Source organism: Cyprinodon tularosa, unplaced genomic scaffold (assembly GCF_016077235.1).
Source record: "Cyprinodon tularosa strain WSP-4 unplaced genomic scaffold, ASM1607723v1 ctg107, whole genome shotgun sequence".
Lineage (NCBI taxonomy): Eukaryota > Metazoa > Chordata > Actinopteri > Cyprinodontiformes > Cyprinodontidae > Cyprinodon > Cyprinodon tularosa.
Genome location: NW_024037860.1, coordinates 4,678,400 through 4,732,457, shown reverse-complemented (window position 1 = coordinate 4,732,457; position 54,058 = coordinate 4,678,400). Strand labels below are relative to the sequence as shown.

Below are 54,058 nucleotides of genomic sequence, written 5' to 3'. Positions count from 1 at the left end.
AATTAGGTTGAGAAAAGAGAATCGGTTTACATCCAGCTTTTTCTTTCAACCTGTGACAATGAATAAACTCCTTTCCATGATTTACTCTTGTTTTCCTTGTGAACGATCACTTTCATCACTTTCAGAAGGTTTAAACTTTTTACTTGCCTCAGCAATGACCAGTAGTCGAGCAGGAGGAAAAATAGTAGAGCAAAAGCCTTAGTTCCATGACTAAATAAGAGCCTGCGGCCATAAAGCGATACATCAATGATGGTCCGTCATCTCCGTACCTACATGGTCGGTATTGCAAGACAGGAACCTCGTTCGTAGCATTGATAATGTCAAGCTATGTATATTGGCCTGAGGAAAAATTTTAAATAATTAATATGCATCAACCCTTTAGATCACAAAGTCTGCAATGTGCCTTTGAAATATTTTGCTATCAGAGCCACTTAGACAGCCGTATACCGGCGGTGCGCTGTCATTGGGGATCCCCAGCAGCGGCTGGCGAAGGGCAGGTTGCCTCTTGGAGTTTTTTTTGCTACTCTTTGTGGCGGGTGAAAGCAGATGTTAGCATTTTTCATGTACATGGTACAAACTCCAAGCACCAGAATAATAACCAACATATTTTGCTAGCAGGTTTCTATATTTTAATTTAACTTAGGCATCAATAAACAGTTTCTGAGGAGGGATTACAGCGGTCTGCATCAGCAGTGATGCGTCTGTCTCCCTGCCAGCTCCCAGATCAGCTTCTCTGATTTATTGTTCTGGCTCATCGAAAAGCAAAAAGTAAAATTTTTCCAACTCCAGCATCTGCTGCTTATGAAGCGCATCACATGCTTCTGCTGCTTAGATGCGTCAAAATGCGCTGTAGGACCTTTTGATGATGCCCTTATCAACTCGACCAATTTGAAATAAATATGACGGCATACGATTTCTCAAGACTAACCTGGATGGATTCAGAAATCCTTCTAGGTTAATCCGTGATGTCACACGGCAACTGACTTTCAAAGTTTCTCCCCAAACTCTGAGAAGCTTAGTGAACCACAATTCAACATCAGAAACATTGCCGTCTGTTTCTGCCTGGTCACTGAACTTTCAAATCTACTTCCAGAAGCTCCGGTTGCTGACTGTTGCCTCTGGTTGAACTCTGGCTCTTCCGTTTCTGGTCATTACAGGTATAGCTTCCAGTAAGAAGTAAATTATTTTTTTTTCCCGATACTGTTTATTATTGGGGTACGGTAGAATTACTATTCACATTAAGAGCACAAGAACAATTTTACAGAATTTCCTGATGTGTAATTGCTGCACATGGTAATATTCGCCTCTCTCTGTCCTGGCACATAAATTGTGGCCATTTTTTCAATCAATGCTGTGTGGCCAGACTGAATCTTGCCTCTTCTATGTTTATGGAATCATGTGGGATCCTGTTGACCTCCATTTCCATTACTCTCTGTAAAAAAGAATGTGTGAATTTCATCGCATATGATACTATACTGTAACCTGTTACAGTTCAGTACAGGGTTTGCCTTTGTGTCATGATGGGTACTCTGAAAGTGACCCAATGATGCAGAACACCACTGACGGACACAGGAATAAAAGTTCAACAAGTTTATTTGACACAAGCACACAGATTGTACTGGTTCTGGCTCGGGCCTGGACACTGGTTCACTGGAGTCTGCGTGAGAGACAGTTCAGTTAGCTTAGCACGTTAGAGCTTGATCTCTTGATGATAACTGATTGTACCTTGAGGGTTCTTGAGGTTAGCTTTGGGAGAGTCACTGTTGGATCTGGAGAGGAGTTGCTCAGCAGAGTCCGCTTGCTGCTTCAGCGTCTCACGTCTAGAAATGAACAGACCTTGGCTTTGGGTTTTCCTGAGCTGCATGGGAGTTCTCTATGGTTCTTCGGGTTTGGCTCTGAGGGTCGGCTCGGCAGGTTAGCTCTTCCTGAGCTTCACAGAGGAGACACAGCTTTCCTGGAAGATAAAGACAACGGTTAGAATCCTGGCTGGATTCAAAGTCACAAAGATACACTGAGAGTCTAGGCTTAGGCGCTGACCAACTGGATCAACACTGCGGCGTTGAGGCAAGGTCTGAAGACAGCTTAAATAGTGGATCCTCTGATGATCTTGATGGGCTGCAGCTGTGCAGGAGGCTCACTCAGAAGGATCCACGGCGGACTCTGCTGGAGAAAGGTGGAACTTCTCCAGCTCCCAACACTTTGAGTCAATGAGTCGATGTGTTGGTTACCTTCTTAATAGGGAAAATTTTATAGGACTAGACAATGAGTTGAATATACAGTACCAAACATTGATATATTGTTGCCATAGTTCCTTGATTCTCTCTCTCTCTTATTCTCAAAGGGAGTAGTATAGAGCTGCATCATTCGCACTCTGGACAATGTCGAGATAATGATTGTGAGGCTGATTCTATTGATATTATGAAATATCTCATGGTTCTCTGTAATTCTAGTTTGTGCAATTCATGCAATTTGTTTTTCTTAGACAAACTTTATTGTTATCGTGTATACACAGTGTATATGAAATTTTGATGCATACAGCTTTTCAACAGTGAATGGGCAGCTTACAACAGTGAAATGAACATTACCATTTATAGAGTTCAGCAGTGATGAGAATGTAAACAGTATGGGAGAAAAGGAAGACATCAATATATATGGTGCAAAATGCAGTAGAACATTGAGTTGTGTTCTATTTAAAGGGATTCTGAAAAAAATCTGCCATGTTGGTAGCGCAAATATCATGTTTTTAAGTGTGATGCAGAGTGCAACAGCCTGATGGCAGCGGGGAAAACGCTGTTGCAGTACCTGATGGACCTGCAGCGCATGCTGCGAAGCCTCTTCCCCAAGGGCAGCATGGAGAACAGTCCATGATGGGTGTGTGAGGGGCTGCTGATGATGTTACAGGATAATGCTTGTATGATTTGTGATAACCATTTTGTGCAATTGCAAGCTCTTTGTCTTTATTGAGAAGATTTGCTCTTTCCCCAGCAGAAGGAAGATGCTGCATTCTCTGTGACAGGTAAAAAATTCATTACTGTATGCACTTATCAATATGTAAAGTGATAATAGAGACAATCTATGTAAAATGCATAGTTACGGTTTTTTTTGAAAAAGGCATTTTATGGGGGCAACCATTAAACAATTTTTTTTGCCTATTTTCAGATCGTTTTTGCGGTATGAGAGATTGTGGTTCATTAGATGGTAAATGATAGTGACATGTATTTCATCACAGGCTACAGTTCTTGCAGCTCTTGGAATTGCACCATCATCATCACACGATCACCTTTGCCTTGCCCTCTCCCTGACCCTGCACCTCTAACTGTGCTTGTTCTTCACCCTGCGCCCCTTCTTCTTCCTCGTCCAGACCTTACAGTCTTTGTCTTTTTCTTTTTCCAAAAACATACCTTTAAGTCATCTTTTCACAGTAATTCCTGCCCCTGAGTCAAGGCTAGACTAGAGTCAGCTGTGGTTGCCCCATTTTACCAAACATAAATCAGCTTTTTTCCAGCTGTAATATATATAGTTTTTTAAACAGATAAAATTACAGAAGCTGTGGTTTTCTATAATTTCTCTCAGGTTTGATAAATAGTCTTTTGTGTGAATGGTGTGTTCACAAGATCTCAATGCTACGCTAATTGTGTTTAGAGTATTTGAAATGTGAAAACTGGTTGGACAAACATGTTAGCAACTGAAAAAACGGCAGTGTGGTTTTATTTTGATGTAAGCTTTTGTTCTGGTGTGTTTGATTACTCAATGTGACTAAAGTATAGGGTTTTAAAACAACTTCAGTGGCTGTTATTTCATCACTAACAGCATGCACTGAAGCAACCTGTAATGTCTTGCTTTAACAGGAACAGTAATCAGATGCCTCAAAAAAAATGTTTAACTGCTTCGATATACATAACATTTCTCTTTCCACAGTCAGATTCAAACATTATTGATTTAAATTCAAGTTTCTTGCTATAAAATAATTTGCTTGCCTCATGGTGCCGTTTGTGTCACTCCGGTCTTACAGCTAGAAGGTCCTAGGTTAGATTCCAGGCCTAGGGTCTATCTTCATGTTTTCCTTTTGTATCCTTGGGTTTTCTGCTGTTTTTTTTTTTTTGTTTTTTTTTTCCGCTTCCTCCCATAATTCAAACCCATGACTGTTAGGTTATTTGCTATCTTTTAATTGTCCTTAAATGTGAGTGTATGATTGATGTTGTTGTGTTTCCCTGTGATCAACTGTCTAGGGTGTACCTTGCCTTTTGCCTATAAACTACAGAAATATGTAACCAGTGTTGCAACCTCGAATTATGGACCGGAGTACAGGTGAATTTCGGTGGGTTTATTACTGAAGAATTTTCACCAGCGTGGTGCTTCAGCACACAAAACAATTTTTTTTCTTTGATGTTTACATTTACTTAAACCGGATATATGCAAATAAACTCTGTTTAGTTTAAATTGGTAGTTTAAATTGGTTGATGGCAACTCTGAATGTGGTGTATAGCATTTATGCTCTCTATGAATGGTGTAGAACTACAGCAGTGATCCCCAATGCCTGGGACCAAAGGACACATGGACATCATGGGAATAATTTCCACTGTTATGCTGATGATATTTAGCTATATCTGTCTGTGAATCCAGATGAAGTTAACACATTATATACACTACAGGCATGTCTTAAAGACATAAAAACATGGATGACCCTTAACTTTCTGATCCTGAATGCAGACAAAACAGAAGATATAGTCTTTGGACCAGAGTGTTTGAAAAAGAAGCTGATTAGTCAGTTGCTTAATTTGGATTGGATTTAATTGATAAATGATAATAAAGTAAAAAATATTATTTTTTACCAAGACCTGTGATTCAAATCCCATATCAAAGAGGTTTCTAGAATTTATTTATTTCATCTGCAGAATTATGCAAAATATTGAAATATCCTGTCTAGGGGTGGTGCTAAGAAACTAGTCCATGCATTATCAGTTTTTGCCTGGACTATTGTATTTTTTTTACTATCAGGAAGTCCACAAACTGTAGTTAAAAGCCTTCAGCCGATCCAAAATGCTGCAGCCAGAGTTCTGATGAAAATTAGAAAGAGAGATCACATCTCTCCTATCCTTGCTTCTCTTCATTGGCTTCCTGTTAAATCCAGAATAGAATTTAAAATCCTACTTCTTGCACATGAAGCCTTAAATGGCCAAGCTCCATCTTATATCAGAGATCTGATTGCTCCTTATGTTCTTAACAGAGCACTTCACTCTCAATCTGCAGGTTTACTAGTGGTTCTTTAAATTTCTAAAAATAGAATGGGAGGCAGAACTTCTACTTATCAGGCTCCTCTCCTGTGGAACCAACTACCAGTTTTAGTCTGTGAGGCAGACAGCCTGTCTACTTTAAAGGCTAGGCTTAAAACTTTCATTTTTGATCAAGTTTATGGTTAGAGTTCTCTGCATGTATGCTGCTATAGGCTTAGACTACTGGAGGACATAGGGACCCTTTTTCATCATCCTGCTTTACTCTATTCTACTATTCTGCAGAATTTCTTGTTTAATCTCTTATGTTGTGCTCTCTATGGTTTTTCTTATTGTAGCTTTTTCTCATTGTAGCTTCATCAGGTGTGTTCTTGTTTGGCTGCGACTCCATCTTGGAGAGAAATATCAGCTGTACTGCTAACATAAACTCTTTTGTTTATAGATGTTGGAGCTTGGCCTTTTTTCAGTGTAGTCCTGTTTCTCTGACTTTGACTAACTGTATGTACAAACCGTGCCATGGGAGCTGGCTCGGAGGTCATCTGCCTGGCTGTGCATTTCCATGGACGGGGCCGCCTATGGAGCTTGTTGACAGTTGTATCTCTGTTTCTTTTCTATATCTGTTTCTGTCTCCTTTAACCCCAGTCGGCCTCAGCAAATGACCGCCTACACTGTGCATGGTTCTGCTGGAGGTTTCTTCCTGCAACAAGGGATTTTTTTCTCTCCTGTCATTACAAGCATGCTTGATGTGAGGGATTGCCTTCAAATCAATGAGTCAATGCAATCAACGTGTTTTCCTTATATAGAAAACACTGACTCAAATTGATATGATCTGTTTGAATTTTCTCTGAAGTGCCTTGAGATGACCTTTGTTGTGAATTGGCACTATATAAAAAAAATGAATTGAACTGAAATTGAATTGACCAGTACCGAGCCACATAGAGAACAAATAAATAACTTCTGTTATTTGTGACATATTTATTCTTTTTGAGTCTAAATAACAGACTAAAGTAGAGTTATAAATTAATAAAATGCAATGATGGCATATTAAATGAAATTATGAATATTGTAAATAAAATAGGTTGGATCAGCACTTTTCAGCAGGTTAAACATTAATGTACTTATGATCATATGAGGACCATATATATAGTAAAGAAATTGGTCCTAGCACTGATCCCTGTGGTACTCCACAGTTAACCCTGGAGGATGAGAAAGATTTATCATTAACTGAAATCTGTTACATAAATACGATTTAAACCAGCCTAGTGCAACTACCCCAATTTCTACAAACTGCTCAAGCCTTTCCAAAATAACATTATGATGAACTGTATCAAATTTAGCACTGAGATCTAAGAGGACAAGTACATACTGTATACAAGACACTGCATGAAAAGTGGGATTTTCGTCAATATACGGCACTGTAGATTGTCGTGGAACTTCAGGTTAGCGGCAGTTTACGGCAATTTGCAACCTTCGCCGAAAACTCCCGGAAATTGTCAGAAATTGACGTGGAATTTCTTAGGCAGTGTTCCCCCCATGCCTCCCCCCCATGGAATTCTAGGGGAGGCTTTAACATGTAAATGAACATGCTGTGAGCTATACAAATGCAAACCAGGGTTGCAGGAGGGGGTTTTACCCCCCCTGCAACCCTGGGTAAGAAAATCTCTGATACAAAGAGATCAGGTATAGCCTCTTACATTTTAGCTTGAATTGATCTATTTAATTAAAGTGACAGACAGAGCAATACATTTAGAGCAGTAATTTTTTTTTTTTAAATTTGCATTTAAGATAAAAAATAAAATGTTGTCTGTCAATATGCTCAATTCACAATTACTTAAGTGGAAAAGTTTCAAGAAATGATTCTGAGATGATTCACTTTATAACATGGCGCATTATCCTGTTGGAAGTAGCCATCAGAAGATTGGTACACTGTGGTCATAAGGACATAGGTCAGCATGCTAAATTGGTTTTAAGTGGCCCAAAGTGTGGCAATAAATATCCCCCAAATAGATGGTAGAAATAGATCAGGCTCAGTATAGCCTAATTATAGACTCTTACATTTTAGCTTGAATTGATTTATTTAATTAAAGTACGCTAGATTACTGTGTATGCAAATGTTATGTAAAAGAAAATACACAAAATAATTTACTTCAAAAATTAGTTTTAATCAGAATCAGTTGGCTGTAATGGTTAATTTTTTTTTTTTGATTTCCACTTTTTTTTTTTTTTTGTTAATTGAATATATAAGAAAACAATAACAATCTCAAATAACAAGTCAATAACAAATATTGCAATACAAGAAGAAATATCACAACTCCTGCTTTTGAAAAATAAAATTAAATGCACAGGCTGGAACAAAGTATAAAATAAAATAAATAAAAATAAATAAAATAATAATAGTAGTTAAAGTAAATTAATCAGTGGGGACTACCAACTGAAATTCTTCAATTAACTCAAACAATTTAATTGCATTTAAATTCTGCATCTTTCTCAGACATCTTTTGAAAAGGGAAAGTTCATTTTTGAGAGCAGAGATTGAGAGGGAGCATTTTGCATAGCGACATTTATGGATATAATACTTTGTTACAATTATTAGAATATTGATTAAAAATTCCATTTTTTTTTTCTTTAATGGATAAACCGAATTGAATGTTTTGCCAGGAAATAAAATCTAAATTTATTGTTTTAGAAGACAGAAAGGTTCGAAGTTGATCCCATAAGTTTAATACTTCTTTACATTCATAAAAAAGATGTTTAGTTGTTTCCAATTGAGTTGTACAAAAGCCACAATTCTCAACATTAAACTTAAATCTCTCTCTTAAAAACTCATTTGAAGGATATATGTTATTTATTATTTTAAATTGTAATTCTTTATATTTAGGAGGAATTGGGAATTTCAAATAATTTGTCCTAATTTTGACTATCATAGATTTCTTAAAATTTTGTAAGAGAGCTGTGCTTTTTGTTCTTCCTGGGTACATATTATTTATAGAATATTCATTCAAAAACTTGTTGTTGCATTTATTATCTCTAATGTCCACCTGCTCAAATTCAATCTTATGGAGACAAACAATTGCAATTGCAAACAATTTATAGGAGCGACACGAGCTCTTCTCGCGAGTCCTTCCGTATAACAATGACGTCGTATGTGATTGGAGGAGCCTGATGAGCCTTCGGCCCCATCGTCCAATCACGTGTGAGCTTTTGTGCACTACGACTTCTCGCGAGACCAGCATATTAGCAGACATGTTTGTGTTACTATACTCAGAAGAGCTTCATCTCCAGTTACCGTGTTTGTATTTTGTTGTTACGTGAACAATGGCTGCACGACGTCTCGCGTTCAACTCGCCTCCAACTGCTCTTAGTCCACAACTTTCGGCCAGCCCGCAGACTGACGAGAAGAAACTGCTGATTGCTATCAGCGGACTGTCTCGTCAGCTTGCTCAACATACTGCCGACATGAATGAGCGCTGGAGAATTCGATGCACTCCAGGTTGTAGTCCTTAGAGGACAAGATGGCGGCTCTGCAGTCGACCAACTTTGCGGGATATACGAACTCGAGGAAGAGAAGACGGGTGCACAACGCCACGCTAGTGGTAAATATAAGTTCGATTACTGGTAGCTATGCTAAAAGCAGCCTAGCTTAGCTAGGCAAGCTAAAGACAACCTAGCCTAGCTAGGTAAGCTAAAAGCAGCCTAGCCTAAAGCTTTATTAAAGTGTATTTTTTGTGATTCACAGGAAGCATTATGCCGTCTTAACAACTCGGAGACTAATTGCAGGCGCTATGAACCGGAGCAGGGGTAAGGTTTAAAGAATATGCTTTCATTCTGCGGTAAAAGGACATGGATACGGATAAATACCGACCATAGCTGTACTTTTTTTTTTCACAGACTACAGTCGCCTCACAATGAGGCGGTGACCTCCTATTTGCTCGGATTTGCACGATGTTGATAAAGACGACATTGTGTGTAAGTGACTTGTTTTAATGTTTTCTCCTTCCTTGTTACTGTGACTTGCGTTTGATTTTTTTTTTTTTTAATTCATACCTCTCTCATTTAATTGTTTTCCAGCTGCCTGTAAGACGTATTATGAGACGGTATGCAGGAGCTTCAGATACACGCTGCTGGCCAGCACGCTGCGTGCGGAGGCTGCCAGGCTATCTGCTCGGAGTCGGGCCAGAAGAAAGAGGGTAAGACTTTATTTGGTGACTATTTTTCAGGTGCATTGATAGATGTGTTGTGTCCGTATGCAGTGCGCTGATTCATAGTTTTTTTTTTTTCAGCTGCTGAAGGCGAGGCAGAGTGTGCTGGCAGATGAGGAAGTGGAACTCTGTAAGTCCGCCACCGTCGACCTCATGTCCGACGAAGAAGATGGCGGCGTCGTCGGCGGTGTCTCTGGATGGATTGTACGGTCGCCGCCATTTCGTAGGCCGGATCTCACTGAACTCTGTGTTAAGCTGCAGTCCCGGTTAGAAGCGATGCCGAAGTACAGGGCCACGCACAGTATGCGTCTGCACATCGGACCTGCCTCGGAGGGAATGCTGCCAGTTACCTCCAACCCCGATGAAGCAAACGGACCGTTCACGGAGTTTTAATTTTTAGAAACGCATGTGTTTGGATACGCGTTGTATATAGTTGTGTGTGTTTCAATAAAGCTCTTTCTTTGCATAAACAGCTTCCTGGCAAATGTTCATTTCCTGTATAAATTCATTCATGTCCTTGATGGTAGCATAATAATTGTGTAGTAGTGTAGGATAACATAAATACACAGCATATGAATGAATGAATAAATATATGAATGAATAAATATATGAATATATATATATATGAATGAATAAATATATATATATATATATGAATAAATATATATATGTAAATATATATATATATATATATATATATGCCAACCATTCACGAGCGACTTTACTTGTTTAAAAAGAAGTGGTTTCGTCCAATACTCAGTAAGAAAATTAAAGCCTGGCGTGGCCACGTGTGGTTTTGCTGCCAATCACGAGCGATTTCATTTGTTTGAGAATAGTGGTTTCAGCCAATACTGAGAAGGTTATTCAAGCCAGACCTGGCCAGCCGCGCGGGTTTGCTGCATTCATATGCTAATTAGGGCCATTAGTACAGCTGATCGCTCTCCACATACGTCACGGTACGTTTTCGACAATTTGTGGCACGACAAACGCGGACAAGCACGGGTTGCAAATTGTCGGAAACTGACGAAAATCAGGCAGATCTGCGGGAGTTTACGGGGGTTTACGGGGACGAAAATCTCACTTTTCATGCAGTGAGACCATTATCTGAGGCCATTACAATATCATTAGTGAGTTTCATCAGAGCTGTTTTAGTGCGGAGATGAGCTTTAAAACCACATTGAAACAGTTAAAAAAGTTAATTATGGCGTAAATGGTCACACACATATTTAGCAACAATTTTGTAAAGAATTTTAGATAAGAAAGGAAGATTGAGATATAGGTCTATATTTGACCAAATCACCTGGGTCAAAAGACTGTTAAGTAAAGGTTTAGTTACAGCAACCTTGAAAAGATTTGATGGATGGATCCAATTTCCTACAATTTCATGTGAAACATTGCAGAAAGCTTGACAGCAAAGACAGACCACACTGGCAAAATTTGTGATTAAAAAATGTATATATTGTGCATTCCGTGATATAATTTCTGTGATTTTTTTTCGGTAAATCAAGTTTTGATGAACTAAAAGTTCTTCTGATTTTGTAAATATTTAACTTAATTTTAAAAAGAGCCGGTTATCCTGAGACCAAAGACCTGATAAGTTTATCCCTAAAAGACCTGACACCATCATGAGATCTGACAATGTTTCTGCCTGAGACCTGAGGATGTGCTAAAATGTACACTGTACATTTGCATTAAATAGAAAAAAAGCTATTTAACAGCTTCCAAATCTAATGACTATTACATGCCAAAGTGCTAGGTACTCTTTAATAACACTTTTTAAAAGAACATATAGTAAACTACATAAACAGTTCTCCTATGTATTATTTAAAAGATGTATGCATACTTGTTTGATCCACTGTACGTTATTTTAAACAGGGCAGTAATGAAAAAGTTGTATTTCTAAATGTGCTGCTTTTGCAAAAGTGAAATTATGCAGCTGAACTCTTCATGTTTGCAATGCTTTTGAAAGATCTTACTTCTGCTCTGTCAATCACAGAGTGGAAATACCTCATTGCAACACCAACCCAAGTAGGTATAAATAGCAGCCCTTTTCTCACATTCAGACATCAAAATCTAAGCAACCTCACTTGATTTTGAAGCTCCAGCTGGACCAACACTCCCAAAATGAAGGCTTTCACTCTTGCGGTTGCTGTGGCCATCATGGTGACTGTCATCGGGATCCATGAGGGATCCGCTGACCTGATCATTGAAGTAAGACCATTAAAACTTTAATTTTTAAGTTTATAATAGCTATAATATTTTCATGCTTGCTCTAAAATATAAAACATCTTTTACAGGGTGCTGAACTGATGGATGGACTGGCCAATGGCAGCCCAATCGCTGAAGGTGAAGACATGCCAGCGGACTCCTGGAAGGTCAGTCAAGTTAATAAATAAACAACATCTATATATCTATAAATCATATATTTCTGGATATTTTTCTGCTATATTGCAGGTGGGGTATATTTTGTCAAACAGAATGTGGAATGAAAAGTTTCTTAAATTCTAGCCGTGAAACATTCTGTATCTGAAATGACACAAAATATTTTTATTTCTTCAGATGCCATATGAGAGAGCTCAGGCACAACGCCGTCGCTGCCGATTGTGCTGTCGTTGCTGCCCTGGAATGAGAGGCTGTGGCATCTGCTGCAGATTCTAAAAAAAAAAGTCTGAAAACAGCAAGAAGATACATCAACTACAGGAACAAAATACAGAAATTCTTAACATTTGGTTATTTTTAAATGTAGTTGAATATATCATTGCTTTTTAAGGATCGAAGTTGTTTTGACGCTTTCAGTGTAATGCTTATGTATTTTGTTTTACTTTGGCATTCAAATTATTTGCAAATATCCAAAAAGTACACACCAAAAGGTGTTACCAGAGTAAACTGTATTGTTAATGCTTTAAAAGTATAACAATGATGTTTGGACTCAGTGTTTGGATAATAAATGTGTTAACTTGATCCAAGGAATAACTTTTGTTGTCATAATAAATCATACCCACCAATTAAGATTCATGTGAACTTTGAGTTTTGCTTTGATAATAGTTTGCTTTGAAATAATGTTTGCTTTGATAATAGTTTGCATAAAACAACAACAGTTTGTAAAGATTATATTGAGGCTTGCTATTCACAATATATTATACAGCAATGAGGCATAAGCAAGGAATACTGTTAAATAAATGGGAGAAGAAGGGGAAGTAATGGAGGAGGATAAATACCTTGGTGTTTACCTGGACAACAAACTTCAGTGGAGACGAAACTGTTAAACCGTTCACAAAAAAGGACAAAGCAGACAGGAAGCTTAGTTACTTTAGCCTTTGCAACAAGGTGCTGCATATCCTGTCTGTTGCAGAGTGAAATCTCCTTTACCATCATCTACTAGGGTAACAGCATCAGTGCAAAGGACAGAGAAATTCAACAAGCTAATAAAGAAAGCTCTTTTCTAAGAAATCCTCTAGGACCTCATAAGATGATTTTACAAAGAACAATTCCTCATGAAATGAAGAGCAATTATAGACAACAGCGAGCGACTTCTTCAGAAGATTGTTAAACACATTGTTTTCAATATTAGGCTTCTCTAGATCTAGTGCAAGACAGACTGCTACCAGAGATACTTCCTATTCACATCTACAACAACTCGCGAAAAGAAAGTCAGATGAGATTCTTCAACATTAATATTTGATTCATACATACATTATTTTTTGATTTAATTGAATTTCGAGTGGCAAAAACCATGCCAGCCTTGGTCGTTACAGAATTTCCTCTAAATTTTAGTTGTAATATTGAAGTTTCACTACTTTGCACCCAAGGAGATGTGAAGCCGTACATTTAGGTTCATAGACTGTTCACACTGGGGTGTGATAATGGACATTAAAACCAAGGAAGAAAAAACTTTTTAAAATAATCTAATCATGCATAAAGACCCACATTGACAGCTGTATGCCGAATGGTGAGGTCAGAGTTAACTGTGAACTGTTTCAACATTTATGAGAACATTTCTCTTTCCACACCTAAAATCACACATTATTGATTGAAAATTAAGGTTTTTGCTTTAGAAAATTGGCCTGCATGGTGGAGCAATTTGTGACGCTTGCAGCACTCTTGCCAAAAAAGATTCTGCACTGCTGAAAACTGAAATCTAAACTTTCTGAAATCTAAAATAAGAAAAAGTAATTGCATTGTCTTATTTAAAATGCATTCTAGCTAATTATTTCAAGAATAAAAATACTGATTCCTTTGGCAAATCATATTATATTTCTTCTCGAATTAAGGGTAAATACACTTAATTTAAGACAGCTTTAGACCTGAGTCCCCCGCCCAAGAAGTAATCAAGTTTTTTATAGCTTCTGTTTTGATGTTTGATGTTGACATAAAAAGGCTAAGCGTAAAGAAAACTGAGATTATTCGCATATTAAGGTTATTTTCGACTTTGATCGGTATTATTAATAATTTTTTGTGTCTGTATTTTATTTGCACATTGAGTTGGTGTCTAATAACGAGTTTATAAGTGTTTGACAGTAAAGTCCACACATTTCTGTTAAAGTCATGTCTATTTAATGCAAAAAAGAATTTGGCTGCCATAGGTGACAAGTTCAAAGCTTTGTCAACCATCCATTGAGGTGCAATTTACATACATTAAAAGGAAATGTATGTTTTGTGAACAAAATATGAAGATGATAAAAATTATGGAATTCATTTGTTTCATAAATGCAAACAGTAATGCAGTATTTTTTTTTACCGTTAAGTTTTGCTAAATATAAGCTTCATGACTTTAAATTTAGGGGAACGTTGACTACATTGCATCTAGTGAAAAAGTGAAAACCCTTTGGGAAACTCCTCCAACTCCCATTGTCATTGTGACACAGCACACACAAGTGAATGCCTCACCCGTGCAAGGGGGCAGCCCTCAATGGCGCCCCAAGGGAGCAGTGTGGCAGGACGGTACCATGCTCAGGGTACCTCAGTCATGGGGGAGTGCGCTGGTTAATTACTCCCCCCACCAACCTGGCGGGTCGGGAGTCGAACCAGTAACCTTTGGGATCCAAGTCTGACACCCTAACCGCTCACCCACGACGTAAAATTCAACTGTCCTAGTACTGGTTCTCGTTTCCATCCTTGAGCAAAATCAATAGCAGGCACGGCTGTAACAAAACTCTGGAATGGATTTCATTACAAAAATATAAAATGTGTAAAAAAATGAAGAAAACCCCCAAACCATGACGTATATATTAAAAGTATAGGTAGAACAAGAATCAACAGATTTAGAAAACATAATAGAAAAAGGATTTTTGTTTTTCAAAAAATTTGTGTTTAAAATCCCTGAAGGGTTGTCTCCACTGGAGCATGTTTCAAATACTGGTTGTTTACATATCACAATCCTATGTAAACTTAAAGTTAAGGTTACAATATAAATGCCCCTTATCTTATCTGCACATACAAAACTTCGCTGACATTTTACAAAGCCTTGCAAGGACAATGTTTTATAATATGAGGAACCCAGATACAGAAGTTATATTAGGTTAAAAAGAATGCTGGCAATTATCATAAGTGTAGAAAAATCCTTATTTTTAGCAAGCATTCAATTCATAATAAAAAACAGATTAACTAAACATAACAGTTGTAATGGCCAGGCCAGTGTCTCAATCTAAACGTCAATAAAACTCTGTGGTTTCACCTTAAGAGGCAATAGGGCAAGAGATGTCCCCACAGTCTAACAGCTTTAGAAAGGTTTTGCAAAGTAGAGTTGGCTAATAAGCCTGCTGAATTCCTTCAAAGGAGACTGAATGTTGTAACTCTATATAAAAGTGCTTGAGTGAGGTTTTCGTTGTTTTGTGTTTTCATGGTTGTGCTTATGAAACCAACTGATTGACCTGAATGACACAATGATACCTGACATTTTAGCACATGCAATGTTGTTGTCTTCCAAATTTCTAATCTAAATAATAAATCTATTTCCGATAAGTTGTGACTATTTTTGCAAATTCTGAAAAAAACCTGATCCTTCTGATGAACTGATTTATCATAACAGACTATTCTTCCTAGGGTGTATTAAAAATAACTTTCATTCACTTAAGCACTAAACATACAACAGCATAAACTTAAACTTCAACTCAATAAAACAAACTGGGTTATATACGGTAAGTCCAGAGAATTTGTTTTTTATTGTATGCGGCCAAACATAGCTCGTCATACTTTTAAACAGTTGAATGATCTAAAGCCTTATTTTTTAGACCTACATAAGAAAACCTGAGCTCACAACAGTAAATCTCCCATAATGGTTAAATTAATACTTCATAAAATCTCTATAAAGGAATAAAACATTTTTGCAAGACTTTTTATTGCTTTAAGAATGTGGGACTTCTATTACCATGTTAATACATAAACTATGTCTTTAAAATAAAAACGCCAAAATTACATTATTGCTTCAACATTTCTATATATTTTAAATATAATACCGGTACTTTCTTTTATTTTCATTTTTTTTTTCATTTACAATATACTGTAATCCACTTGTGACCAATAAATAAAATCAGGTCTCAGGTCATAGGAATTCTCATAGAAAGAGCCTCTTAAAAGCGAAAATGCTGATATAAGTCCTTCTTTTCTGGATTTAAAGGATCGGTCCATATATCCTTCCTGGCCTATTATCTATGACTCATTGCAGAAAGCATAGACAGCTTTAATGAATTCAGCTAATATCCTTTCTGTGACATACACTTTGTGTTTTAGCTGAAAATGTTGCTTAATTAAAATGAAAATTCTGTTATTTTTTTCAAAATGTAACTCAATTTCCTGACCAATAAAATTTGATAAGTTTAATTATAAAACCCTGAGAAGTGATAGGTTTATTCCTGACACCATTTCACCTGAGAACTCACAATTTTCTACTTCAGACCAGAGACCTGGCAAATGAAGCTTAAGAGAAAATCCGATCTAAAGGACTCTTCTCAGCCTCACCTGGGGCACCTGCTGATGTCCCACGTCAAGCTTCAGCCAGTTAATATTGAGACCACACCTCCTCTGAAGCCAATCGTCTTTCAAGATCCCCTTATTTTAGCTTTAAGCCTAGCTTCACCCTAACTTTCACCCACCTCGACCTCATCTCCTCCATCGCTGTCAGGCTTTTCTCAGTCCCGCTCACCCTCTGGTTACGTCCACCACCAGGTTACTCATCCAAGCGAATGTTGATTCACAGCATCAAAGTCTTCTACCAGGGCCAGAGTTCCAAAGAGTTGTTTTTGAGATATTTTACAACCCTTTTTTGCTTCTTTAAAAACAAAAAATAAAATAATATCTTAAACTACATAAACTGTACTCTAGGCATTATTTTAACCGGTGTATGCATTTTTGTTTTAATCCATTGCATGCTACTGTAAAGAGGGTATTAAGAAAAAAGTTGGATTGCCAAATGTGCTACTTTTGCAAAAGTGAAATTATGCAGCTGAACTCTTCATGTTTGCAATGCTTTTGAAAGATCTTACTTCTGCTCTGTCAATCAGAGTGGAAATACCTCATTGCAACACCAACCAAAGTAATTATAAATACCGGCCCTTTTCTTACATTCAGACATCAAAATCTAAGCATTTCACTTGATTTTAAAGCTCCAGCTGGACCAACACTCCCAAAATGAAGGCTTTCACTCTTGCGGTTGCCGCGGCCATCATGGTGACTGTCATCGCGATCCAGGAGGGATCCGCTGACATGATCATTGAAGTAAGAGCATTGAAACTTTAATTTTAAGTTCATATTAGTCACAATATTAGCATACGTGGTCTAAATTAACATCTTTTACAGGGTGCTGAACTGATGAATGGACGGGCCAATGGCAGCCCAATCGCTGAAGGTGAAGACATGCCAGCGGACTCCTGGAAGGTCAGTCAAGTGAATAAATAAAACACTATGCATATATAGAAATATTTTTGAATATTTTGTGGTTATATAGTAGGTGGGGTATACTTTATCAATTACAACGTGGAATTAAAGATTACTGAATAAATTTCAGTGTTACAGCATTTCAAATTTGAAATTAAACAATTTTTTTTATTTACAGATGCCATATGAGAGAGCTATGCTGCGCCGGCGTCGCTGTCGTTTCTGCTGCGGTTGCTGCCCTGGAATGAGAGGCTGTGGCATCTGCTGCAGATTCTAGAAAAGGCCTAAAAACAGCATGAAGATAAATGAACTACAGGGGAAAAATGCAGTTCAATAAATAATTGCTTTTTATGGATCTAAGCAGTTTTGATGTTTTCATTGTAACAATGTGGATGGTGCTTTACTATGGCATCCAAATTATTTGACAAATAATCAAAAATAGGTTTTACCATACTAAAAAATTGTTGTTAATGCTTTATGAGTATAACTTTGATGTTTAGACTCAGTGTTTGGATCACTTGATCAGAGGTGTAATTTTTGGTGTCATGATAAATCTTACCCCTCAATAAATATTCTTGAAAACTTCATGACTTATGTGTTTGCTTGTAGTTTGATTTCAATTTACAAAAACACAGTTTGTAAAGAGTTAAAAGATTATGCTACATGGAGATGTAAACAAGGGGGAAAAAAGTAATAAGGACAACAACAAAGGGTTGGAAATTATGTCTTTGTAACTAAATTCTATAATCTCAATTCATCCATCTATTTTCCATCACACTTTCCATCCCAAGCGGTGTCGCGAGGGGTACTGGTGCCTATCTCCAGCAGTAAGACCCCGGGCAAGGAATCGAACCTGGAACCGTCTCGCTGCAGGGCAGCAGTGCTACCCACTGCGTCACTGAGCAGCCTAATCTAAAAAAATAAACTGTTCTATTTTAATGGCATTTTGTACAAATGACTAATACAAAAAGCACACAAATACAAAGTGAAAAACGATAAAAGGAGATTTTGCAAAAGTACTCAGTTTCACAACCACAAACCACAAACATACCGCTCCCCAGTGGTGTCAAAGGTACACACATTTTTTACTTAAGTAGAAGTATAGTTACTGCAGTTTAAAAAAAACACTCTGGTAAAAGTTGAAGTATCAACTTGACCTCTTTACTCAAGTAAAAGTGAAAAAGTATGTGCTCCAAAAACGACTTAAAGTATAAAAGTATAAAGTAACCTTTAAAAAAAAAAAGTGCCAGATGCCACTATATGAATTGAAAGCTCAATTTTATTTCGAAAAATTCTTTGAGATAGGGCCAAGGATGAGGGAGGTCTTGTTGGTCTCCGTCTCCATCTCCCGATACGCTCTTGCCTTTGTCCAACCTTTCATTTCAACATCTTTTTCTGAATCTGACGTTGTAGCATGGCATACACAATTCATGTTTGCAGTTTGAAGAACACCTGCTTGCTTCTGATGATTTCCTTTGGCTAACCAATGAGTGTTTGCGTTCTATGACTCATCCAGTAGTTACACTTGTTTTCATTAGATGTGGATGGAGCCAATGATCTGCATTGGATGGCGCACATGACGAGAAATAAATATTTATAAACAAACTGAAGCCAAGAGTAACATGTAACGTTTGTTTTAAAAATGTAAGGAATAAAAAGTACAGAGACGTTTGAAAATGTAATGAGTAGAAGTCAAAAATAGGAGGAAAAATAAGTAATGGAGTAAAGTATACCTAAAAAGTGTACTTGGTGGCTCCCATGGTAAAGAAAGTTGATGGCAGTATCATGCTTTGGGAGTTGTTTGAAAGATGGGTGAAGCAAAATATTTGGTAAATAATGGAATAAATTTGTAACTGAGATATATTTTCCTCTAAACTAAAACAAATTTAACATACACTATATTGCCAAAAGTATTTGCTCACCCATCCAAATTATTGGAATCAGGTGTTCCAATCACTTCCATGGCCACAGGTGTATAAATTCAAGCACCTAGGCATGCAGACTGTTTTTACAAACATTTGTAAAAGAATGGGTCGCTCTCAGGAGCTCAGTGAATTCCAGCGTGGAACTGTGATAGGATGCCACCTGTGCAACAAATCCAGTCGTGAAATTTCCTCGCTCCTAAATATTCCACAGTCAACTGTCAGCTGTATTATAAGAAAATGGAAGTGTTTGGGAACGACAGCAACTCAGCCACGAAGAGGTAGGCCACGTAAACTGACGGAGCGGGGTCAGCGGATGCTGACGCGCATAGTGCGAAGAGGTCGCCAACTTTCTGCAGAGTCAATCACTACAGACCTCCAAACTTCATGTGGCCTTCAGATTAGCTCAAGAACAGTGCGCAGAGAGCTTCATGGAATGGGTTTCCATGGTCGAGCAGCTGCATCCAAGCCATACATCACCAAGTGCAATGCAAAGCGTCGGATGCGGTGGTGTAAAGCACGCCGCCACTGGACTCTAGAGCAGTGGAGACGCGTTCTCTGGAGTGACGAATCGCGCTTCTCCATCTGGCAATCTGATGGACGGGTCTGGGTTTGGCGGTTGCCAGGAGAACGGTACTTGTCTGACTGCATTGTGCCAAGTGTAAAGTTTGGTGGAGGGGGGATTATGGTGTGAGGTTGTTTTTCAGGAGCTGGGCTTGGCCCCTTAGTTCCAGTGAAAGGAACTCTGAATGCTTCAGCATACCAAGACATTTTGGACAATTCCATGCTCCCAACTTTGTGGGAACAGTTTGGAGCTGGCCCCTTCCTCTTCCAACATGACTGTGCACCAGTGCACAAAGCAAGGTCCATAAAGACATGGATGACAGAGTCTGGTGTGGATGAACTTGACTGGCCTGCACAGAGTCCTGACCTCAACCCGATAGAACACCTTTGGGATGAATTAGAGCGGAGACTGAGAGCCAGGCCTTCTCGTCCAACATCAGTGTGCGACCTCACAAATGCGCTTCTGGAAGAATGGTCAAAAATTCCCATAAACACACTCCTAAACCTTGTGGACAGCCTTCCCAGAAGAGTTGAAGCTGTTCTAGCTGCAAAGGGTGGACCGACGTCATATTGAACCCTATGGATTAGGAACGGGATGTCACTTAAGCTCATATGTGAGTCAAGGCAGGTGAGCAAATACTTTTGGCAATATAGTGTATGTCCAAAATTACAAAGGAATATTTGAGATAACAAGAAATGCATTTTTTAGAATAGCCCATCTAAAGTCCAACCTCAAATATAATTGACATTTTGGGTCAATATTTGAAAATATGTGGATGTTACATCCCTATGGTCAAGAAGTATGGTCAAAAGTCTTTAAATGAGCAATGTTTATAGAAATATACTCTCAAAAATCTTAAACTGTGATTCAGATGAAAAAAAGAGGGTCTAAAAAAATGCAAAGGAAGCTTCATTTTTTTTTGGTATTTTATGAGAAAAAATATTTATAATCTTCTATAACTTCTCAGTTTTGCACTTCATTGTGCTTATTAAATATGTTCTCAGTAAAATGCATTATAATTTTCAGTTGCCCACCTGACAAAAGGTAAAAAAAAAATTAAAAAAAAAAGAAAAAACTTCAGGGGGTATAACTGCTTTCTCAACCCAATGTGTATCCTCCAATAAGGAAACCAGAGACTAAGGCCATTTTTTTCTTGAAGATAAAAGCAAAACCAAGTTTTCGCTCTTGTTAAATTATTTAATTGCCACAGAAAAGCAGTTCCCCCTGACTCCATGCCGAGGACATGATCAGCTCTTAATAAAACCCCTGCACGTCATAATAAGCCCCACTTTGTTTCTAATACATCCAAGTAAAAACATTCTGATGTTACAAAACTGTCAGGGTATTTGTGAACATGTTTAAAATTTGCATAGTTAAATTACTGTTGATATGTTTCTGTAGCAAACAATTAGAGAGAAAAGATTAATTCTGTAGAAATTCCCAGTTCATCACAAGGCAAAAAATAAATAAATAAATCATCCAAACAGTACAGATCCTAAAAGGTCAGAGTAATTTACAGAGGCCACTTAACCAGCAAGCCTGTTTTGGGAGAAAGAACAAACATGAAGAACATACAAACTTCACACAGAATGGTACCAGTCAGGATTCAAACCCAGGACCTGCTGCGAGACCACAGTGTTGATAATAGCTAAATAAAATTATTGGAAAAATGAATATAATTTGGATGGTGAAACTAGAAATCAGGCAAGAGATTAAAATATTGATCAATTCTATTAATAACCAGGATCTTACTTCCAGCAATATATGAATCAATAAGTAAGGTATGCATACTGAGGTATGCAATGTTATACCTCAGCCCATACCTGAGTATACCTCAGTTTAGGATAATTTTTATGATTAGGGCATTGAAAGGGTTGAAAATACTGAAAAATCAATGGAGGTCAATGGGAGTCAACACAGAGCCCTCACTACATACAGTATAGAAAGACCAGAGTGGGTGTGTTTGATTTTGTAAATGTGTGTATAATCCTGATTCTTAAAAAATAATGGTGACCAGTTTCACTTTTTAACCTTTAGAGTGAGGACATTTTTACAAAAGGAGGACATTTTGGCTGGTCGTCATGAGGTTGTGTGTGTGTGTAACCGGCCTCTGCGTTGTGTAATAATGCCTCGTTCAATCACTCCAAGTCAGCCAATAAATTGCGTGTTTATTCTGAAAATAGTGAAACAAAACTGTTCAGCAGCAAATAAAAACATCCAGCCGACATCAAGCCACCTTCCTCCATTGCAGTAACGAACATTGTCGGCATCACTACATATTTAACATCAGATATTATTAGAAATAACCTCATTAAATACTTCAAATGAGGACGAAAGAGATAAAAAAAATTACAAAACACATCACGAACAAACCTCCACGATGAATATCTAACATGGATAAAAATGTGTTAATTGTGAAAACAAAAATAAATATATATATATAGGTAGGCTGTGGCGTTGCAACGATGCTCAATTGGTACCAAGGGGCCCAAAGAGTGTCAAGAAAATATTCCCCACACCATGACACCACCACCACCAGCCTGAACCGTTGATACAAGGCAGGATGGATCCATGCTTTCATGTTGTAGACGCCAAATTCTGACCCTACCATCCGAATGTCGCAGCAGAAATCGAGACTCATCAGACCAGGCAACGTTTTTCCAATCTTCTATTGTCCAATTTCGATGAGCTTGTGCAAATTGTAGCCTCAGTTTCCTGTTCTTAGCTGAAAGGAGTGGCACCCGGTGAGGTCTTCTGCTGCTGTAGCCCATCTGCCTCAAAGTTCGACGTACTGTGCGTTCAGAGATGCTCTTCTGCCCACCTTGGTTGGAACGGGTGGTTATTTGAGTCACTGTTGCCCTTCTATCAGCTCGAACCAGTCTGGCCATTCTCCTCTGACCTCTGGCATCAACAAGGCATTTCCGCTCATAGAACTGCCGCTCACTGGATGTTTTTTCTTTTTCGGACCATTCTCTGTAAACCCTAGAGATGGTTGTGTGTGAAAATCCCAGTAGATCAGCAGTTTCTGAAGTACTCAGACCAGCCCTTCTGGCACCAACAATCATGCCACGTTCAAAGTCATTAAAATCACATTTCTTCCCCATACTGATGCTCGGTTTGAACTGCAGGAGATTGTCTTCACAATGTCTACATGCCTAATTGCACTGAGTTGCTGCCATGTGATTGGCTGCTTAGAAATTAAGTGTTAAAGAGCAGTTGGACAGGTGTACCTAATAAAGTGGCCAGTGAGTGTATGTACACATGAAAAGAAAATAGGTTTTGGAATATTTTTGAAAATATGTTCCTATTAGGTTTTGCTATAACTTTAATAAAGGACATATTATTTTTTGCTGGCCCTGAGACCTTGTTTTTTATTAATGTATGCAGGTAACGACAACAAAAGATTTTGCTGTGGCTGCTTCAGGCTGCTCATGAGAATGATCAACAGTTATGAATATCTTTGAATGGCTATAATTCAATCTGTTCTAAAAATCTAACTGGAAAATTTTGATTTGACACAGATTTTACTGGCTACTCAATGTTTTCCTTCAGCTGTCCAGGATCCAGTATAAACAACTGCAGGCCATTTTTATATTATAGAGATTATTATTTAGAAAAAAATATATGTTTCAATTTTTATATATATGTAAAAAAAAAAAATCATTTTAATTCTTTCGGAGTGGTTAAAAGAGAGAAAAATCCACTAGCAGTAATAATGCAAATTGGCCTGTCCCTTAACACAACGTAGCTCTAAGGTGATGTTAACCCTCTGAGCACTATGGCATTTTCATGTTGCCTGATCTGGTTGGTAAAGGCGAATTCTTAACTCTGTGTGCTTTCTAGTTGCTTTGCCTCTGTGTTAGTTACAGGCACATGATAGGCTCATTACAAAGGTTGATTTAATCCTGGTTTATTTTATTTTTGAAAAGTAAAAAAGACACGAAACAAAATTACAAAATAAAAAGTTGCAATAATTTTCCGTTTAAGAAATGCAGCAGTACCCAACTGACCGGCCTCATCAATGTGATTCTGCTCCAACCCCCTCGGATGGTTAACCAGGTAGTTGTAGCCAACAGATAGCTACTTTATTTTACTCAAGAGGTCAATAATCTAGCTTTAATATAAACTACTTTGGTAACAAACCTGTCTTGGGTTACGTATTGAACACCTTTCTACGTCTTTCCTCGTTCTCCTTTCTTTCTGTTATATTTTGAAATCCAAAGATTTTCCACACTGCTGCTTATTTACACATTTTTTGTTCATTTGTTGAATTTATTACTGTGTCAAATGATGCACGTGTTGCACTAAAGCTCCGGTGCCAGCAAACTGCTGCTGACGGGGACCTGTTGAATCAAAAATGGACCTGTGGACCAAACCATTTCTTGCAATTTCATGAAGGGAGGGTAGGTTGGTCCATATATATTCATGCATTGTTTCGCTGGTTACTGCTGAAAGATGGAGAGCATAAAGGTAATTTATGTTACAGCTCGATTTTCTTTTAATATTAGAAATATATAGCGGGACATACTGTATGTTTTGTTCTTTTATATTAGAAATATACAGTGGGAAATATGTTTTGTTCTTTTTGCGGCCCCCGTCAGTCAAGGGCCCTTAGAATCTTCTTAAATTTTTCACCCATTAGGTTCACAAATGAAAAAATCTCTTTCCCCTGTCTCACTGCCTTACTCCACGTCTTAGCTACTGTGTGCTCAAAACGCTGTTTGAAAAATATTTCCCTTATGATGTCATAAGTGGAAATAAGATATCCAGTGTGGTCTGAGCATGGAATAACACATTAGATTTGTTATTCAACGCTCCAAGGATATCTTTACGAACTTCGACCAGTTGTCATTGTTTGTGGGTTGTGGGGGCGTGTGGAATACATAAACAGTTTGTCCAGAGGAGGGCTGAATGAGGAGATTTTTGTTAAAGGGCTGTCTGCCTAATCTGAGAGGAGTTTTCCTGCACAAACATTAAAAACATGCTCTGGGGGCCTCATTGTTATATATTTTTTACCTTCAAATGTAAAATAATATGGGGCTGTTAAACGGCAGATCAAGTTGCTTATTAGAAATGTTCGCCAATGACTCTGTGACTGCTGGTCTGGCGAGAGAGAATCAGAGAACAGAAGGTGGAAAAAAGATTCTGTTGACCGGTACTGGTGTAACCACCTCAAGGTTGGGAAAACTAACGAGCTGGAGATGGATTTCCATACCAACAGAACGTCCACACTGACTCTGATGAAAATCTAAGGAACTGATGTTGAGACTAGACTCTTATACTCTAAGTTCCTGGAGGTTCTGATTAACAACGAACTGGACTGGAGTCACAACACTGCTGCCCTTTACATGAGGAGTCATAGTGTAATGAGACTGGGGTCTTTTGGAGGACAGGAGGTGCTCCTGAATAATTTTTTTCTTCAGGAGTCATGTTTATCATTCAGTTTACTAAAGAAGTAGCTTATCTACAGCGAAGAGGAAGCAGTTAGATAAGATTATCAGGAAGGCCGGCAGTGTCCTTAGATGCCGCTTTGATCAAATAAAGAAAAATTACATAACTGCTGGATGATGTCTTCAACTGTTCACCAACAGCTGCACCTCCAGTCATCAGTCTGTCAAGGTTCGGAAGTTTGCGAACGACACCACTGTCATCGGACTTATCTCTGATGACGATGAGTCCGCCTACAGGTGGGAGGCTGGCCATCTGGTGACCTGGTGCAGAGAGAACAACCTATAGCTTAATGCTCTAAAAACAGTGGAGATGGTAGTGGACTTCAGGAAGAACTCAGCCCCAGCCATCCCCATCACCCTCTGTGACTCCACAGTTGACACTGTGGAGTCTTTCTGCTTCCTGGGATCTGGAGGATGTACTTCCTGCCTTAGCTGAAAAATTCAGCCTGCCAATGACAATGATGGTGCACTTCTACTCCATCATTGAGTCAACCTCACCATCTCTATCACCATCTGGTACGCTGGTGCCACTGCCAAGGACACTGGTACCAACATCAAGGACAAGGACAGACTGCAGCGTGTCCGATCTGCAGAGAAGGTGATTTGCTGATTAATAAAAAAAAATTTAAAAAGCTGCAATCTTCCATCTCTCCAGGATCTCCAGGACTCGGAGGCCTGTAGGTAAGATTATGGATGATCCCTCACACCCAAGCCACAAACTATTTTAGACACTTCCATCTGGCAGGAGGCTGCAGTCCATCAGGACCACACCTCAAGCCACAAGAATGGTTTCTTCCCATCCGCTACCAGCCTTATCAACAAGGCCCAGAGACCCCTGTAACACTGACACTGCCTCTCTCCCTCCCTCCTCAGTTCAGGACCTAGAAGCTAAACCAACATAGCAGTACAACGCACTACTGTGTATATATTATATAGCAATATACTATATATTTTTTATAGTATATTGTATGTTTTACATTGCAAATAGCTATAGATTCTGTATTCTGTGTATATATCTAATTTGTCTGCACCATCAACACCAAGTCAAATTCCTTGTAAGTGCAAACCTTCTTGGCAATAAATCTGATTCTGATTCTGAACTCCATGCATGAAACTGATGAACTGTAGAGGACCTGTAGTGAGACGCTGGTCTTACTGGGAGCTCAAAAGAGAATTATTGCAGATATTGGTCCCCAGCAGCTGTTGGGCATTGTAATCATCAGTGCTCCCAGGAGTTAAAGAAAAACATGTCACGCATTTTCATCTACTTTATTACTCATTTGTTTGAACTTTACACTATTGTTCTTATATTGTGAATGTACCACTACTGTACAACCTTCTTTTCTTACTGTTTTCTACCTGAGAGAATCTACATGCTGCATCTTGCCTGCCGCTTTGCTGCTGGTGCATTTGAATTTCCCTAAAAAAAGAGTAACAATTAATGTATAATAGGTAAAGTCTGGAAAATAGATCCTGGTAAAAAAATAAAATAAAATAAATAATTATCAGATAAACAAACCCTATCTACTTCTTGAAGAATTTTCTTTATAAGGAGGTTTTAATTTTTTTTGTCCTGTGTTAATTTGTTTTTGTTGCTCCTGTTTAGATTATTCTTAAATTTGCTGGTTATTCTGTTTTATGTATATTGAGGATTCTTTATTCTTATCCCAATAATAACTTTTCTTTCTTTTCCATGCAGTTCTGTCCATGTGCATTAGTCCCCTTCAGTCACTCATTCAGTCCACCTCTTACCTCAGATTTCTGCTTCCTGCCTCTTCCCCTACCATCTATGCTACCAATTCATCAATTTTCCTTGCCAGACAAGACTACTGAGTTCATATCTTGCCAGCTTCCAGTCCATGTTTTCAGTCTTTGTATTGCTTCATTTTTCTCATCCTGTTTTTCTGTAAGTTTTTGGGTGACCTCATTAGAACTTTTTTACTCACTGAGCTGCTCTTCTCTGTGTCTCTGCATGAAGGTCCGACTCCTTCTATCACAGCTTAACTAGAATGCCTTACTTTGTGCTAAATCTAAAGTCATCTGGGAGGAAATATGACAAAGTAACAGTTCTAAATAATGTTAAATGCCAAAAAATAACTAACTTATTTTATTTTAATCAAGGCAGACATAAAGTTCACATTTGTCCTTGTAACATATCTCATTGATTTGGGTCACAATAAAAAGTGATGCAGAGACACAATGACGCAGGCATGGGATGACATCATAGATTAGAAACAATTTCATAACTTATCAGCCAATTCCACACACTGCAGCAGATTACAAGGCTTTTCTTTTCCTCATTGAAGCTAGATTCTGTAAACGTGAGGATTGCTTTGGGCGGCGGAAGTCAGCAGACTTGAGAAGGCTTCTGATTGCCTGAATCTCAATCTGTGAGTGTGTGTGTGTTCTGATGAAGAGGAGGAGGAAATCAAAGCTAGCTGGCATCCTGTGGGCGGCCCAGGGCAGGACCAGGGGGCACAAGGCGGCAGCGAGGTGGGTGTTCTGAAGAACGCCGTCTGGCTTTACAAACACACACACTCTGTGTTTGTTCTGCTATATGTGGTGAGGACCATCTGTTGACTCCCATTGACTTTCATTGATTTTCAGTCATGTTTCACCCCCTCTATGCCCTAAGCCTAAAAATAACCCAAAACCTAATCATTAGCAAAATACATTGTGAGGATCAGCACAATATCCTCACTTTACAACAACTGGTCCTCATTGTGATACTGAAATTGGGAAAATGGTCCTCACTCTGATGTCTAGACACACACACACCCTCTTCCCAGTACAAAAGGCCAGCATGTAATTGAAGTGGTGTCAGAACTCTGGGGGCAACTCCATCCCTGATATCAACATGCAAACAAACGAACGTGGAGAGGGTTTTATACATAGAGAGAGATATATACTCTTTCTGGATTCTTTAGATATGAATAACTTGACATTTAATGAACGCATTGGGGACTGAACTGAACTTCAAATTGTTTCTAATCTTTGCTTTTACGGAATCACCAAGTATCATGCAGCTTTATTATTTTATCTCTATGTTGGTAATCAGTCCAATAGTGTCATTATTTTTATCTGCTATCCTCTGTTCTCTACTAAATAAAACTGGTTCAAATGGTTAAAAACAAGCCTGTTCCCATAAGAAATGAAAGTTTGATCCTTCACTATAAGATTAACAAACTGTACATGCTGTAAATAACACTATATTGTTTGCATTAGAGCTGATTAATGTCATAATGTATCTAAAACCGGTAACCTCTGGAAGGTTGTAGCCCAACTGAGTTGGAGCAGAAGTGAAAAGATTATAAAAATCTTAAAACACACCTTTGACACTGATATTGTTGATGCCTGGATCGCCTCTTTCTGCTGGATTAAACAGATTTAAAAAAAAAAGCAACATTCTTCTGATTAAATATCTCCTGAAGCTCCAGGATTCAAACTTCTGTCCCTTTCATTACAGTCATGGACTTGACCCCATTTACAGTTGCAAAAAAAAAAGAAAAAATGGTGCCATTAATGATGTATTTACTCTTTAAAAGCAAGGAAAAAGTGGAGTGGCAAAAAAGTGGCAAATGTACTATTGATTGAAAAAAAATATATATATATAACACATTTTATAATTCCTGCCATTTATTCTAAACAGCACTGATGTGCTGTATAAGAAACGATACTTATGCATAAGACATAAACATAAATTATATTTTGTTAAAATTAGTATTTTATTCCTTCAACATTATGTCCTCTTTTATTTCTATGTTTTTTTTAAGGTCTAAGTTTTAATTTTTTGCAAGTATATTTATGTCTAATACATGTCGGATGTTGTTTCTTTGTACCCGAGACAATGGGGGGAAAACAGCGTTTGCTTTCTTGTGTTTTTATCCTCTGTGATGATATTTGAATATTCACATATGGACAATGTTCCTCCTTTGTTTTGTCACCATACATTGAATTAAATGTGAGGAAGAGGTGTCTCTCCAGTATTTACAAAAAAGAAACAAACAAAAAAAGCTTTCACAAAAACGCTATTAAAATAAAAAAATAAAGTGATGCTTTTGTCTTTGATCTAATGTATTTCTGTTTAACTTTGATTGTAATTATCAGGGACTCTGGCTCTCAAAAATCTATTTTGCCAAAGCATTGCTGCCCTCTATTGGCCATGTTAAAACTAGTCAAGGACAGAAATGTTCCACATCAACAGTAGTGTGAGTGTGAGTGCTTCACTAAGGGGCTGGTAAAGTAACAGTTTGGCCTGTTTGTGAAGGCGGCGCGTGTCTCAGTGTTTTACCTGTTTTGTGAGATGCTGGCCTGTGGAAATCTCTCCCCTCTGGCCTCCATTAGTCATCCAGTTGTATCCAGGGAGGCTTGTTGGAATCTGTTTGGGTGTAAACTCCAGGGGAATGTTTTCTTTTTACTGTCTCATTTTAATATTTTGTTAAGCGTTTGTTGTTCACAGCATTATTATTAAAAAAATCACTCATTAATATCATATATTCTATAAAACCCCCTTCTCTCTGTTATAATTCTTATCGGCCATGATTTCAATATGCTGTTAAATATCCCCCTTTCTAAATATATATCTGGAAGAGAGTCCTTAAATACTTACCTTTAAGCTGATTTCTAACATATTTTTAAATTACAGACTTATTGTCAGTTTGTCTAACACTTTTAAACCTGTTGCCCCTATTTTAACAGTTATCGTTCTTTCGTGACCAGAGTGAAGAATGTACATTTACTTGTCTGAGCTTGCCTGTCATAGTGTCTATGTAACTATGTTGTAATGACTGAGCAGTGAGGAGTACCGTATTATGAGTCAACAGCCCCACATCAGTGAGTTTGACTGTGAGCTGGAGCGTTCCTTTTATACCAGCTGTCACATTCCTGCTGCACTTGACAGAAATGTCGTTTTTTTTTTTATCTGCTATAATGTATGAAACTATTTTATTTTACTGACATTTTGTTCCAATATCAAAGACCCAGGCTACTTTTCGTTTAATCTTCATATTTAACTACAGATTCTAGAGGCCCTGCTGTAATCTTTGAAAATATGATTTTGTGTATATTTTAAGCAACAACTATCCATCCATCCATCTGCTTTCTGTCACGCTTGTCCCAAGCGGGGTCACGAGGGGTGCTTGTGCCTATCTGCAGCTGTCTATGGGCGAGAGGCGGGGTACCCCTCTTCTCACACCTAAGGAGAATTTATTGAAGCCTAACCTAACAGTCATATTTTTGGACTGTGGGAGGAAGCTGGAATACCCGGAGAGAACCCACGCATGTTCAGGGAGAACATGCAAACTCCATGCAGAAAGAGGCAAACCTGGAACCTTCTTGCTGCAAGGCAGCAGTGCTACCCACTGCGCGACTGAACAGCCCTAAGCTACAACTAAAAACACAAATTAAGATAAAATCAGTATAGACCTTCCTAGAATTAAAAGTAAAAGTAGAATGGGAGGCAGAACCTTTAGTTATCCAGTTCCTCTCCTGTGGAACCAACTACCAGTTTTAGCCCCTTAGGCACAAACCCTGTCTACTCTTAAGGCTAGGCTTAAAACTTTCCTTTTTGATAAAGCTTAATGTTAGAGTGTCTCAGGTTATCCTGAGCTATCTCTATAGTTACGCTGCTATAGGCTTAGACTGCTGGAAGACATAGGGACCCCCATTTCATCATGATGCTTAATTCTATCTCTATTATCCCACTCTGCAGAATCTGTTAGTTCAGTCTCTAACGTTCTGCTTTCTCTGCTTTTTCTCATAGTAGCTTTGCCTCGTCTGTTCCTGTTTGGCTGTGACTCCATCCTGAGGAGAAATATCAGCTGTGCTGCTGCCAGCAACACCTTTCTTTATAGATGTTTGAGATCAGCCTGTTTTCCAGTGTAGTCCTGTTTCTCTGACTGTGACTGGCTGGATGTGCTCTCTTCATCCTCTGACATGGGAGTTGCCTCGGAGCTCGTCTGCCTGGCTGTGTGTTTCCTGGACAAGGCTGCATTTTACAGCTGCTTTCTGTATCTCTGCTTCCGTCTCCTCGAACCCCAGTTGGCCTCGGCAGATGGCCGCTCACACTGAGCCTGGTTCTGCTGGAGGTTTCTTCCTGTTAAACGTTTTTCCTCTCCACTGTCACTTCAAACATGCTTAGTGTGAGGGATTGCATTCGAGTCAATGAGTCAATGCAATCAACTGGTTTTCATTGGATAGAAAATTTTGAATCAATTTGACTGTATGATCTAGTGAACTGTAAAGTGCCTTTAGATGACATGTGTTGTGAATTAAGGGGTTCAAGTTTACATTTCAAAACACTGAAATGTTAATATTTGGCAAATGAGCCAAATAAATAAAGTGCATCTGAAATAAATATGAAGCCCTTCACATAGCAATTTGTACATTTTGTACTTATTTGTAAGATTTGACTCCTAAATAAAATTTAAAAAAGTAATCCAACTTATTGCTGTAGAATAGATTGTGTTTGCAGCGTCCCGTCAGTAGAAGGGAGATTTGTTTTGGTGGCAGTTTACTGAGCCACCTTATCCTACTTATAAAACTTATATCTGTAAAGTTTCTCAGTTGTTGAAATGTATTATTTTTGCTGTATTCCCTGCTGCCCTCTGGGAAGAAGCTTTGCTGCAGGATCAGCAGTTTCTGTCATCAGACTGTTGAATTGTTGAAACTCTAATCAAGACTCTGCATCACATTTAAAAACATAACATTTGCACTACCAACGTGGCCGATTTTTTTCATGATCCCTTTAGATAGAACACAACTCAATGTTCCACTGCATTTTGCACCATATTTATTAATTTTGCACCGCACTGAACCTTTCCATATAATGCCTTTTGCACCACAACTTTAAATTGGTTTTCCTTTCCCTCCTACACTGTCTACATTCTTGATCACTACTGGACTATAAATGGCAATGTTCATTTCACTGTTGAAAGTTGTGTGCTTCGAAATTTCATTCTGTATACACTGTGTATACAAAATTGCAATAAAGTTTAGTCCAAGTCTAACTGCATTGCTCAGGAAAAGAAAAATTGCTTTTACATACAATCGAAAAGGAGCTGGCAGCTCTGGCCTGATGTTAATAAACTATCATTCAATACAGATAGAACAAAATGTATGGTATTTAGAAAAAAGAGAATAATACTCATAAATTGAAAGATTTGTGATGTTTACATTGAAAAACTTTGGGAGACAAGATGTTTGGGAGTAACTGATCAAAAACTAAGCTGGAAACAAAATATAGAATATTTAAAAAGAAAAGTAAAAAATAATATTACATAAAACTAAGAACATGCTAAATCTTAAGGGTTTGTTTTTAATGTGTTACTCTCTGATAAACCCTTATTTCAAATACTCTGTGGAATTATAGGGAACAACTTGCGAAACTACAATAAAAACGATTGTACTCGTACTCGTCGTCTCCCGCTTTATCCGGAACCGGGTCGCGGGGGCAGCAGACTAACCAGAGACTCCCAGACTTCCCTCTCCGCAGACACCTCCTCCAGCTCTGCTGGGGGAAGCCCTAGGCGCTTCCAGGCCAGCCGAGAGACGTAGTCTCTCCAGCGTGTCCTGGGTCGTCCCCTGTGTACCATAATAATCCACTATTTATCAAATCAAATATGATGAAATTTAAATCTTGTATATCATAAACTAAATGAATGCACAAAGCAAACAAATAAATCCCTATCAGATTATATCCAGAAGTTCTTTTCTATTGCAGAAAGTAAAAATTATTTTAGAGATAAATTTAAATCCATCTTTTTTGGATCACTGCTAATTCAGAGTTAAATTCATGCTCATCCTTCCTTAGCTTAAAAAAATCTGTGCACATTGTATTTGAAAATTATCATTGTGACGTTTATTTTCTTGTATTACCACTAAACTTTATGTTGTTAAGTGTAGCTTCATTTTGTTGTAAGAAGGCAGACATTCATGAGCTTTTTTGACATATTGTATTGTTAACAAAATGGGAATTTGTTTTTATGCATTGGAAAAAACTTTTAACTAAATTTCCAAGCTTTTTTTTTTTGTCCGTTTGTTCATTCATATACTTACAGATGTGTCCAAACTTGTCCACTGTTATTCTGCTCAGAGATGCAGCAGTGGATTCATGATATTCAGCATGCACCCAAAGTAAAGCAGGATTGTTCCTCCAGTCCGTCCTTTTCGCCTTTTTATTAAAAATACAAATGTCCGTCTACAATTGAAAAGTCTACATGCTTGCTTCTTTACATTTGTGAACAAAAAACGCATAGGAAGGTCTCTTCCTCTATCTGTGGTTCAGGAATGACCAAGCACCTATAACTTCTGAGAAGGATCAGAAGCTGTACTAAGAGTATTATTTTAGGTTTAAGAAATTAGTCGTAAAACACATTAATAAATTATATTTTCTTATTTTTTTTTATAAAAGATTTTCTGTTTTTCTTTGCATTCTTTAACTACAACAGGTTAAATACCAGGCTAATGGGGAACTTCAACATTTTTCTTTCAGTCTATTGCAGCGGTCAGATAAATCCAGACCTGCATTATGTGCTCTAGTTGATGACTGCCGAATCCCGACCCAGTGATGAGTGCCACCAGCGTTCGATAGCTTTAAGTAAAAAGGATAATGATCATCTGCTTAAAAAAAAAAAAAAATGGCATTTAATGTTAAGAAAAGGGGAAATACAAAACCTAATAAAAAAAAGCTAATTTAGCATACAAAGATGGAGACACTTATCAAAATTAAGAGAAAATGCCTCGATGTTGCATAAGATTAAACTAAATAAGTGTTAATTCAGCTGTCTTGAGATAATCTGAATACAGTTAGTTAGTTAGTTATGATAAAATATTTGAAATTCTTTTATAAAAATGTACTTGAATACATGTTAGAATTATATATGGGAGTTTTTAAAATAAAAACTCAACATAATTAAATATCATATTTTTCCTTCTGTAAGAATATTCCCAGAAATTGTTTTAAGAAAATAAAATCATAAGTACAAGATATGTTTCTGTGTAGCTAACTCAAATGAAAGAAAATTACTATATTTTGTCTGCTTCAGGGACCTGGACAGTTTTTGTGAGACGGAACAATAAAAAAAAAAAAATGGTTTTACCTTTAAACTGGCCTATTTGGCTTTGTCTTTGTTTCAGCTCCTCCCTGGCCTTCATGGGATCCTCCCCGAGTTTAAAAATGAATGCTGAAAACTAAAGCCCTCTTTTTCTTGGTACATTTGCTTTGCAAAGGAAAGCAACTTGTAAATGCTTAAGGGAAAAATATGGATGAGCAAAATCGAACCACGGTTGAAGAAGTTAAGTTATCTTAGGGCCGGGTACAAGCTAAACGTAAACAGATATTTCAATGGAGCAATTATTTAAATGCAACTATGTACCCATTGTGAGGGGAGGTATGCAAGCGACGCATAGACAGAGACAGCTATTGCACCAAACAAAGGAACCATGTGTCAGAGTTACTTGGCAATAGTCTGTCTTTCACCACAGGAAAATTACCCACAACACCAAAGGTATTTCAGCAACGAAGACAACAGAGCAAGATGACCTCCAAATATTGCTGAACTTCAGCAGACCTGCAAGGAGGAGCAAACTATCAGCTGCAATAAAGCTCATAGAGGGAAGGGAGCTCTACATGTCCTTTGCAGATAATATGGGAAAACACTAAGGGAAAAAAACCCAATTACACCTTTATTCAATTCAGTTATATATATATATATACATATATATATATAGCACCAATTTACAACACATGTAATCTCAAGGCACTTTCGAAGACCGTTCAACCAAATCATACAGTCAGATTGGTTCAAAGTCTCTTTCTACAAATTATTGACTCCTAAGCAATTTCTCACACCAAGCATGCTTGCAGCAACTGTGGAGAGGAAAAACAGGAAGAAACTTCCAGCAGAACCAGGCTCCACGTGAGCGGCCATCTGCAGAGGCTGACTGGGGCTCAAGGGGACAGAAGCAGACATATAAAAAGAAGCACAGACAGAAAAGTAACTCAACCAGCTCCACAACAGGCGCCATCCGGGAAAACATAGCCAGTTAGACAAGCTCTGAGCCAGCTCCTATGTCAGAGAACATAAGAGAGCAGATACAGTTAATCACACTAAGATAAACTGGACTACACTGCAGAACAGGCCAAGCTCCAATATCTATAAACAAAGGTGTTGAAAGCGGTATCACAGGCAAACAGGAACTGGCGAGATAAAGCTACTATGATGAGAAAAAGCAGAGAGAACATCAAGTTAGAGGCTCAACTAACAAATACTGCAGAATGGGAGAATAGAGTTTTTATGAAGCAGAATATGAAAATGGATCCCTATGTTCTCCAGCAGCCGAAGGCAATAGCAGCCTAACTAGAGATAGCTCTGGATAACCTGAACCACACTATAATTATTTTCCAAAAGGAAACTATTATAAAGGAGAAAAGTTTTAAGCCTAGCCTTAACAGTAGACAAAGAGTTTACCTATGAAGAACTTTGTAATTCAGCGTGTACCCTGCCTCTTGTAAAATGACCACTTAAGATAGACAGGAGCCCCCTTCCCCTTGTTACACAGCAAAGACAGGCATCTTTTCAGTCATTGTGGTTAGACAGTGCTTGTATTTGTGAGTTTTGTTAAAAACTATATTTAATGTCTGTCTTTTCAAATATGTTAAAAAAGTACATAGGCTGTTGTAGTGTGTAGAATTTTCTAAACTGCTACACTTGCATACACACTGTGAGGAGTGAATACTGTACTCCAGACTTTTAATATCAGGGCATCTTAGGAAGGTGTTTACATGTAGAGCATAGCTAAAAACAATTAAAAACTCACCATAAATCTGGCAAAAATTAAATAATCTATCATAAAACATATAGAACATTTATAAATAAGCTAAATCCAACATCCTGAAAAAGAGGACAGCAGATATATGTAAATATTTTTATTAAAATGTGAAATTTAACAGGACATATCAAAGTTATGTCTTAAACACTGTACAAAACATGCACCCATTATTTTCCTGTTGCAGATATAAGAATCAACCTTTTTATGTTAGTAGCCATTATCGACTGGATTTCCATTTGTGAAATCATGACTAACATATTCAACACAGCGGCTGAACAACCTACTCCCTATGGAAGCAAATCGCTAACATATTTCAAATGAAAAAGCATTTCCAGAAATGCTTTTTCATTTTAAGAGTGTGGCTGCATTGTTTGACTCAAATGAAATTAGTTATCAATCATCTTGATTGCATTTTCATTTTCTTCTTTAACGCTGCTCATCCTTTTACTTAAAATGAAAAAGACATTTGAGATTTTATTTAACCCTAAAACCCTAATTTATTTATGTATTTACTTTTAATTATGGCAGGATTGGTCCTCTATAGGCTTGGAACTGGGTACAGTGGATTTTACACCACAGCCACTTTGACCGTTTTTCCTTCATGTTTAAATAATATTTTTTTTTTTTTTTGGAGTCAATTTTATTTCCTTTAAACGAAATTTATGGCCCTGATTTAGCTCCATACACCAGAAATCTTTGACCCAAGTTGTACAGTTTATAGACAAAGCTGTAGGCTAAATAAATATGTGTAATCCTCTGAAATTAAAGAAGGTAATAAACCAAATTGATTTATTAATCTCGCATTTATAAAACAGAAATAGTTTTGATAATTCAAAATGATGTATCAGAGAATAAGAAAAAGATATGGAGTGTATGTAAGCTTCCAGTTTTAAATGCATTTTGAATGTAGAAGGAGAATGAAGAAGGAAACATTTTGTCATTTTGCTTTGACTTGCAAATGGAAAAAATAAGTTGGAGTTCCCTTAAATTTTACTTGTCGAACTTGTCAAATACATATGTATTATTATCTAATTGTTACATTGTGGTTATGATCTCATTATACAGATGATAAATGCATTAAGCGTGGACTTCAGGGAAGCTCAAAATATTAATATTAAACTGTAGTTAGCTAAAACTTGGACTGATCGAAGTGATTAGCTGTTAAAGTGTTCCCTTAATTCATATTTTAAAGTACTATAGTTACTTTTATACTTAAAAACTTTAAAAAGTTCTAAAACTTTTTGCAACTGTTGATAAAAGACTCATTGACAAAATTCACTGCTGTTTGCACAAAATTCTTATTTTCTAATATTAGTAGGAGGACTTGATTGCTTTTCCTCCATTCTTCCATTACTCTGTGTGGATCAGTCCAGACTCCATGGCAGCGGGAACTTCTCTCCCTCCAACTCCCTGTTAATCACAGACTTGAATCGGGCCAGTTGATCTGAGCTGAAGTGGTTTTTCCAGTCACCTGCGATTCCTGTCATTAAAAACAAATCAGGGAAGAAGTTTGGGAAACAACACATTTTTGAAAGGGAAACTAATCCCATGTGTGCAACAATTAGATGGGGTGAAGCTCACCTTTCCTGAGGAAAGGAGACTTATCATTGTCCATGTATTCCTTTGGGACCAGGCTAAAGTTGGACATGATGTTGGCCTTCATGCTCCGAAAAGAGCAATGCTCTGCTATCTTCTGGATGACGTCTTTACTGAGATCACAGCACAAAAAGTCGGACATGCGCTTGATAGATGCAGACAGGTCCTGGACAAGAGATTAATAGTTCCTTTAAACAGTCAGGCTTAGATAAACTTCAAAGTTATGCACAACTTTATAGTCATCATATACTGCAGACACCAAAGTAAAATACATTGAACATTGTGGTTATAATGTGGTGTGCGAACATTAGCACGCTTTTCACCAATTCTACAATGAAGGTCAGCAAGTCTGAACAGAAACACACAAAAATACAACTTCTCCATCGAGGTGGTTTGAAAAATCCCAAAGACGTATGGAAACCAGTAACCATTTTTAGCAATTTAAAAAAAAATAGCTAAAAACTAAAGAGGAAGGCTAAGGATAGAACATGCAGTGCACCACTGTTCTATATTCAAAGCTTGAAACAGGAAGTCTGGCTTTAATGTGATAGTGAGAAAAGATTACATTGACAGAAACTCTAGAGGACTACCTGAACCATTTCCTCGTATGTGATGAAAAGTATTCTGTCTCCTAGCTCTGCATGTCTCCAGCTCTTTACGTGGTCCGTCCATTTTCCAAAGAGCACTGCAGTCAAAACATACTGGGTTATTGCATGCAAATAAGATGTTCTCTGGAAACTTAAAACGGATGCAAGATCAAAAGTCCCTTTGTTTTTCAGGACTGAATAACACAGAAAGAGTAAGCCATTTGAATGCTTATTTTAAGAATATATATTTATGAGTAAATTAAGTACTATGTTCATGAATCAATACAGCTCTAGCAGATTTAGAATAAAAAAAGGAAGGACTGGTGTCACTAAACACACAATAGAAAAAGTAAAAAGATTATAAGCTTTAAAATACACACATAGAAAGTTATAGGGTTTAATTTTTTCTTAAATGTTAAAAACTGTAAAATCCCAAAATTGAAAGACAAAATCTGAGTGGGATTACAACAATCCAACCCCTTCTTGTAAATCGGTAAGCAGCATTCTAAATGTTTGCACCAGTAATTAAAATGATTAGTCCTACAGGGCTCAAAGTCTTACAATTAAAAGCAGAGAAGTGACATTTAATATATTTCAATATATATATTACGTTAATAGCATTTGTAACTGCCAGAGGCTCTGCTTTTAATGTAGCTTAATGTGTTTTTTCTGTTTTTTAAACAAATATTTCTATATTGTGATGATGACTGAGTTTTATGAAAACGGCAAAGATAATCATCATGAGTTTTTACAGGCATCTGTTGTGGCCATTTTTGGCGGTCTTTCTGAGGCTTTTACTCTGTTTATAACTATAATATTAAAACTACCATAATTTTCGGACTATTAGTCGCACCTAAATATAAGCAGCAGAAGCTAAATTGCATGATTTGTACATATTCAAGCCGCACCGGACTATAAGCCACAGGTTTTTTATTTTTAATGTCCGTCTTTCTGTCTCGTACCACTCGCGGCAGGAGTCTGCTTCCGGAGGACCTCCGCATTCCCCCGCGTGCGGCTACCTTACTTGTGTGTTGAAGCAAGTGTGACGTAAACATGGTGGATGGTAAAATCCATAGATTTAGGTGTTACGCTAGTGGCTGTTAGCTGTAAAAGTCCATAGATAAGCCGCATTGTTATATAGACCGCAAGGTCGAAAAATGAGGAAAAAGTCGTGGCTTATAGTCCAAAAATTACGGTACTATATTTTATAATATATATAATCGTAATTATTATATGGTGATATGAGTTTTTATCATGTTGTACAGTCCTAGTTAGTAGTCAGAAGGCCTCTTTATCATCACCCTAATCTTTTGCCATCTCACACACATTTGGATTTCATTTCCCTTCTTGGTTCAAAATTATTTGTCCAGGTTTAAATTGACTTGAGTTAACCCTGGTTTGGGTATTTCCAGTCATTCTACTTCTTGGGATTAAGCCAGGCATACACAGTGGGATATTTTCAATCAATGCACGCAGCTACAGCTCAAACTGTACGAGGAAACCACAGGGTTTAAAAGTTCACAGCTCACAATGTATGAGCTCACATTGTGCGGCCCGACGCTCGGATGCGACGTTACGACTGCCGACTAAATATCAAACATGTTTGATTTACTCCCGACCTTACGATTCCTGGTCAGCAGGAGCTTGTTAGAGGCTGATCGTCCCTCGTTACCCCCTGCGCATTACATGACGCACGATCAGGCTAAAAGTTAGCAAGATCTAAAAAATTCTCGCACCATTGGAGGCCTGAATAGGCCAAAAAAATCGTACAGTATGTCTGGCTTTAGCGCGCTACCATTGTAGAAAATGCTATTTAATCAGCCATCTGTTCCTCAGCCACCAACACTGTCACCGTTATAAATTAAAAATCAAATGTGTTTAGAATAAATTATCTGCTCTTCACTCCATTAATGATTCTGCAGCTGTAACTATATCAGAGATACGCAAACAGATGTGCTGCATGAAGGACTCCCATAGTCCTATGGGAGCAGCGCTCTTCACACACAGGGCTTTGTTAAATGTTAAAGTGTACTTCAAAAAACCAGAATTTTAGAATAAATAAACCTAATCTAAAAGAAAGAAAAAAAAATATGTAACGTTATCGGTCTGCACCAAATAAACAGAGCAAAAGGACCTTCCTGGTGTGAATACAGTTAAATCTCTTTCAGAGTTAAGGTGGAACTGTTGTTTGCCTCTTTAAACCAAAAACAAACACTCAAAAGAAACATGTTTTAACTAGTGTTGCACCGATACCAGTATCGGTGCGGGCCCTGATACCTGTTAAATGCTGAAACAATTAATAGGATTAATCGTGATTAATCATTTACTAAAATATTCAAACAAATTCAGTATTTGATTAATCTTTAACTGCAACATTAATCATAAGAGCAACCAACTGTGTTGCTAAGAGCAGTAAAAATGCCAACATTTTAAAAGACCTTTAAACATTAATAAAAAAAACTATATAAAGATATATATAAAAGATAAAAAGAAAAGTCAAAATGCTCTATCCAGAACTCATTAAGTGGAAGTTTTAGTTTCAACTGGTTTAAATTCAGTATAAAATCCCCATAAGGAACCTTTTGCTATCTGATTAATAATAGATGTATTGAAACCTACTGGGTAAGAAAATAATCAAGCAAACTTAAAGAACAGCATGAATGTGTACGTGGTAAAATATTTACACATGACTCATATCATTTCCTCATGTAAGCACAATTTCTCGTTCTCTCATTTACATCCTTTCCAGTAGTAGATGGAAAAGCCTTTATTGGCATTATGGTAAGGAGACTTGCCAAGGATAGTAATCTTTTTTTTTTAGCTAAACTGCGATTGTGGTTGGTGCTACACATTTGTTAAGAAAATATCTATTTAAACTTTAGCAGTTATTTTTACTTCAAATGAACAAAATATTAAACTTTAATTTTGTTTCTACTTATTTTGCTCTTGTGACACCCACTGAAATTTTTCAATTAAGTCACGTCGATTTATAATACAAACTACAGAGTCTCCAAAACTTATTAAACCTAATCATGTCATGAAAATACAAGGAAACATTTACATCTTATTTGACTAAACAAAAACAGGGGAAGGAGAGCGATCGAGTGGAGGAAGGTCTATATGCCTTTTCATCTGGATCTATGATCAAAACTCTATCATAGTCAAACATTTATTCTGGATATAGTATATATATATATATATATATATATATATATATATATATATATATTCCTGACATCAAAGGAAGTTTTGCATCACCGCTCAGGAGCAAGCAAAAAAATAAATAAAAGATCTGAAAGTTAGACAAAAATTGTTATTCATATTTGGTTGGTAGTGTTTAGACACAGTTTATCAATTCACAGAAACACCCTAATGTGTAGCTGATGTTAATGGGCCTTTCAGGCAGCATGCAGAACTAGGCACCATTTTTAATGGCTTTTATGGAGTTTATCATGCGTCAAACACATAAAGATCAACAAGTTTTAAACTGGAATGCACACCAGTTTCACTACTCACAAAACATACAGCTTATTACAACAGCCAGCAGTTCTTTCCAACCAACATGGATTACTGCTGCTGACTTCAGTGGTTTGCAGTAAGGTAGTACCATTGCCACTATCCTCTGCGTCCCGGAAGCATGATCCATCAGATATACATCTGGTTGTCTATAAATAATGTAATTATGGTAGTAAATTACTTATTTTTATCCTTAACTCACTAAAAATTGTTAACACACATCTTTCAAAAATGTTTGTAGAAAATGTTGATGTTTTTCACATTTTCACTGTTAAACTGCTTCTATGACGTATGTCATAATGGGACATGCTCAGAGCTAAATATGATTAAACCATGTTTATCTGTTGTTTCTTTCTTTAGATTACGCACTATATACCCTAATGTTAACATTAAAGGAGGAGATACAACTCAAAAAGCCTAGATTTATGTTTTAATCCAAAGCGGAAAAAGTTACCGTATTTTCACGACCATAAGGCGCACCGTACTAAAAGGCGCAGTCTCAGTTATGTGTGCCATTTCTGTATTTAACACACACATAAGGCGCACCGGACTATAGGGCGCGTTTTTTATATACAGGTACATGTCCTCTACTACCTTTAAATAGCCCTACTGTGTATTTAAAAATACAGCGGGGGCAAAACTGAGTATGACTGTGCTTTATTCATGTATTTATTACAAAGTATTAATCAAACCTGGGAGCTGGCCATGAGACAGACACATCGCAGATGACACAGCGCTGTGATTACTCCTAAATTAACTTAAAATCCTGAAACCTGCCGACGGAATTTGTTCGCTTTTATACCGGTATCCTGGTGCCTGCAGTTTAAATTATTTAGATGAAAAACACCTGCCAGCCGCCGCGGTGAGGCTGCTGTTGAAGGGATTTCTACTGTCGGTGCACCGCTAGTATGTGGGGGTCTGAGCGCCTCCAACAGAAATAGTATAGGCACGATAATAATCTGGATGAACTGACCGCAACTATTAAGTTTTCAGGTGGCCTTTCTCACATAAAAACATATTAAAACTACTTTATTCCCACTGACCACAGCAAATATAGCTGCAAGATTTAGATTATTTAGATGAAAAAACACCTGCCAGCCACCGCGGTATACGCGGAGGAGACCCGGCCCAGAGGCTGCTGTTGAATTAAGTTTTCAGGTAGAAAAATAGAGCGGGAGCAAAACTGAGTATGATTGTGCTTTATTAATGTATTTATTACAAAGTATTAATCAAACCCATCAAAGTCATCATCCTCTGTTTCTGAATTAAACAGCTGCGCTAAATCCGACATGCCAGTTTCCCCTTCTTCGCTGTCAGAGTCACTTTCCGTGCAGCGCGGCTCCTCAGAAATAATGCCGGCTTTTGCGAAAGCTTGAACAACAGAGCCAGCAGACACGTTAGTCCAAGCATCTACAATCCATCTGCAAACTGTGGCGTTAATTGCCCGGCGCTGCCTTCCACTAATCGTGCAACTGTGGTCTCTGTCGGCCATCCATCGCTCCCACGCCGCTCGCAGCCTTACTTTGAACGGCCGCTTCACACTGATGTCGAGCGGTTGAAGTTCCTTTGTCAGACCCCCGGGATAACGGCGAGCACAGCGTTCATTTGATTCACCTTTTTTTTTCACATCGGCTGTTTGATGGGCACGCAGCGATGGTGATGCGTGGAAAAAAGCACCTGGTCTCCTCACATACACCTGCCTCAGCCACGCTTTCATCATCTCCTCATCCATCCAGCCTTTTTCATTTGCGTTAATATCATATGTCATCAGAGCGCAGTGTCTGTCTCGCTGTCAGCTCCCAGATCAGCTTCTCTGATTGGTTGATGCGGCGTGTCCAGCAGCAAAACTTAAATTTTTTCCATCTCGAGCAGCAGCGCGTTGGCGGTGCGTCAGATGCTTAAACGCTCCCGACACGCTGCGCCTGCTGCTCAAAACGCGCTGCGGGACCTTTTGCTGCGCCTATACGCGCGTCAACCATTGACTTTGCATGTAAACTCGCTGCTTCTGCTGCACCTGCTGGGTCCGGTTCACACCGATTTCGAGCGGTTGAACAGCGAGCACAGCGTTAATTTGTTTCACCGTGTTTTTCACATCACCTGTGAGATGGGCACGCATGGAGTTACATATTAACAGCGATGGTGATGAGTGGAAAAAAAACACCTGGTCTCCTTACATTCAGCCACTCTTTCATCATCTCCTCAATGAGGTGGTCTCAAAAGTCGCAGTTACAACACACATAAGGCGCACCGCACCAAAGGGCGCACCGCACATTTTGAGGAAAAAAAAAAGACGTTTAAGTGCGCCTTATAGTCGTGAAAATACGGTAGCTCCCGGAAGTAGCGTAGGATCCCATTTCTGGTGCAGATCGGGAATACGAGTGATAAAACAGAAAGGAATTTCAGGCATTTATTTTCTCAGGAAATACATTATTAACCTTTAACTCATTATATTTTAGTGAACTTACCTTTTTTGGGGAGGGAAAAATTGAATTTAAGTCTTTTTAACAAAATAAAATTAAGGGGGACCCGGATGTATAACTGGATCCAGCTCCTTCAACATCCACCCAAATCCAAACATCCAAATCACTAAGTTATAGCTTTGGTCTGAGCTCGGGTCAGTTTTCATCTCAATGCTTTCATGTTTGTTGGTTTGTTAGTTAGCAGGATAACTTGAAAAGTTATGAACGTCTTTTAAGGATTTTTCCTTTTTTTAAATCAGACATGTGCCTCATGTCAAGGAACAATTCACTAAAATGTAGTAATAATCCAGATCATGTGTCAGTTTTAGCACATGGTGCAAAACTTGCCGGAGGCCTGCATTCTCCAATTTCTTTTTCAGTATTTCAATGCTATATCTCTGACAGGGAAATTATTTATTCAAAGCAAGCTTCCTTGTGCAACCAAAGTCTTTTTCAAAGATGCCAGTGGCAGTTCTACACCTGAATTGCAAAATACTTACCCTCTGGAATTACACTTACCTATAATTCTAGAGGGTAAGTATTTTGCAATTTAAAACAGCAGATGTTACCAAAAGCTGAGTAATTTTCCTGTCCTCAGTCTACCTCAGGCTGCTAATGCCTCAGTGGGATCAGGCTATATTTTATTTTCTACACTTAAGTAGGGCTGCAACTAAAGATTATTTTGTAAATCGATTAATCTGTCGATTCTTTTTTCGATAAATCAATTAATAATCGGATGGCAAAAGGTTCCTTAAAGCAGAGTTTTGAGTGTTGAAAAGAGCAGGATGACAGATGAAAATGATTTTTACCTTAAATGCAAAATGTTTACACTTTTTTTTTTTTTACAATTTTGGTATAATTGCTGCTCTAAGTGGGTCACTCTTTCAGCTAGAGGCAAATTTTAGAGTCTCCATTTAACGATTAATCGATTAATAAATAGTTGACAATTATTTCAACAATTGAATAATCACGATTAATCTGATTAAACGTGTCAACCCTACTCTCAGACAACAAGTGAGAGATTTCTTCTGTCACAAACCTTTTACAAAGTAGGACCAAATGGTTGTGGGTCAGATCATTACTGCCTGTCTAATACTAGATGTAGTCTGACTAAAAAAAGTAAATGATGATTTAAGGAAATGATCTTGAGAGAAAAGCTGCACCGTCACATGTAGACACCCAGTTTCTAAATATGGTTTGCCTGACATGTAGAGGCAGGAATAACACATATATTTTAACTGTGCGGCTATGTCTGACCTCTGCCCTCCAGGAATTTCTCCAGGAATTCATCAAAGGTGCCCGGATCCTCAAGGAAGTTAGCCATTTGGTGGAAGTAATACGAAGACACCATGACATCCTTTGGGTTCCTCATAACATAGATTACCTACATGTTCCAGAGTACAAAAATATGCAGTATTTTGTGTATTTTTAGTTAGAACGTCAGTATATGTGACCAAGTTAACCCACTTACTCTCGCTTTGGAGGTGTGAAATGAAGGGGGCATGAGGCTGTAATGAAAATGTGTAACAAGGGCACGTGGAGATGGCAGCTTATCCACAATCTTCGCCAGTCTTGTTTCTTCGAGCCACGGGACCCGGTCCCAGTTCACAACTGTATGAACAGGGGTCAAATCTCCTCCATTTAGCACCAGCGGGAGGATCTCCTGCATCCAGGTCGTTCCTGCGAAGATGAATGATGTAGTTCAAGTCAGGGGAGCTGGAAGTCCTCCTCATTTGTGTGCTTTATTTCAAACATAACGCTGGAAGTCTCAGTTAACATGTGTGGCTTTGTTTACTGTAAAGTAAGAAAACACAAATTCCAAGAACAGCTTCTGTAAAGAGAGCAGCTGTTGACAAACAGAATTACTGAGAAATTATAAAAAAGGAAATGAGTCAGGATTATTTTGAGTTATGACCTCACAATGACTGATCGAAAAAATATAAGAAGTCCAATTACAAACACATTTACCAACTATATATATGTTTTTATTTAAACACCAGACTTTCTGTCTACAGTCCTATCAGTTCTTTAGCACTGAGGCGATCAACAGTAATGATACCATCCTCTGAAAGGGACTTAGACACTTTTACTCTGTTATTCTAAGATAAAAGTTACACACATCAGCTCTTAAGCTTTTTGCCAGACTCACTAAATGACCAAGAAAAAATGAAATCATGAACATAAACTTTTAGTAATGTGTTACCTTCCTGGGCATTTGCTGATAAATGCTTGATTATTTAACAACCTAATTTCCAAGTGTGCCAGTCTGGTTGCTTTTTTTTTGTTTTTTGACCTTTTCCTTTTAGTCACTTTCTCTGCCTAAACCAATTTTTACATCTGATGCTGATTAGATTAAGCCTGTAGAATTCATAGTATACAAAAAAGAAGAGGCTAAGATTCTGTATCTGTTTGGGGTTCTTTATTTACAGACATGATCTAAACTAAATATGACTGAAAATGTTGTTTATTTTCGTAATTAGAGACAAACTGATGTTTTTGTTAAATTATTTGGTTAAAATATCATCTGACTAAAAAATATATATAATTTTTAATTATTCAATTAATTATCAATTTATAATTATTCATTTTTAAAGTATTTCTAATGATGATTGCTTTGTTCAATAGACTCATGGTCCATAAAGAGATGATACACAACAACATGACACTAAATAAATAAATAATAATAAAATAATATCTGCTTTAAAGGTTATTTTCAAAAGTTACTTTAATTTTGCCTCCATTATAAATGCTTTCAATACTTTATTGAATACAGCTCTATATCAACATGAACAGACTAAGCGCATATGAAATGCTTTATTTTATTTCACTGTAGTTATATGATGTCACTGGAAAGCAGAAATGTATTTCTTAGCCAAGTTGCAGCTCAGAACGAGAAACACTAAGACATAGCTGTCGGCACTTAATTCCTTCGTCAGGCTTGTAGATCATCCAAAAGGAAATTTGAAACCTGGTTTTTACATCCATATTTACCGCTTACATCACAGAGGGACCAAAAAGTACCTGTCAGTATTAAACACATCAGACACTTAGACAAATGAGCAGAGGACAAAGATTTCTATTACCTTAAGCAACTAATGGTGAAACAGACCTGCTACAAAAACAATGGGGATCCTCACAAGTCCCAGTTTTTCAAACCTTCATATTGTTTTCTATTACACCTAAATGATTACTCCAATTAATCACATAAAAAAGATTTAAAAAAATAAATAAAAAATAAAAACTCAGGTCAACTCTCTTGCAGATGAAAATTATACCCACAGCAGGATACTGCCATTATCATGTTTCACCACAGGGATCACGGTACAGTATAATGTGCATTATCATTTAAGGCCAGCAGGTTCAGCTCACATATCTACAAAGTTTAAACAGCCGCTTGTCAAAACAACATGTCCTCTATTAGTTTCTATCAACCAAATCACACTGGCCAAGATGAGGTCAGAGGTGAACACTTCAAGCCTGGGTACCAAGCGATCAAATTCCAACCAATCCAGCAAGACACCTCCAGAGTGTCACAGCTGCCAGCTAGCATGCATTATATGATGGCATGCACCACAGTGCTCCTAAAACCCCTTAGAACTTTCCAGTAAATCCAGACCTTAACAGTCCGGAAAGAAACACAAATAAATAAGGGACACTGGGGACAGTAACAACAGGGGAAGGTTGCAGCATGTCATTTTTCTCCCTAGCAGAAACAGCCTAGAGCAGAGGTCACGGATTAACAGACCGATGGGCTGTGTCAGTGGCAAGCTGGGCGATGGGAAAGAAGGAGAAGATGATTAGAAAAAGAGAGCAGAGAAAATATGGACTGCTGGAAGAACTGCGGTGACCTGGTGACAGAAAAGTGAAATGGCGTGCTCAAAGGTGACCCTGCACATTTAGAGTACGTTTGGCTCAGGAATAAGCACCTTGACATGTGCTTGAGAATGACTTTGTCTCCATTCAAACCCAGATTTAAAGCCTTGCAGGGCAGCCTAAAGCCCACTGCTCTCATTAAGCCAGAAAAAAAAGAAGAAAAATAACTTGTTAGGTTAGTTCAGATGTTTTATAAAATATGTGAATCAGGATATTGTCTATATACCAAACTGAACAGTTGATGTTCTCTGCTTAAAAAAACACTTTACATTTTAAAATAGAAAAATGTTCTATTTTTTTGTATATCTTTTTATTTAAAAAGTCAATATATAACATGGATGCATGAAATCCTCATTTTATTTCAGTGTTAAATCTGTTTAAAGTAACAGTTTATAATTAAAAATGTCTGACCTTTACTGGTTGTTGATTTTCTTTATTCGGATCCTGTTGATTTTTAATTGGTTACCCCTGCTCTAAACCTCTAATGTAGTTAGCATTAACAAGATCACCTCCTTTAGCAACTGACAGCAAGGGGGACAGCTGCATTAGCTGTGCAGCTTTCTCCATAAACTAAAACAGAACACATAACAGCATTTTACACATTTTCATAAATCTTTTACTTTAAAAGTATGCATTCCAAAAAAGTCGACAGCACTTATCAGGGATCAGTGAGACTGATGTTAAAAAAGACAGTATTGGCAGACATCCAGTATATTTTCATGGGCCACTGAAAAAGAAATAACACAATAAAACAGGGCAGGTGCATGCCGTTTCATAGAGTGAGTCACAAAAATAAGATTGCAGAATCCTGATCTAATAGATAAGAGCTGTGATTTTATCTTAGTACACCTGAAGCATAATTTAAAAATAATTAAGTAAATTGTAAATTAATTGGTCCAAGGGATAAATCAGTTAGTCCTTGTCCTCAAGTGACACTGGCCCTGTTCGAATTCATGGGATGAGTTTTTAAAAGGCCAGATTCGAATGACGATTACGTCATAGCGTGGCACAGAGGTCTGGTCGGATTCCAAGAAACCTCGTTACGCGGCCTTAAAATGCGTCCTTCTTTTTGCCCCGATTTGAAGGACGGGTCCGATGTATCCTCGGCATCCTTGGATATCCCAGGATTCATTGCGAGACCAAGCAAGCCGTGATTTGCTCCGTGATCAGAGGAAAGGTTACTTGGCGCCGAACAGCGGTGAATATTGGAAGTTCAGTTTAATGTAATACAACTCTGTGAATAGTTCTGTCTGAAATGATTGTTGTTTTAATGGTTATAGAGTCAGATATGTGGCGGTAATGTTTGATTTATCTAAAGGTTTTTATCTGTTACTGTGTAAATGGGTTTGGCTGTAATTTAAGGACAGATTCTGATATATCTGCAGTGTGGGGACTGTAAATCTGATAGTTAAATTTTTTTTATTGCTGTTTTGCACAATATGCCTAAGCAAGACATTTTTTCTGTTGAATATTAGAGATTTTGCAGATATATTCTTTATACATACATTGTTTAGATCAACTTATATATTTCTATCCCTTTTATAGAATAGAAAACCTCTTTATTGTCCCACAATGGGCAAATTTACAGCAGCAGAAATGTGGACCTTAGAAAAATGTATAAGACTAACATAATAGGGAAGAGTTAACATATAAACAATAAAATACTGTAAAGTGTTTTAACAATATTAAACTGTGCACCCGGAGAATAAATAACCAATATCCAGCTATGGACATTTTTACAGTAATGGATATTTGAAAATAGCAGCAACATCAGAGATGTGCAAAATGACAGCAACATGATATTTAACTGACTAAGGTTTCTATCATTACATTTGATTTTATTTGTTCCTGCTCCCGGTGGTTGGGACCTTTATTCCACTCGATAAAAAAGAAAGAAATAAACAGTTTTGAAAACTTTGGTATTAATTCTTTTCCTGCTTTGTGTGTCTAAGCAACATAGCCTACGGCGGTAAAACCCGCCGAAGGGTAGACCTGTTTGAATTCACAGCCAAAACTCTTCTGGTCTCCTTATATTCAAGGTCTTTAAAGGATCCAGTCTAGGTAGACCGCATCCTTGGAGGATGCAGCCCATGAATTCGAACAGAGCCACTGACATATGTTTTAGGCGTGTCCTTCCCTCCACACACCTGACCTGAAGGAAAAGGTAATTAACATTCTTTTGCCGCATTTGAGGGCTGTCGCATATAAACTGTAATCATTTGAACCAGGTGTGCTTGAGTAGAGACACATTTAAAACACAAAGGACAGGAGGTCCTGAGAACCTGGGTTAAAATGATTCCTTGCTTTAACACCTAATTCAGATTATTGCAGTTCAGCAAACCCTGTTAATCTGGAATTAACTGACATCAGGTATTTAAAAGCTGGGAAATATCCAAGACATGCAGGGCAGAGTGCTCTGAGGACCAGGGTTGAAAAACACAGAGTTAGGTTACATTCTGTCAGCTCATATTGTCATGAGAAATTTATTTAGTATTATTTGCAGAAAAAGTCAACATCTCTTTAAAACAATCAGTAATTGGTTACCTGCATATTATCTACTTTAGATAAGCTAAAATAGCTTTCTCTTATTTTAAAACTTAATCATCTTTTATTTAAAAAAAAAAATAACAATGTTACAACTGTAATTATAAAGTCATACATTTATCACTGCTGCTTAAACTTATCGAGGCTGTACTTTAAAAAATTAAATAGTCTAGGGAGCTGTACTTAACTAAATTTATTTTTGTTTACACCAGTGTGTATAAAATGACAAAATAAAATCAGTTTAAGTGTGGCTAATGGTAAACTGTCGTAACTAACTGCTCAAACTAATGGGAAATACACTTGTACTATAATTTACATTTTTTGCAATGCATGCTTTTAGTACAGGGGCCAAATACCAGGGGCCAGGAGAAGTTCCACAGGTCCCCCTTAACCATAAGTTTGTTGTTGTAACTGACAAAACGTTTAAAATGATTTGACACCGTAGCGCAATTTAGATTGAGTATTTTTAGTTCGTTTATGGTATCTCTGCACAGTAGCGGCGACTGAGTATTGCAGAAATGAATAAGCAGCAAAACAATGCAGGGTTTGTTAAACCACAGTCCGCTTCGGGTTTTTCTTTTTTCCAATCTAAACTTTTTGATGATCTACATCATAAACGGTTAGATGTCCTCAGAGCATCAATCTTTACTATGTTTGAGACAGTCTAATTAGTTTCACTAAATGATCCACCTGCGAGTAGAATAAAATTATTCATCTGTGAGGAACTGACCTGACTTCGGGTATGTAACTGCCACAACGTCATCGTCGTTAAAAATGAATTCCTGCGCAAACTTCAAGCTTTCTGTGCAGTGAGTCTCTCTGGGAAGCAGAAGTCCCTGATATTCCAGGTAGAAATCCTCAGAGGAGGGCATGGTGCTTCAGAGCTGCGCTGCTGCCAAACTCCCGAAGAGCGCAGAGCGCCTCTCCGTTCTACAGCCGCTCCGAGATTTGCATGACTTCTCGCGGGAATTTAGAGCTCCATTATGGAGCGCTTTAATTTTCATCCCAGGGTTCCAGATTACAGAGAAGACTATTAATGTATTCATTTTCATATTTTCCCTGTATATTTTGTTTCTAAAAAAAAAAAAAATAAATACATCCGTTTATCACTTTTACATAAACAATGATTCATAAAATACAAATATATTTGTGATATGGATTCACACAAGTCTTAATAAAATGACTATAAGAAATGGATTCTATTTACAGCTTAATTTTACAAGATCACCTAATGGCTTTAAAAATGTCGCTGAACAAATTATATACAAATTACTCAAGTGAATTTCCATTTTGATTAAATTTAAACAAAGCGAGTAACGACACACATTTACAAAAGTGTTTGAATGCAGCAAACTTCCCTGAGCTATCTTGTGGTTTATTCTTCATCTTAGTTTGTTTTTTGGGGAAGTTGCCAAACTTGCAGAAGTGAGCTCTTGGCATTTTGTTTTTTCACACTTTTTGAAATCACCCCAACAATAGCGGACAGGCTGGTACACTAAAACAAATAATGCAAAAGTTTTTTGGCATTTACTTAACCATATTTAGTTACTTTAACACAATTGTTTTATGTCCTACATTGCTAACATGAAACAATTGAGTTAAAATAACTAAATATGATTAAGTAAATGCCAAAAAAGGTTGCTTTTTTTCAATGTTAATGGATCCCACTCAAGAGGAAGATAAGATCAGACCAAATTATAAACCAGTTTGCTATCATATAGATTATATAATGTTTTAAACAAGTATTTAGTAATACAATGGTTAACTGCACATTATGGGTACAGAAAGGCTGTAATATGAACACGAGTGTTCCTCAGGTCTATAGGATTGCTAATTAAACAGCACTGTTTTTGAGTGATTATAGCTTACAATATAATTTACTGAATGGTATAATGCAGAGGTGTGGGGAGAGTTGAAAAAAAAATACAGAGAAAACATGTTCAAACTCGACAAGCCTTTTAAAAGTTTATATATTAGCCTAAAATTCTGAGAAAAGACGAATCGTGCTTTCTGGCTATAAGAATTAAACAGCAAAAAAGGACCAGTTTGATAGTCAGATAGGAATACCGGCAAGCATAAGAAACAAAGCTATTATGATATAGATACTTACTTAATGTGTTTTTTTTTAAATATATAAAAAGTGAATTATTGACTACACTGATTAAAGCAGATGAAAAAATAATAATATGAAGAGAAGTATAAAAGTTACTTTACCTGATTTGGGATAAGTCACAATGAACACATCAGAGTCTTCCACTGAAAACTTTTGGGCAAACTCCAAGCTCTCCGCATTGTGGGCCTGAGGGGGCAGGAGAAGGCCTCTGTACTCAATTAACTTCGATGATGACATTGTGCCTGATTCCAGGGAGCTGTGTGCTTACAGGTCGTAGTACCGTCTCAGTCTGGAGGTAGATTTTTTTTCTCTTTCCATTTATCTGTAACTCTAGGAGGGGCGGGCCCATATAGGGTAATGAATGGCAGCCCCTATGGTGGCATCAGCTGTTTTCTGATTTAAGAATTAAAGCTCTGTTGATCCAGCTCAGAAGGCTGATTTTGTCCTTTTTACTGAAACCAATCAATTAAAAAGCCTTAGCTTGTACCTTTTTAAAAATCAAAGTCATGTTGGTCCAAACATGAAAGGGGAACCTAAACTGCTGTCATGTCATTTGCATAAGTCCGTCGCTGTCATGCTGAATAGTACATGTGTCTTGACACCAAAACTGCATAATTCCTTGTGTTCGTTTTGTTATGACCGGTGAAAGTGGTTAAGGTATTGTATTCATGTGGCAGCTATGCATTTCTGGTGATTAATGCATCATTTTACTAAATGCAATATAAGTGACTTACTATCACTGACATTCTGGCCAACATCTTAAACTTAGCCCTCTGGGCATCACATGTTTTTTTATTTTTTTATTTGAGCTTAATCAGGTTATCATCCATCAAAATGTCCATTGTGAAATATCTGCAACCTTTATGCGAGGACACCGGGTTTCCAAAAGGTTCTCTACTTATCAGGGCCTGCTCAGCAAGATGATCTGGCTGCAGTACAGGCCTGGAGCCAGATCCCTCGCCTGCTTTGGGGTGAGTTCGTTTTGTTTTCTCTCAGTGCCAGCAGCCCGTTGGTCTCCTTTAGGTATCTGCATGGAACAGGACAAACAGTGTGATGTTTGTCTGTTTATACAGGTTCTAACACTCAAACTTGACAACATCACGCCAAAAAAGCAACATTGTCCATTTGTACAGGAATTTCTACAGTCCATATATTATAATAAAGTTGCATGCGTAGCATGGTCAGAAAAAAAAGGAAATTCCTTGGATGTCCACACTACTATTTGAAGATACAAGAAAACAGGAGCAAATCTAACTCTAAAAAGTAAAAACCACCAGTATAGAAAAGTCGTTTAAAGAAGA

General features: G+C 37.6%; 3 protein-coding genes across 5 annotated transcripts; 2 read left to right on the top strand and 1 right to left on the bottom strand.

Annotated features, from left to right (window-relative positions):
- The first annotated feature begins 11,481 nt into the window (after window positions 1-11,481).
- On the top strand, window positions 11,482-12,439 carry LOC119785652 (hepcidin-like). Of its 2 annotated transcripts, XM_038288415.1 has the most exons (4): window positions 11,482-11,641; window positions 11,728-11,805; window positions 11,990-12,135; window positions 12,167-12,439. In XM_038288415.1, the coding sequence occupies exons 1-3, from the start codon at window positions 11,555-11,557 to the stop codon at window positions 12,086-12,088; spliced, it is 264 nt and encodes an 87-aa protein (XP_038144343.1). In that variant the 5' UTR covers window positions 11,482-11,554; the 3' UTR covers window positions 12,089-12,135; window positions 12,167-12,439. The 2 variants fall into 2 exon arrangements, with proteins under 2 accessions (XP_038144343.1, XP_038144335.1); XM_038288407.1 differs by having other exon boundaries at window positions 11,990-12,439.
- A 4,579-nt stretch (window positions 12,440-17,018) lies between these two features.
- Window positions 17,019-17,662, top strand: LOC119785666 (hepcidin-like). The gene is made up of 3 exons (XM_038288425.1): window positions 17,019-17,143; window positions 17,225-17,302; window positions 17,481-17,662. The coding sequence occupies exons 1-3, from the start codon at window positions 17,057-17,059 to the stop codon at window positions 17,577-17,579; spliced, it is 264 nt and encodes an 87-aa protein (XP_038144353.1). The 5' UTR covers window positions 17,019-17,056; the 3' UTR covers window positions 17,580-17,662.
- Window positions 17,663-37,401: 19,739 nt separating this feature from the next.
- Window positions 37,402-53,049, bottom strand: sult2st3 (sulfotransferase family 2, cytosolic sulfotransferase 3). 2 transcript variants are annotated; one of them, XM_038289941.1, is made up of 6 exons: window positions 52,859-53,049; window positions 45,699-45,907; window positions 45,485-45,611; window positions 38,256-38,350; window positions 37,651-37,831; window positions 37,402-37,549 (listed from the first exon to the last, which is right to left on the bottom strand). In XM_038289941.1, the coding sequence occupies exons 1-6, from the start codon at window positions 52,992-52,994 to the stop codon at window positions 37,434-37,436; spliced, it is 864 nt and encodes a 287-aa protein (XP_038145869.1). In that variant the 5' UTR covers window positions 52,995-53,049; the 3' UTR covers window positions 37,402-37,433. The 2 variants fall into 2 exon arrangements, with proteins under 2 accessions (XP_038145869.1, XP_038145861.1); XM_038289933.1 differs by lacking the exon at window positions 52,859-53,049 and adding an exon at window positions 51,375-51,581.
- Window positions 53,050-54,058: the final 1,009 nt, after the last annotated feature.

What these genes read in the sequence shown, in the direction of transcription:
- LOC119785652 (XM_038288415.1), top strand. Translation starts at nt 11,555, where the DNA reads ATGAAGGCTTTCACTCTTGCGGTTGCTGTGGCCATCATGGTGACTGTC. An exon ending in CCGCTGACCTGATCATTGAA is followed by an intron (nt 11,642 to 11,727) that starts GTAAGACCATTA and finishes CATCTTTTACAG; the next exon opens with GGTGCTGAACTGATGGATGG. An exon ending in TGCCAGCGGACTCCTGGAAG is followed by an intron (nt 11,806 to 11,989) that starts GTCAGTCAAGTT and finishes TTATTTCTTCAG; the next exon opens with ATGCCATATGAGAGAGCTCA.
- LOC119785666 (XM_038288425.1), top strand. Translation starts at nt 17,057, where the DNA reads ATGAAGGCTTTCACTCTTGCGGTTGCCGCGGCCATCATGGTGACTGTC. An exon ending in CCGCTGACATGATCATTGAA is followed by an intron (nt 17,144 to 17,224) that starts GTAAGAGCATTG and finishes CATCTTTTACAG; the next exon opens with GGTGCTGAACTGATGAATGG. An exon ending in TGCCAGCGGACTCCTGGAAG is followed by an intron (nt 17,303 to 17,480) that starts GTCAGTCAAGTG and finishes TTTTATTTACAG; the next exon opens with ATGCCATATGAGAGAGCTAT.
- sult2st3 (XM_038289933.1), bottom strand. Translation starts at nt 51,516, where the DNA reads ATGCCCTCCTCTGAGGATTTCTACCTGGAATATCAGGGACTTCTGCTT. An exon ending in TTCACACCTCCAAAGCGAGA is followed by an intron (nt 45,612 to 45,698) that starts GTAAGTGGGTTA and finishes TGGAACATGTAG; the next exon opens with GTAATCTATGTTATGAGGAA. An exon ending in CATACGAGGAAATGGTTCAG is followed by an intron (nt 37,832 to 38,255) that starts GTAGTCCTCTAG and finishes TCTCTTGTCCAG; the next exon opens with GACCTGTCTGCATCTATCAA.